Source organism: Boleophthalmus pectinirostris, unplaced genomic scaffold, assembly GCF_026225935.1.
Source record: "Boleophthalmus pectinirostris isolate CB_2022bp ecotype Guang Dong unplaced genomic scaffold, ASM2622593v1 HiC_scaffold_14, whole genome shotgun sequence".
NCBI lineage: Eukaryota > Metazoa > Chordata > Actinopteri > Gobiiformes > Gobiidae > Boleophthalmus > Boleophthalmus pectinirostris.
This window is the reverse complement of record NW_026571047.1, coordinates 11,153,030-11,225,118: the sequence shown is the minus strand read 5'-3', so window position 1 is coordinate 11,225,118 and position 72,089 is coordinate 11,153,030. Positions and strand designations below refer to the sequence as shown.

Here is a 72,089-nt window from a genome sequence, read left to right as displayed (position 1 = left end):
CCAACATTTATGGTAACAAGCAAGTATTGCTACCAGTTCTGTTTAAACTGGGCATCTGTTCTGACCTGTGGCCTGAAGGGGGCAGCAGCACAGCCACTTTAGCCTTGTGTTTAGTCTTTAGCTAATCTATGGGAAAGGTCAGGAGGTCAAGTTAATAAGTATATAATAAAAGGGTTAATATGCAAAGGGGGAAGAACGAATAAGTACTTAAAATCAATATTTAAGTCTGACAACTTAAAAAAAAGTAAAGTAAAAAATCAGTACATGGCAAGTTTAGGGTCCAGTAATTGGTAATTAGTAAAATTTCCTCATATTTAACACTACTATAAAGTATAAGTTTAGTGATGGTGAGTTAATAATCACCATCGACAAATATAGGGCGCCAAATAATTATTTGACAGTTTGATTGAATAATGTTTCTGTCTTACATATGTTATAAAACATGGCATGTTTTTTTATCTGTAGCTCAGATTATGATACTAAAAATATGATTACTAATATTTCAATAGCTGACTAGATTGATCTTGACATCTCAGCCCTTCAAACATCATTTCAATTTGTTTATTTTCTTGTAGTGTGTAAGATACACCAGAAAGCTTATATACTTCTGTCTTTTGAATTCCTTGTAATCCATTGTAATCAGTCTAATCAAGAAAACAACAGTACTATCTTCATTTTGAACCCAGGTGTAGGTCACGTACGCACCTAAGCTATGTGTGCACTGCCAACAACAGTCAATTACTGCAAGTGCCTCTGTCTCAATAAAAGGAGAGAGCGCCACGTCACCAGGAAAAATATGTTAAAAATGCAGTGGCCCATTTCAAAGTGTGAAAAACAAGCACACGTTGTTTCGATTCTTGCAGCACTTTAAAATTTCCAACCAGTATTTATCTTTTTATTGAGGCTCTATTTATATACTCACTCACATGATAGGTTTGACAGAAAGGGAACACACTGTTTAGTTAGTGGCAGCATTTCATTGTTATTAGTGAGGTTGCAACATCAATAATTCTGCAACATCAGGAAGTGCCTCCCTGCAGTTTAAAATAGACCCATGTTCATTATGTTTTCATGTACTTTTGGTAAAACAGGCTATTTGTGTAGGTTGAGTTACAGAAGCATGGTGTAGTCAAACCATACATGGCTACAGGAAGTGTACTCTATTTTCTAAATGTCAATTAGTCACTTTCTTTTTATTGCTGTTTTTATGATTTTCATAAAGTTTTCACAGATTTCAAAATTTGTATGAAATGACTGACCTTTACCACAGTATGCAATCATATTTAACACCTTGAGCAGACAAGACAGACTGGTATGTTCTGAATTCCTAAAAATCCAACTAAAATATTATGAGGAGAGTTTGTCACAAAAAACACAAACAAAAAAAACTTAAATGCCACTAACACAGTCTGCCAGTCTTATCTCTTATACTGTACAATGAAACTCTGACTTCTCTGGTCCTACTGACTTTGAGTTTAGTTTAAAAATTGCTACAGTTTAGCAAATATTTAGAAAATATTTTTTTCCTACCTGATGTCATGTACTGTTATCTACCTCTTGTCTTCTATTTTATTTTATTTATGCCTTATTGTCTATGTTATTGTTTTATTTTTTACTCTGTTGTTTTTATTATGTTTTATTGGTGTAAATGCTGTATTTTACAAGAACATACGTTAAACACTTTTATATCTTTAATCTGCAAATGTTTTACTGCCTCATGTAAAATAAAATATTAACTTTCAGAGAGATAAAACATAAAAAATTTAAAATAACCCTTTTCAATTATTGTCTAAGCTGGTAATCTCAAAATTATAATTAGGTCTATATTAAGAGTGAGGGGTACACATTTTAGTAGGGGGTCCGTCACCTGCTTGTAAACAGGCATTCTGACTGTGAGCGGGGTCGCCTCTCCAGAGATCTGGCCTGTTACTTGGGCTATTTTGCTTTCCATGAAGATAGAAAGGTTAAATATTGTACTGTGTAACATTCCAGACAAAGCAATAACATCTCAAGAAAAGCATTTGACGCAACCTCCACCACAAAAGTTACACAGTCCATCTTTAACTACTTATTATTATCAGCGCACCTCTCCAGGCCAATAGCAGTCAGTGCCATGGAGCTCTTCAAAGTCCACTCTGGTTCCGGAAGTACATTTCCCATAAATTTTTTGCATAGACTTTAAAAAAAAAAGTTATATCAAGAGTTAAAAGCCATTATGGAGGCTAACCAGCTACGTGGTAACTAATGTCCATAATGCCAAGTCCAAAAAGTACATTTAGATCTTAAAATTTTGCTAAATGTTTTAATAACAGTGGTTTATAAAATTTCAGAAACAGGTTTTAAATAAAATTCTAGGTCACTGGTAACCACGAAGCTGATTTCAGGCTTTTAATATAACAAAACAGAAAGAATAGAAAAAATTTACAGGAAATTGACTTTACCAGAACCAAGTGGCCTATCCCATTTGCAAATTTACTTGTAAGGCTACATACAATAGTGGGTAGTACTTTCTATGTGCAGGAACCAATACATGTCTAACACAATGGGACAATGTGAAAGCAAACATATTGCAACATGAATGTATGAATCATAGCAGATTCATTTGCAATGTGAAGGCATTTTAAAGCAATTCATTTTTTAATTGTAACTTATATAACACAACTTTTAAGGAAGTCTGCTATTCTGATTAACTTGACTCACCGTATATATCAAATATTTTGGGTGTAGACAGTGTACATACTGACTTTTTAAGATTGCATGGGGCACTTTCCTGGTATGGGCGTCAAAAATAGCCACTGCTTCCTTTTTGGTGAAGACCGAAATAAGTTTCATCATTCTTATTCATATCTTCAGACCAGAAAAAACTGTCTGCAACACATGAGAAAGAGATGCAAATATGGTTCATTACTGATATTTACGGAGGAACTGTCAGAGTTTCAGTCAGCTATAGAAAGTCCATAGTCCTTCTTGTTTGATGTCATCTTTATGTTTATGGTATTTAGTAGAATTGAGTAGAACTTCCTTGTATGTCCATTTTACAGTTCCTATGCACAATTTAGACATTTCTTAATGCCATAAACTCTAGCCTCTAGTCATGTCACTGTAACATTTTGCTATGCTGTTATTGTAGGATTGGTCATCTGTCACTGGAGTTATAAAAGAATGCTTTCTTCCTGTAAAAAAAAAAATTCCCATCTTTAAAACATTCACAGCCTTTTAGAATGGCCAAGATGTACCAAGATTATCTGGGCATTTTAGTGTTAGTAAAAAAGTGATGAACAAAGACAAATATATGGGTGAAAAATGTGCCACAAGCATTAATAACTAGGTATGTCTTTGCCACAACTACGCCAATTGTAATTGTGAAAAAGGTGATAAAAATGTGTTACTTAACTTTGGGTTAGTGTTAATTGGTGTTTGCTGGAAATGACCAAGTATCCAAACCTGTTTAAAGGTGCATTATGTAACTTTTCTGGTGGAGGGTCCGTCAAATGCTTTCTTCATGGAGATGTTATTGCTTTGTCTGGAATGTTTCACAGTGTGGTATTACACCTTTCTATCATAGAGACCAAACCAGACCAAGTCAGATCTGTGGAGAGGCAACCCTGCTCATGGTCAATGTCTTGTTTCTTGAAGTATTTTGGAGCTATAAGACCACCTGTCATTGAATAAATGTAAGGAGCTGTTTAATGTCATACTGTGGAACATTCAAGGCAGAGCAATGGCATATCCATAGAAACAAGCAGGTGAAGGACCCCAAACCAAAATTTACCATATTGCACCTTTAAATATGAGTTACGAAAGATATTAATAACTAGATACAGTATGTCTTTGACACAACTTGGCACCTTATAAATAAGGTGAACAAAAAGGTGTTACTTAATTGTGACTTAGTGGTTGGAGTTTACTGGAAATTACTCTGGTATTTAAACCAGTTTTAATTTAGCATTACATAACTAGATATTTCCTTGCTACAAATGGGGCACTTGTATCACATCCAAATTCACCACAAACATCCTTGTCGTGAATCAGTGCCATGTATTATGAAAGGAACATAAGACACCCAACTTCTCTAGAAAAACTAAGTATTTTGAGCATTATATAGCATTATAGAGATGCAGCAGCCTTGTAATTATGATGACCAAAAAAAAAAAAAGAATGAAAATCCATCAACTGTGGGCCAGCTAAACATTAGCCAATAGATAACGAAGCTACCTCGTTATCTATTGGTTGTTGATTGTCAATTAAACTCTCTACGTTTCTAGCGAAAACTGACTCGCCGGCGTGCTGGGATTATGTACGTCCCTCACACAATCCACATACACAAAACACTGTTTACTAGACTAATGAAGCGGTTATTAGCAGCTTTTTTAAACTGTAGCTTCCTTGCATTTAACACAAAGTTTGTTGCAATGGCAGAAAAGAATCCACTACCAGTTAACCACAAAAGAAAGTCAATTTTTGAGGTCGCTGAAAGAAGAGAAGGGGAAAAGGAGCGAAGACAAACTAAGGTGATTCTTGGAGATTCCTTCCAGTGATGGTGTACACTGACGCAGATGAAGGGTCTAAAGACTGACGCACTGGTCGCTAAATGACTTCTGGACAGGAAACTTCAACAGTAATTCGTTCAGTACTTCTGAACGCACACCAGTTGTAAACAAGCATGATTTCTAGTGTAAGGAGAAGGCAGGAGCAGGTGTTTCTACTTAAGGAGCTGTGTAGTTAAAGTAACAAGTACTGAATACAAAATACAACTCAAGTAATAAACAGGTCACTATATAATAGATTTGGTGTATTTAAAGGGCCCATATTAACCTGTGTTTTGTTTCATTCACACATGTTTAACACACAAATCCTGCAGATTTAGGCTGAGTTCCTCTCTCAAATAGAAAACACTGTTGCATCTTGTGATGTCATGTGGTAACATAGGAAGTGCTCCACTGTGTTTTTAAACCTTCAGACACTTTCACCAGAATAATTTCGATAATTTCACCCCTGTAATTTCCCATCTCTACTTAACTAAAGGTGACATCACAAGGTGGAATAGAGCATTTTGCGCTTTGGAGATGTACACAGAGAGGAAACATGTGTGACAAAACACAACCCCAGGCACATTTTTGACGAGGTAACAACATTCTAACATGACTTAGATTTAGAGAGTCAATGTTGTGTAATATTGGAACTTCAACCAAGAAGAAAAATTTTCATTCAGATGGCAAATGTTATGAAAAAGTCAATTTTGCTAACTTCACCTCTACAACAACCCATCTCCAGATCTTGAGCGAGTCATGGTCAGAACTAACTCATTTATTGTGCTTGTTCTGGTTTGATGGGTTGATACAGGCAGTAGGCAAATTCAACATAGTGAAGTAAATCGATAAAGTTTCTCACATTTAAATAGTTAATGATCGAATAAACAAGAAATTATTAAACAAAACTAGGCTGATTTTGCATGTCTTTTCATGTTAAAACACCCTTCCCTCCGTCTTGACTTCTTCAGTAATAACTCTCGCAAGACAAGATTCCAAACCTAACCCTGCACTTGTTTTTTGTATAATATTTTGCATTCTCCCTGGCACGTGTCCCCCCATGTGAGAAGTGTACAGCTCTGACAGCCCTAAAAACTCTGAGTCATGTTCGTTCTATCCACTTGGGAGGGTTTTTACATTTTTACCACCAAGTGTTGACATTTTCTGAGGTCACTCTCCAACGGGACAATCCTGACCTTTTCCACCATAATGCTCTTTGCCATGTGAGCGCGGGGGTGTGATAATGTCCTGGCAGGGCATCAGACGTTTCCTCGGTTCGGGATAGCCCCCTCTGTCTGGCTCTCACGTGATACTTTGAAGTTACACCTGCTCCCCCCTACTCCAAAAGTCCACGCCCCCTTACCTGTGTAGTCAGTCTGTGGGGCTCCATAGCTCTCCACACTGGCTCTTGATAAGGGATATTATTGCAGCCAGATGACAAGTGCCAAGTGACCACACGTGCAAAACCTGTGGAAATGCAGCATGGTCCGTGCAACTGCTCGTGACAGGGAGGGGCCAGTTTCTAATCACAACATAAGAAATCACAACATAAGAAAAAAATGTGTGAAATATTTGGGGAATTAAGAAACAAAAGTAAGCATTTCAATTCTAACAGTCTATTCAGCAGCAAACTCACTGTGAAGAGAGGGTTGCAGGTGGAAGGGCATCTGATATAAAGCCAAATAATGGTCTGTTTATAAATCACTGCTCACAAAGATGCCAGCATTTTCAAGCAATTTCTTTTCATTTGAATAATTTTTTTGTTGAATGCTGATCTAAATTTAAAATATGGAATTGTAAACTTTTGCTGAATTTTATTTGTATTAAATTGCATCAAATAAAAGATTGCACATTCAAATCTGATCACTAGACGGTCCTTTTTTTCTTTGGGAAGTTGCTGCTAGGGCACTGGTGGATTGGACATAACACCACAATTAAAGTACTATTCTATTTTTATTATCATTGTGGTATTAGAATTGGTACTGAGAATCAAGTCTATTCCTAAAAATTGAAATCAAGTTTGAAATTGAAAATGAAAAAAAAAAACACCACTCCTGACAGGTTGCCTCAACTGCCTTGATGAATACAGAATCCAATCTAAATCCACGGGATAAATTTAATTATAAAATAAACATAGTAAAGTGTACTTAGTCACGTATACTAACCCATGGATAATTTGCTTTTATTGTTGAGTTAATCCTACTTCTGACAAAACAAAACAAGATTACTGCCAATCGCGTTTCTGTTCGTGTAGCTTATCAAAATATTATTAGGTGCAGAGGTTTCCGCTAGTATATGACAGGGCTGTCCCAGTAGCTCACCTTTTCCATAGCTTTATTTAGGGCCTCAACTGAAACCACATTCAAAAATGTCGCTCTGGTTTTATAACAGGACAAACTGGGAGTGTCTTTTCATGTCAAAGGTGAGACGTCTGTCCTCCAGTGGACGATGATTTAAACCAGGATAACCTACTACACCAGAACCTGGATGAATGAACAGATCAGTATCACATGTAAAGTACAAAGTAGTGATTGAAGAAAAAACATGAAAGTAAAAAATTTGGTTAAACTACTATCAAGTAAGAGTAAGTTAAAGGGCCCATATTACATTATTTCTGATGTATGTTACAATGTTGTTTCCTCATCACAAACAGACCTAGAATTGTGTTTTGTTTCATTCACATGTTTAACACACAAACCTGCATATTGAGTTCTTCTCTCAAACAGAAACTCTGTTCCACTTTGTGATGTCATGTGGTAATACCGGAAGTTCTCCATTGTGTTTTTAAACTCCATACACCTTCACAAGAATGATTTGGATGATAACACCTTCGGAATTTCAAGTTTCTACTGGATAAAAGGTGAAAGGTAGCTGTAAAGTTGAAAACTATGGCTTAATGACATCACAAAGTGGAACAGACCATTTTGAGCTTGGGAGATGTAGGCAGACTAATAATAAAGAATTACTCAAACATGTAAATAAAACAAAGCACAATTGTAGGAGGTTTTTTAGGAGGTAAAAATATTATAACATGGTTTAAAACTCACAAGAGTTCATTGTGTGTAATATAGGACCTTTAGCATAATTAATTTCCTCGCATCACCAATAAACTTGCAGAAGACCTGAAAGGTAACGGTGAGCTCCAATGATATAATGAGAAGGTATATAAAGAGAAAGTGGAAGGGCATCTGACATTAGATCAGATACTGGTCTATTTGTAAATCACTGTGCCAAGATGCTAGCCGTTTCAAGCACTTTCTTTTCATCTAAATTGAAGGTTTGTTGAATGCTGGTGTCTTCAAAACTGAAATTATGAAATTGAATTATAAACTTACCATTGAATTTTATTGTTATTAAAGTAATACTTAACTTTAAATACATAATTTTCTCATTTAATGCACTTTAATAACAATAAAAACTAGACGACTTTTTCCCTCAATGCACCAGACAGTGTTAATCCTATATCTGACAAAACAAGGTTACTGGCAATGGAGCAAGTTTATATCAATGGAGCATAGCAAGATGTTTCTGCTGATTAGTTGCAGAGCTTTCAGCTAGTATATTAAGGGAACATCTCAGTAGCTCACCTTATCTCAGGGCTTTATTCAGGGCCCCAACTGAAACCTCAAAGATGTCATTCAAAAATATCCCTCTGCTGATATAATACGACAAACTGGGAGAGCCTTTTCATATATGCATGATACGTCTGTCCTCCAGTGTACGATGATTTTAAACAACAATTTTAAGTTTTGGAAATATAAACTAATAATAAAGGGTTACTCAAACATGTGTGAATGAAACGTAACACAACTCCTGTAATTTTGAAGAGTTAATAGCATTATAACATAATAGGCCTGAAAGACTCCTGACTCCTATTATATAGAGATGATTGAAAGTGGAAGGACATTTGACATAAATATACTATAAATCACTGTGCACAAAGATGCCTAGCTCACCTTATCCCATGGCTTTATTTAGGGCTGTTATTCAAAAAAGTCCCTTTACATAACAGGACAAATTGGGAGCGCCTTTCCATTTCAGAGCCAGAGGTGACACCCTGTCCTCTCAGGTATGATGATTTTAGAATAGCCTAGTACACCGGACCTGGATGAACCTGAATCACATGCAAAGAACAAAAGTACAAAAAATAGTGATGCAAGAAAGTAATAGTAAAGACGGAGAAACTACTACTAAATTACGAGTAACTTAACTGTGGACATAACATCTGATTTATAATTTGAAGTCAATGTAATTTGAAGGACAAAACAAGGACCAAGGATAGACACAAAAATTAGAATGTCTGAAAGAGCAGGGCAAGAAACAGATGTCCAAACCATTACAACTTACACCATAAAGCTTAACTTTACACTTAGACTTAGGCTACTCTCGGTGGGAAGAGAAACCAAATCTGTTACTCATTTCAGCGGTACTTCAATTAAAATATTACTCAAGTAAAATTGTTCTGAAAACTACACTAAAATGTACAATTTGTCTTTACAGAGTTAACTTAAGTAAATGTAACTGAGTACTACCCATCTCTGATCAGAATTATATAGACAATGTAGCCAAAGGAGACGCATCTGATTTCTAGTGAGCGCTATCTACAGTATATGAACAGCGCTGTGGTAAAATAGAACAGATTAAAAGTATTTTTGTTGATACTTATGTAAGCGTGTCCGCATAATGTTAGACAAATCAATAGTTCGCATGTATGAACTCAAAAATCTAGGTTGCTGCTCCGATGTTGAGCACCACATTCCTCCATCTCTGCACTTACGCAACGATGCTAAAACCACAACACGCTCACTTGGCTGATTTGTCTCTGCTCCTCCCGCCTTCCTCCTCAGATGCTTAAACGACTCCGCCTTCTAGCGGTATAAATATGACTGCTGTGTACACTCTGACCACAGCTGGCACAGCGAGCCTGATAGGACAAACGTCTGGGCAGCACTTTAGCAGTCAAAAGCCACAACGAGGGACACGATGGCGCAGCGCATGGTGTTCAACGCACGCATAATTGGAGCTGTCCACAGAGACTCTCCCAAACTCAAGGTAATATAGACTTTAGTAATATAGCTGTGAATGTCTATTTTGGTTAAGTAATTTGTTTGAAAATGTTAAATTGTTCTTATTTTTTTTCTGCAGATGTTTATGCTGTCTGTGATGTGGTCAGACGAGAGTGAAGTGATTGTCTACAGGTCCTTTCAAGATTTTAAAAAATTTCACGTGAGTCCAGATTTCTCTATGAAAATACTAATAAACTGAAAATTATCCATTGTACTGAATACGTTTTTAAAAACTGAGACATAATTCGATTAGATTTCATTTAGAATTTAACAATTTGGTTAATTTAGGAACAATTTAACAATCAGAATATCATTAAGCTTTTTCTAACATTTTATTTAATTTTTTCCCCAACAGAGACAACTGAAAAAGAGATTCCCTCACTTCAATCCTCTGCGTAGAAAGGACAGACTCATCCCTAAATTCAATGGTCAGAATCTAATATTTCTCTCAAATGTATATCTTGAGTCATTTTAATTAAAATTTATTTATCTATTATTTGTCTTGAAATGTTCACAGGTGAGGCAAGGAAGGCCAATCTGCAGCAGAAGGGCTCCAAGCGCTCCATTAGACGCATGAGGTGTCTGGAGAACTACTGTGCTCAGCTCCTCAAATGTGATGAGAGTGTGACCAGGAGTTCAGAAGTCACTCAATTCTTCACGCCGAAAGACCATGATCTGCAGCCAGACTTCACCAAAAACAGGTAAGGCTTTTAAGTTCAGGAATGTTTTTCATTCACATCACATCATATTTACAAATGTACCTTAAAGTAATAGTCTTGTATTTTTTTCTTTTCTTTCTCAGCGTTCTTGTGATGATGTCCGATGACTTGCCTGATGCAAATGGTGGAGGATCTAAGGGGCACCAGTCTATTGCCAATGTCAGTCACCCTTTTGTCACCCAAACGTATGTCTGTGTGGCCCCCTACGAGACCAAAGACACCAAGAACCGACCCTTCAAAGTGGCTGCAGATGAGAAGCTGGATGTTCTCATTAAAGACCCTGCTGGTAAGAATCCTGAGGCGTTCAGTGACAAGCTAGTAATTTTCAACCCAAATGTCCCTTTACACATGCACGCACTTGCGCTTTTCTATGCTTTTTCTGAGCTGTGTGTGTTTACTGTGGCACAGGCTGGTGGCTGGTGGAGAACGAGGAGAAACGTGTAGCCTGGTTTCCTGCTCCCTATCTGGAGTTACTGGATGAAGCGGAGGGAGAGGATGCTGCATGCCCTGCTGGAGGTAGGATGTAATTCTCTGTTGTATACTGTTAATGATTTGTAGTTTCAAACTAAAGCACCAGAGAGCGCTATTGGGCATGTTTCTTAAATGTTAAATGGTTCTTCTTGTTGTGCTTTGTAGGATCTCTGTACATCGCTGTGAGGAAATACTCCACTCAAAAGGCCGATGAGGTGTCTGTGAACATCGGCAATGTGGTGGAGGTGCTGCGGAAGTCTGACAATGGCTGGTGGCTCATCAGGTGTGTGACTGAAAAGACTTGATTGTTTGATGACATTGTTATACTCTTGTAATTACATTGGAGAAATCAAACAGTAGATATTAATGTTTTGTTTTTGTTTGTTTTTTTCAGATTTAATGGTAAAGCCGGCTACATCCCGTCCATGTACCTGCAGCCATATAACAACCCTCGTGCTGGTCTCTTCAGCCTCCAGACGAAGCTCCACAGCTCCACTCTGAACCTGGCTTCCATGGGGCCCCAGACCCCCCAGTTCCCCAGCATCAGTGAGGAAGAGGAAGACTATGAGCCCAGTGGGCAACTTCATAAGGCCCGCTCCTTGGACATCCTGTCTGAGAGCTGGACCCAGAGGCCCCAGGACCAATCTGACCAACGCACGCGCAGCAGCAGTAACACCAGCCAAGAGTTCAGTTTGGAGCTGAGCCGAGGCCCCGCACCTGAGCCAGCCCCTCGCCGAAACTCCAACATCAGCACTGGCACCTTCAGCTCCCTGAGTTCCACAGTCAGCTCTGATAGTAGCTCCACACTCAACTCTGAGAGCAGCTCCAGGAGCGGTGCTGAGAGCAGCTCGTCCCAGGCCCCTCAAGTCCCAGTGCGCCCCAAGACAGAGGTGATCCTGAGCCGCTGCACCACCATGACCCGGAAGGCTGCTCTGTCCTCCCAGGCCCGCCTGCAGGGGCAGCCCTCTGCAGTATATGCACGATAGACCAGATGCGATCTGTCCCTGTTTTTACTCAATATGGATCACTCTTCTTAGCCAGATTTTTAACAAAAAGACATTTAAACACTGTTATGTTGATGTATTTAACCCTCTTGGGCTGTAGCTTCAATGAAGCATACTGAGTATAGTATTTCTTACAATAGCTTGTTATTTTTTTCTATCTAATCAGATTATCATATCTATGTTCACACAGTATTGTGTTCACCTGTCATTATACAAACATCATGTCAATGAGTCACTTTCTAATGTGGTTTAGTCAAACTCTGAACTATTGTATGTTTGTGTGTTTGACGACCACACTGTTAAACTGTTAAACTGGTTTGACTCGCTCATACATAAAATGTCTGCTGATATGTCATGTGTTTGTCATGTTTACATTGTTCATGGGTTAAAGATTCCACTCTAACATTAACGTTTATACCACAAGGTCACTTTAAGGAAGGTGAAAAGCCAAGTAATCACCTAAATTATCTTTGCATAATTCAGTCAACTATGGATACATGACCTGAGGGAGAATACTCACTTTACAAAACACATGTAGACTACTGAGCTGTTTACTGAACCATACCATCACATAAAATATGATATAAATGTAGGAAAATAAATAAAAGCTTACACTATTTCAATGTTGGAAGAATTAGTTAAGTTAGTGTAAGTATTGATACAAAAGAATGTAATTATGCAAGCCAAAGTATCAAATCAAATCTAATTCATCAGTCTAATTTATTTGTATAGCATATTTAAAACCAAGCCAAAGCTTACCAAAGCTCTGAACAACATTTACAGTAGAATAAAACATACAATAACCAAACAGAAGAAGCAGAATAATACTAATAATACCAATAATAATAATAATAACAGCAAGATGCCTAGGTGTTCCTTCCTAACACTGGACAAATGCCAAGTGAGTAAAAATACTTTGCATTTGAGAGCAGGTGTCTGTTGTACAGTCAAGAGGTAGGGCACTAAGGTAGGGCACTGGTTTCAGGCAGCATGCTGTGACTGTTTAGTGTCATTGAGACATGTAATCCTCTGTGGAACTCCTTTCCCTCCACTTCTTAAGAAACGCATACATTTCAAAGGAGCAAATGACAACCAGTGATTAGTCTGACACAGTCCAAGTAACAACTAAACCTGTTATTTGAAACTAATGTGGAAAGCAAAATACACACTGATCGTTTTATCGTGTCACTATTACCTGGCAGCTTTCTCACACAGACTCATCTATTGGTGTGAGAATTTATATGGTACCAAAATCATAATAGTTATAGTTGTAGTAATTATGACAGTATAGGCAATATAATAGCTCTAGTAGTAATATTTGAAAAGACTGATGTACAATGCATCTCTCCTGTAAAAAAGGTTAATGTAAAAATTGTGCGCTGTCCCTGTCTCCCTGCCTCAAATAAATAAATAAATAAATAAAGACTGTGGATCACACTATCAGTCACAAATCCAGTCTTTTTGCTATGGGTTCTGTCACCTAAAGAACTGTGACAGGGAGTTTTCATTATTGCGGCTACTGCTCATTCTACTTCCATTACATTGTCATGACAATATGCAGCTCCTCCCAGTGACTATAGGTCTCATTATATACTAATAACATATGTAATGTGGCTCCTCCACATTCACAGTATGACACAGGTGTCAAACTATCTAGCATCATGTTCTAACGTCATCACCAGTCTTTTTCTTTATGTGCAAGGCTTTAATGGAGAGGACAGCTCAAATGTAATAGGGGAGAGAACTGGTAGAGATATCCAACTGAGCGCCCAGGAGAGCAGGGAACTCCTCCGCCTAAACATCAGACTAACATCTCTGTTAGTGCCAGTGATCCGGACAATGATTGCTTTCAAACTCATCCAACTCAAACAAAATAAAACAGATTCTTCAATAGGAATGTAAAACGTTATGCGAACTATGCCTCCTATTGTTTAGGCAAGGCAAGGCAAGTTTATTTGTATAGCACAATTCGTACACAAAGTAATTCAAAGTGCTTTACAGAATAAGAAATACATTAACATCATAATAAAAACAAATCAAAACATAAATATCATGAAGATTAAAATTTAAAAAAGAGAGACATAGATTGGAGAGAAGAGTGCGGAATGAAAACATTTCAGTTATATGCACAGTTAAACAGAAATGTTTTGAGCCTGGATTTAAACAGTGTCACAGAAGAGGCCTGTCTCACATGTTCAGGAAGACTGTTCCAGGTTTTAGCTGCATGAACCTGAAACGCTGACTCCCCTTGTTTAGTTCTGACTCTGGGCACCAGCAGGAGGCCGGTCCCTGAGGTCCTCAGAGTGCGAGATGGTTCATATGACACTAACATGTCACAGATGTACTTTGGTGCTCGGCCATGGAGAGACTTGTACACAAGCAGAGCTGCTTTAAAGTCTATTCTCTGAGGCACAGGAAGCCAGTGCAGAGACCTGAGCACAGGACTTATGTGCTCGTACTTCCTAGTTCGAGTAAGGACCCGAGCTGCAGCGTTCTGGATGTTCTGCAGCGTCTCACAGCTCGTTTGGAGAGACCAGTGAGCAGACCATTACAGTAGTCTAATCTACTGGAGACAAACGCATGGATAAGTTTCTCCAAGTCTGATTTAGACAGTAAACCTTTGATTTTCGCTATGTTTTTTAGATGGTAAAAGGCTGCAGATGTTATTGATTTGATGTGGCTGTTAAAGTTCAAGTCTGAGTCCATTATTACCCCTAGATTTCTTGCCTGATTTGAAGGTTTTAGAGAGAGAGACTGGAGGTGACTGCTGACACTGTCCCTTTGTTTCTGTGGACCAAACACTATGACTTCAGTCTTGTCAGAGTTTAGCTGGAGAAAGTTGTTTTTGCATCCACACACTGATCTGTTGGATGCAGTGACAAAGTGAGTCCACTGGTCCATAGTCTCCTGCTGCCAGAGAGACGTAGATCTGAGTGTCATCTGCATAATTGTGGTAGGACACGTTATTGCTGCTTATTAACTGGCCTAATGGCAGCATGTAGAGATTGAACAACAGGGGGCCCAGGATTGACCCCTGAGGCCCCCACAGGTCAGGGCCATGTGATCTGAGACACAGTTTCCAATTTCAACAAAATACTTCCTGTCTTCTAGATAGGACTTGAACCAGTTTAATACAGTACCAGAGATGCCCACCCAGTCCTCTAGTCTCTGTAAGAGGATCCCATGATCGACAGTGTCAAAAGCAGCACTCAGATCTAACAGGATCAAGACTGAGACTTTGCCTGCATCAGTGTTCAGGCGGATGTCATTTGTCACCTTGATAAGAGCAGTCTCAGTGCTGTGGTGGGCTCTAAAACCTGACTGGAAAACATCAAAGGAGTTGTTCATTTGGAGAAAGTTCGTAAGCTGTTGGTAAACAGCTTTTTCAAGGACTTTGCCAAAAAACGGCAGATTTGAGATGGGTCGGAAATTGTTCAGTACTGTGGCATCAAGACTGCTCTTCTTTAGGAGAGGCTTAATGACCGCAGTTTTCAACGCATTTGGGAATGTTCCAGATTGAAGTGACATGTTAACTATGTGAGTGAGTGGTGAAGTAAAGACTGGTAACGATCTCTAAAACAGTTTTGTCAGTTACAGGTGCAAAGTGATTCAGCTCTAAGTGTCTCTGCGGCTGCATGCTTGTTATTTGTGTTGTGGAATTGATGGCATTTTTGATGCCCTGAACTTTGTCATTAAAGAAAACTGCAAACTCATTACATTTAGATGTGGAAATTAGTTCTAGTGGCAGTGGAGCTGGAGGGTTTGTTAATCTGTTCACTGTTGCAAACAGGACACGAGAGTTGTTACTGCAATTACCAATAATGTCCGAAAAATACTTCTCTCTTGTTTTACTCAAAGTGTAGTTGTACATATGCATTGTTCCTCTGTAAATCTCATAATGAACCTGGAGGTTTGACTTGCGCCATTTCCGCTCAGCCTTCCAGCACTCCCTTTTCTGTGCCCTGACTGAGTCATCATTCCTCCACGGAGCTTTTTGCCTATCTTTAACCATTTTAACCTTTATCGGGGCAATGGCATCCAGAACATTCAAAACACTCAAAGTCACAGAGTTCAACACATCATCAACATTAGAACATGAGGCAATTTCAAAATTGATCATTTCCATGAACAGTGCACCTGTGTTATCATTTATGTGTCTCCTTCGAACAACTGTAGGAGCAGCCGGTGGTTTGGGAATAACAGACAGGTCAAAGAAGACACAGAAATGATCAGACAGAGCAACATCAACCACATTGACATTTGAAATATTTACACCCTTTGTAATGAGCAGGTCCAGAGTGTGCCCTCTGTTGTGAGTGGGCTCACTGACATGCTGAGTCAGACCTGTTTAAACAAGGTTCTGCCACCCTTCTGCTGTAGAAATGCTGGTGTAAACTAAATAATCATACTAATGCATTAATGAAGAGTAGTAAAAATATCATCATAGTCACGTACTATCCTTTTCATGTGTAAAATGTCTATCTTATCCATGGCCTATATGAAACTCCCTATAACCCTAAAACCTACTCAATTTGCATTTGAATTACTTTTGATCCCCTGACACTGCTGACAACCCCATGTTTACACCTCACCACAGACCGCCAGACTGCCATTCATCAGCTCATTTCCTCTGCTCCCACACCTACCGCCACCCCCATGGAGGAACCCAGTCCAGTGTCTTTGTCACCTGCACGGGTGAGAAGGTAAAGCAAGTCTCCTGGACCAGACCAAGTCAACCCCCGCATGCTGAGGACATGTGCAGTACAGCTCACTGGGATCCTGCACGTTTTCTTCACCCTGAGTCTGAAAAGGATACTGGTGCTATGGAAGACCTCATGCATTGCTTCAGACCAGTTGCTTTGACTCATGTCAGGAAAGTGTTTGAGAGACTTGTTCTGGCTCCACTCAAACAGTGAGAAATACAGGACTACATTCCACCATAGTCCATACAACTGAGCAACAACTCACCCTCATGTAACAGCTAAATCCATGTTCAGTCAATCACCATATCATTTTTGCCACTTATTTAAAATGTATTATTTTTGCGACTTATTTAGAATATTATTATTATATAAATTACCATTGATATTTTTTCTCTTTGTTATTATAATGTGATGTGTGAGCTACTGTGGCCGATTAATTTCTCTTGTGGATCAATAAAGTTTGTCTAAGTCTAAGTCTATAAAAGAATGTGTACTTTTCTTTTGTGTATATCAGTGCTGTACAGAAAAAACATTAGAATTGTTTTCATCAGAGATCACCATTCCTTCCTTGAGCACCAACTGGTTAATGTGAAAAACTAGGCGTTTCCTTGTTCAGTCATAGTTCAGTAAGAGAATAAATGAAGTCTGAAGTTTGTTTAATCTAGCAACTGTTCCCAAGGACTGTAAAGGGCGAGATATTTGTTTGTAATCCATGAAAAATTACATTGCTTAGAAACTGGACTGCTTTATGAACAGAGCACCCAAAATACTTATTCAGAATATACATTTTCACTAACTGTATTCTGGTACAGTTACGCTTTCATCTGTTGGTATTCAGAAGTTATTTTCCTAAAATCTATTGATCACACAATGTGAGGTTCAAACTGCACAGTATTAGTGAGAAAAATAGAAAACACAGCTCTTGTGGTGAGTGCATGTGTGATTTTTCTTTTTCCAATTAGAGATAGGAAGCAGAACAAGCGGTGAAAAAACACAAAGCTCTTTTTAATCATATGTTGTGTTTTTACACTATAATGTAAATGTAACTCGATGTAAAAGTATTCACATTCAGAATGCAGTACTCTGATTGGACCATGGACTGTAATATGTTTAATGCAGTATTCAGTATTCTGTAATTAAATACATTTAAAAAGTAATCTTCTCATTACTGATACCTAATCAAAAACATACCTGGAGTTGTGTTTTCTTTTATTCACACATGTTTGAATAATCCTTTGTTATTAGTTTAGTGAAGCTCAAAATGCTCTGTTCTACTTTGTGATGTCATGAAGTGGTAATTTTCTGTTTAACAGCTGCCTTTTACTTGTTGTTTAGTCAAGATGGACAATTCCAGAGCTGAAATGTCCAAATTATTCAAGTGAAAGTGTATGGAGTTTAAAAACACAACAGATCTTTGTGTATTAATGAAATGTGACTCAATGAAACAAAACAGAACTCCAGTTATATTTTGATGTGGAAATAACATATTAACATAAACCAGAAAACAGAGTAATACAGGTGCTTTAAAGTTCAGTGCAAAGAATGTATTCTATTGAAATGCCTGGACAAAAATATGCTTGATCTGAAATCCAACCCAACAATACAAGTGGGTGGCGGGTGGCATCGTGGTGAACGTGCAAACATGCCAGTTGTGTGTTTGCATAACAGCCCTTCCTTACTGTCATCCAGACTCCGTGCCCTACTTTTACTTTTGTCTTACTCACTAAACAGGAGTCACCTGTCAAATAGCATATGATTTGTTGGAGTGGACAATACAGGACAAAGTGCCTTGCCTAAAGACACAATAATCCTGTGAGAAAGCATGGTGGAGGAATTCTAAAGTGTCTCTGATCTATGTTATAATATTGTTCCCTCACCAAAAACATACCTGCAGTTGTGTTTTGTTTCATTCACATTTGTTTAATATATTCAGATTGAGTTCGTACAGGTACAGGAAGTGCGCTGCTGTGTTTTTAAACTCCATACACCTTCACAATCATTTGAATGATTTCAGCCTTGCTACTGCCAATCTCTGCTGAACTAAAGGTAAAAAGTACTTGAAAACTACTGCTTCATGACATCACAAGGTTGACCAGAGCATTTTAAGCTTTGAAGATGTAGTAGTCAGGCTAATAATGTAGTTTTACTCAAATAGGTGTGAATGAAACAAAACACAACTCCAAGTATGCTTTTGACCGGGCTTAAAGCTCACAAGAGTCAATTTTGTGTAATACAGGACCTTTGAGGCACTAGACCAATGTTTTTCCTTCCATCCTACTATCAAACCATCATCAAACACTGAATATTCTTATTAGTAATACTGACGTGTGTGACCTGGTTTCAGTTCTGTGACAGTTATGACTTCAGAATTCAATCAGTAAATCATATTAACAGGATTTATCAGTGAAATCATAGCTGTAACCAGTGAACTATATCTGTATTTGTATCTAAGGTGTGTTTTTGGGTCAGAAATCTTTGCCTGTGAAGTAAAAACTCAGGAATTTTACATGGTGGCAGAGTGGTTAGCCTTGTAAGTCCTGTTCACATTTACTGCTACTACTTCTTACAATTATTGATATGAGTGAAGAATGTGTTCTTCAGTAGCCCTGCCTACTTTATCTTTATCTTTAACTGATGTTGATGTCTGGGTCAGTGACAGGCCATTGCTTCCTTATGGTTCTCATCTCGCAAATGCCTTTTAAGATACAAGAGGAGAAAAAAGTCCCTTTAAATAGAAAAAAATAAAAAAAATAAAACTCCAAAGGCCACAGTTTCCAGCTGGGTGGAGGGACTCTTTCTCTTCTGTAAAGTTGAGCAGTTTAAATTATGTTAAAAACAGTTGTTCCTATAGATGTAATGTTGAGGTGCACTGTTGTAGGCAACTTAACCTACACATACTAGTATCATTCTTTGTCTGTTATATAGTTACACCAGGGGATCATTATGTTATCATTTGGACTATTTAAATCGCAATATTGATCTAAAACTTAATAACAGAAACAAGTCTGCCAATTTCTGGGTTAGAAAAGTGCAGTCCAGTGGACGCTGACGTCGCTGTTAACATGATCACAACAAAGAGCTGTGAAAAGCCCATGAATCACATTAGTGAGCAGCAGATTTTTTTCATTCGTTCCAAAATGGCTACCAAATCCTAATCAAAAATGGCTGCCAAATCCTCATGATGCAGCGGAGCAGCAGTTGTAGTCCGAGCTCCTCCTGTATGACAGAGCTCCTTTACTTATCTCTACGGGAGAGCTTGTATCCGCGGTCTTGTCCTTTCGGTCATGTCTTGTCCATTAGCTCATGACCATAGGTGAGGGTAGGAACATAGATTGAGCAGTAAATGGAGAGCTTTACCTTTCAACTCAGCTCCTTCTTTACAACAGTATGATACACTGACTGCATCACTGCAGACACTCCACTGATCTGCCTGTCAATCTCACGCTCCATCCTTCCCTCACTCATGATTAAGACCTTGAGATACTTAAACTCCTCCATTTGAAGCAAGGACTCTGCACCCGCCTGGAGAGGGTGCAACTTTTTTCCACATACAACTTCTTGAGGGTAAATGAGAGACACATCTATAAAATGCTTCAAAGCTCTAAAAAGTTAATTTTATATGCAGTAGATCTGCTTTAAGCACTACCTGCACAATTACCTGAATTACCACCTGATGACATCACAAAGTGCAACTGAGCATTTTAAAATGATATCTTATGTTAACCCTCCCAGGCTCAAATTAAATTTTAGTAGCAGGAAAAAAATCTGATATTGAAAAAATGATCATATGGGGTAGTTATATCCAATCCTGACTTTTCTTTGAGAGAGACCTTCACATCCAACGCATTCTGGGATGTTGCAGATTTGCAGCATTGGTCCGGTGTGGTAAATTAACACTGAAGACTGAAAATGACATGAATGCTAACTTTATGTGTATACCACTTTTTATAACAATGAAAACATAAAGCACAGTGTAACGGTGCTTTACAGTGGCAGAACAACATCACTTTTTTGTGTGCTACTCCAAGAAACAATTTTTATAATTGGAAACAACAAAAGTACACTTCTGGCAGGTCGTTTATGTGTAGCCGTTCTTGCACAGTCTACATCGTCCATGTTTATCAGCATGGATGGGAAAAAAGGCTCCTGAGTAAAAAAAAGCTCATAAAATATGGATTTGGAGTAAGTGGGTAATTGGCATTTAGCTGTTGCAAATCTGTAACACCTGCCTGGAAAGGGTTAAAACAACATGTATATCAGTGCGAATTTCTGAAAGGTCAAGGTCATCCTAATAAAGTATAGAGCTGGTAAATCATCTCACATATTTTTTATAAGAACAACCAGTCTCTATTTCTCCGCCTACAAATCTAGAAAATAGAAAGCAATACATCTTGAGGAAGAATAATGCTTGCAAGAAGTAGTATAATAATTAACACATTATCTTATAACTAGCAGGAAATGCCTTTTTTGACCGTCCAGGCTCCTGTTTAAAGTTCAAGTTCTGTCTGGCTTTGTGCATTTACCATCACAGACCAGGAAATCAGTCATGTTTGTTTTTTTTTGAAGGAAGCTGCCACTCCTGCTCAGGTGCACGTTTTATAACTCACCCATGATAACCATCAACCTGAAATAACGGCAGGTTGGTGGTTGTAAACATGTTATCATACAGTTAAAGTAATAGTTCTAACTCATTAAGTATTTATACTTCTGAAAACTGCACATGCACATTTTGATATTGTTTTGCCTAGAATGTCCAATAGTATGGCATTAAAGGTCCTATTTTAAGTTAAACTGACTTCTTTAAGCTTTTAGCCATCTTATCTTTTACCTCATCACAAACATACTTGGAGTTGTGCTTTGTTTCATTCACACATGTTTAAATAATTCTGCATTTTAGTCAGTTTATATCGCCAAAGCTCAAAACGATCTGTTCCACCTTGTGAAACTCAACTCCAGGTATGTTTTTGATGAGGCATTAAAACAGAGAAAATAGTGCATGATATGGGCCCTTTAAATGTTTCTATCTTGCATCCACTCAGTTACAGCTGTTATTATTGCAGAACCTGTATTCATTGTGAGTGAGCTTGCCTCTCCACACACCTGTAACTTGGCCTGCTTGTCTCCATTGCAAGAGATCAAATATATTCTTGCTAAACTGCTAATAAGCATTTTTCTAACTCTTTCAAGTATGTTTCATTAAATATTGGTTTCAAATGCAATAACTGTAAAATATATAAAAACACAGAAGGAGATGAGAGCATCAGGAGATCATTTTCTTAGTTAAAAGTTAAATTCTTTTGACAATTTTTTACTCTGTCACATGTAAGTTTTTAAACTACAAGCACTGTTAACTATAAATATATATTAGACTAATAAGAATGAATAAAGCTTGCTGCTGTGTAACTATATGGGTGTGTCTTTAAAAGGGTCCGTACCTGTTTTTTTCTCCTTGTATTTGAGTCGGTGTCTTGCTCCAGTACAGATATATTGTAAATCAGGCTGGGACTTAACTAAATATATGCATTGAAAATACATATTGTGAATACTCATTTTGAGTAACTGTATTATGTATTACTTTTACTTTTGGTGGTCTTCAAAATACAGTTACTTTCCTAAAATCTAAGGAATACATGGCGGTACTTAATCATGCTATTTTGGCTTTGGACAGTGCATTTTTATTAAGAACATTTTAAAACACAACTCTTGCAGTGTATGTGCATGCAAATTTTCCTTCTCCTATTCTCTATAAATGAATCAATTAAATGAATGGCAGCAAAGACTAAAACAAAAATAAAGCAGTTTGTAATTCTATGTTGAGCGTTTTTCTCTATAATATAATGCAACTTAGTGTAGACTGTGGGGGCATTATTCATATGTGCAGTATTGGGAAAGTTACTTTTAAAATGTATTCCCCTACATATTACAGATTCCATAACCCCAAAATGTATTTTGTAACATAATCCATTAAATTACTTAAAGTGAGTAACGTAATCTGAATACTTTGGATTACTTGATATTGTCATGAATGTAGCAAACACATCCTGCAAATTCTTGTTTGTTCTCTTCAAATTGTCTGTTGATCCCAAATCTCCATGAACAGGTTTACTGTAGAGAAGCAAAGACCAGGAAATGTTAACACAAGATGTTTTGTCTGTTAAAAGAAAATAAAAAGTCCAGTCTTTTCTTAAGCATATTAAAAAGATTGTTGATAGAGAAATGCTTTTTATATGAGATCACTGCTGCCTGGTTTAGTCCTGGTTTAGTCCTGGTTTTAGTCCTGGTTTTAGTCCTGGTTTAGCCCAAAATGTGAAAACAGGAAAATACAGCCATGTAATCCATTTATTTCAACAAAGTAACTGTAATCCAATTACCACTCATGGAAACAGTAACTGTAACTGAATACAGTTTCTCATAATTTGTACTCTGATTACGTAATCCCGGTACATGTAATCTGTTACTCCTCAACACTGCATATGCATGCAACTGCACAAGTTTTAAAAGCACTGGCTGCACTTGTAGTGTGATGACATCTGGCCTCATGCTGGCACCAAAATATGTAGTGTAAAATCTACATGGACTCACAGCATGATGCCATGATGTAGGGGGGTAACTGATGTTACAGATTGGAATTTAGGAGTTCTAAATTAAAGCAGCACTCACGTGTTTGACTCTGACTAGAAGTAAATTTGGGGGCACCAATCCAATTTAATCAATTACCTATGTTAATTAATTAATTAATAATTCATTAAACAACTGATCTGAAGGTTCGTAAATTCTTGACCATAACAGTGACCTGCATATTTTGAATGACATCACTGGAAATAACATCACTATTCACCAAAGCAAACTGTGGTTTATGGATATTTATTGACCAAGTTAAACAGACAGCATTTAAATATCAAATATGCAAATGAGTGCAGGTCGCTCTAAACTGGTGTTTAGAGATCTGAGATTAGGCACAACTTTAAGAGTTATATAAAGTTCTGTGCTGAGTCTAGATTGATAAAACAAGCATACATACAGCCCAGGGAGCGTGGAGCTGTCCAGTCACGATGTGGTCCTGTTGGGTCCAGTGAGGGTTTGAGTTTCTCAGGACGTTGGTTCTGAAGAATCAGACTCAGTTGGCATTAGGCTGAGGGATGCTCTGTTCCAGAGGATTGGAGAACACGTTTCTGTGTATGTGAGGTCTAACAGCTCGGGTCACAGATTAGGGCTAATCAATCAAAAAGACTATGTCTGCAAAAATGCAAAAATTTTAATTTGGAAAAATATGAAAGCTTTGCTTTCAAATCAGATCAGATACAGGTATTCGAATAAAAACACATCAAGCGACGGGCACAGCTTGAACAGACGGGAGAACTTGGGCGTTGTCCCTCCTGTTTGGCTCTACTACATCTTGACCATTCTGAGCTGAACCGCTTCTGCGATCTCCTCTGATGAACAGAGATCTGAATGAACTGGTCAGAACTGGTGATCTGCAAAACTGGCTGAGGTCTGTTTTCCTTGTCTTAAATCTTAAGATAAGCAGGAAAAACTGACCAACGGTGGATCTGCGTGTGGAATGTGAGTTAGTTGAGTGGGGGGTTTTATGATAAACCTCCTATTACACACTATGAACATTAACAGTTTTACACAAAGAAAGTATTCACACATTTACAAATCGGTATTAAAACACACTGACCATAGTTCATTGAATTAATTAAATTTCATTCCTTTCTTTCTCTGGAGAAAGTCTATTGTCTTGAGATTAAGAGATTGTTCCATCAAAAATCCCATAGTGTCTTTTATAGTCAGTGAACAAACTTCAGTCAATTGAATTATCAATAGATGAAGCTTTGGATGGTCATCTCTCTCACAGATACGAGATCAACACTGTCTAGTTTTTATATATAAAGCAATTTTAATAGAAACTACCTTTTTACTTAACGCCACTTTTAAAAGCACAATGTCTGGCACACAGCACAAGAACACAGCAGCTCTTTATGATACATGTTCTATTTGTTAACAGTGAAGTGGGTAAGAGTGCTTTTAATGACCATGGCCCATACAGATTGAACAAATTACAATCATCCCTAAAGTTTCCATCTGTAGAATATTTTTTATTTCTTTTAAATGGCGATTGTGACTATTTTAATTGATTTTATCTTGTGTATTTTATGAATTGAGGGATGCCCCATGTTTTTATTGGATTTTATTTCATTGTTTTTAATATTATTGTCATTAAAATTCTCTTTGTATGTATACAGAGCACTGTTGTTGACTCTCAACTGATCTTCTTGTTTAAATAAAGGTTCATGAATAATTCAGAATTCAGAATACAGTAGAGTACAGAAAACGTGACACAATACAATAAAATTTAAATTCGGGTATTCACTATTCTGTAACTAAATACGTTTTACCATCACTGATTGTAAAAGCAGCTCTTGAGATCAAATTGAGTCTATTGTTAACAGCTTAAGTATAAAACCTTGTATTGTTTAAGAATCAGGAAGTGCACATCTAGCATGCCTGTTGTTGTTTAGTGGCCACATTAATGCTAAGCAACTTTGACATTTCTTTTATGCTGAAATGGCCTATTGTCCTTAAAAATAAATAAATATGAGAAGCTTCCTTATAAGTGTTTTACTCTTATAAGGAAACTTATATATGTGCTCATGTATCCGGCACACTCTGATGAGAAATCAAAGTGAGTTTAACAAGTTTACTTAAAGGTTTGTATTTGTTCATTCTTGACTCGATTCCCAAAAGCTGAAATACAAGACTTTAACTGGAAGGAACAAGACTCATAATAATATCAAACCAACAAAAGGTTTCCCAGTCCTGCCAGTGACTCATGCACTTCTGTTGACTTAAACATCATAGAGAGCCCTATACACAAGATTCTGAGATATGAGCTTTTTTTTGTTTCCACAGTTGTCTCATAAAAGTCAAATTAATCTTGTAATTTCACTTTTTTAGTTTAAGTGTATTTTTAATTGGGTAGAGACTATTAAAGCTGTATAACTTGGATCTCGTCTTCATGGAGATTGATTCCCGAGATCGAGGATTTAAAGCTGAAACAAAGAGAATGTTTGGTGAATTTTATCAAGGGGAAAGATGATATTGCCCTTCTTCCTACGAGATTTGGAAAAAGCTTAATATACCAGTTAGCCCTGTTAGCGGCGCATTACATACGTCACAAACAAATAGCAGCGATTGGCTAAATTTAAAAAAATTACTGTCTACTGTCGAGTGAACGATTTCTAATGCTGTGACGGTTTCCACAAAGTGAAACCGGCTGATGAATCAGGCTACTAAACCAAGGTAACCAGATTTTTGAAAGTCACAAACTGAGACACCCCCGGTTTATGTTAGAGGGTAATAATAAAATTGTGAAACGAGTGCAATATTGAGAAATACAGTTATGCACTCGGCTCATTCATGACTTAAATGTGAGTAAGTATAGTCACATTTTCTTTGTGTTTTGGTCCTTTTTTTGTTTTGGTTCTTTATTTTACCTAAACAAATGATGATGTATGCCTCTCTTTACTCTTGGCAGGGACCAGATTGGTCAGAAACAGGGACACCTGGGACATTTCTTGTAAAAAACTGGGACAAATCAGTGGTTTTGGTTAAATCTGCTGGGACAGGGGACACAGGACTCAAAACTGGGACTGTCTGGAGGAAAATAGGGACATCTGGTCACCCTAACCTAAACAAATGTGTTGTTTAAATCCATTTTGTTTTTCTTGAGTTTTCCGACTATCTTGTAATTTTTTGATAGTGTTTGTTAATGTGTACATTGCGTCTCTATGGCAGGAATCTCCAACCTGTAGCTCGGGAGCTATGAGTAGCTCTCCACCCCGTTTCAAGTAGCTCACCAAGGGATTTTTTAATTACACTCACTGTCCTGACTAACTCAGATTTGTTTAATTAAATGTCTATTGTCCATTATTATTGTAAAACTATCATTTTGATGCCCGACTTTGTGTACTCATAATAAATAACGTTTTATGTTTTACCCCATGTAAGTCTTGCCATCGTGCTTATGTACACTTTGTTTCCTGTGATTGCTAAAATGAGTAGCTTTCCAGTATTTTCGTTTTGTAAAGAGAGCTCATCTGAGGAAAAAGGTTGGAGACCCCTGCTTTATGGTAACTTCTAAAAATTCCACTGTTAGAGATTCATAGAATACCCCCAGTGTGATGTCACTGTAAAGTATCAAAGTTTTAATGTTTAATTATAGAAAAAAAGTGCTTTCTTATTGTGAGCTATATATAACAGATTATTAAAAATGTCTTAAAAATGTGAAAAACTGAATTCATTTTTAAACCTTTTGAAACAGTTCCTTACTTACCTTATGCATTCAGAGCAGCCTAATTATTCACCACAATGAATTTATAAACACTTTTCATAACTGTCAGAGACCAGCGAGAAGACAGCAACAACAACTAGCATGCTAATATGTCCTTCCTGATTACCAGTCAATTAAAGGCGTTCTAATTAGAGGCAGACAGCAGTAATGCAGAGGGTATATTTTGACCTCAAGTGCTGCTTATACAATCTGTCTGTACTGGGGTGTGATTCTAGGCAAAGCAATATCATCTCAAAAAAGATACAAGCAGGTGGGTGTTTGTGATCAGGACCTCGACAAGAAACAAGGAAAACCTTAATAGTCTGGGAATCTAACCCACGGCTTTCTCACAGTGAAGTAGTACGAGTGCTTCGCCACGTAGCCAGCTTCAGCATGTTGAGTAATAATAACAGATATCTAGTACTTCCTTGTAGTTTGTCTTTGTTCAGACTATTGTTAAAAGTGTGAAACAAACAGAAACTATTCAGAAGGATTACAGCTGGTTAAGTGATGTGTAGACAGGAGCTGCATTGTTCGTCAAAGAGGTGCAGGTTTTGACGAATATTCCTACTTTATTAAGACAATCGGAAGTACTGCAAAACTGTGTTAGTATTTCCATCCTGTACACACTTAACTTGCTGTTTCATCATGAGATGTTTCCATACATGCCACTGAAGTTACACAGTGCAATTATTTTGTTCTACTTTTCTTTAAACTAACCTGCAAATCATCCTACGTGTGTACTTTTGTTGGCATTAACGTGCTGGTATGGTATTATCCTGTCACAATTAACTACACGATTACATAAAGCATAAACCTGATCAGCCACTTCTGGTGCCAAAAGTCACACATGGTAAAAGTGATTATGGTTTCATTTTGAGTAAAATAAAACAGGAAATAGTAGATGGATGGCTGGATATGTAGAGGAAACATTTTTGATAAAGTACAGGTAATTACAAATGCTGATAGCAATCTGAGAGTTAAAAGGAACAGTGTGTAGCATGTGCAGTAACTGTTCTAAAAAAAGAAATACTACAATCACAGCTGAATCTGGGTTACCAGTGGCTTAACCTGCAGACAGAGACACGTGCAGGATTTTCCTCATTCTCAGCTTACAGACAGGACATCCTCACATGAATGCTCAGAACCTGCAGAATTCATTCACAGAGGCTGATTCACGATTGGCCCCAAAGGCAGGAGTGGATTCAGATCAGAGTCATTTTTTTCATGTGATCTGCTAGTTTCACACATACACATTGCAAGCTATCTTTCACAAAATGATTACTTGTGATTGTCTTTCCTTATTCATCCTCTCCTGTGATCAAATTTGTACCAAAAGTAATCCTAACCAGTAATGGCCCCACTGAGTCATACATTGATGCAATACGTCAAAATAAAAAAGTATTGCCTACAGTTATACTAATGAAACATGATGAACTGGCCAGACTCCTGAATACCCGAGTGTCTAATGTACTCTAAATAAATAGTGAATCAGTGCTGCCCCCTACTGCTCTTACCATATTCATTCATCATTTGATCAAAACATGCAGCAATGTCCTAAAAGATGTGTGTGTGCATGTGGCTCCAAGTACACATGGCAGGTTAGACTACTCATTTCATTAAAGCATATGGTAAATGGTAAATGGTCACATTTTTCTATAGCGCTTTTCCACCTTCAAGGCACTCAAAGCGCTTTACAACAAGGAACCACTCACCCATTCACACACACATTCACACACCAGTGTACGCAGACACTGTGGGCAAGGTGGGTTAAGTGTCTTGCCCAAGGACACAACGGCAGCATTCATCTGTGGGAGCTGGAATCACACCAGCCAACCTGTGGGTCAGTGGATCTGACCGCTCAACCTGAGATGTTTATGTTGAGAGCTGGATAGCATAGAGCATAGTTAACATCATTATATTTAAGATTTGAAGTTATATTTAAGTTTTTTTTTTCTATTTTTTGGTGAATTTTATAATTTTATTTAGATTTTTGACAAATGCCAAATACAAGCTGTGTATAAATGACACAATAGTTATGACTAGAGTCTAGACTACATGACAACACCTCTGTTTTATCTGACAGAATAAAAAATGTGTTTCTCTTTGCATCTTTGTTCCTACATTTTGGATGGAATTTTCAGTGTTGATGGAAAGGTAGCGTTATTTGTTTTGGAATTCAGTGCTATTTCCTGTATTTTTGTTGCCTGGAAAAATAGACAGAGGATATCTCTCTGTATTTGTATGAGTCTGGATTTTTCCAGGCAAGTGTTTTTGCACTTTTTTCTCAACTTTTTTCAATGCAAACTTTCAATTAAAGGGCCCATATTACAATATTTTCTGATCTGATGCAGTAATAGTGTGCTTGGTGAACAACTAGAAAACATAATGTGTATAATGAACACTGTAGTAGCTCTACAATGTGCAAATATCATGCCAAGATAAGATTATAACCTGTTATCTTTGTAAGTGCTAAATAATTGCCTGTGTGGTACCTGTGGTAAATATATTACCACATATTATTGTATTGTATTGTATTTTTATAATATTATTTATTTATTATCATTTCACATCACTTAAAATCCTATATTCCCCAAAATGGATTGTTGTGAGCTTTAAGCAAAGTTATAATGTTGTTTCCTCATCAAAAACCTACCTGAACTTGTGTTTTGTTTCATTCACACATTTTTAACACATAAATCCTCCATATTTAATTCATAAATGGTAAAAGGTAGCTGTTAGAAGAGAAAACTACCACTACATGACATCACAAGGGAGAACAAAGCCTTTGGAGCTTTGGAGACGTGGACTGACCAAGATTACTCAAACATGCGTGAATGAAACAAAATACAATTCCGGGTATGTTTTTGAGAAAGCAACAACATTATAACGTGGCTCAAAGCTCAGAACAATCTGGTAAATATGTGGTAATATATTTACCACAGATACCAGTATTTACTAAAGGCAAATATTTGGCAACTACAGAGCTTACAGGTTACAGTAATTTTATTCACACATGATGTTTGCACACTGTGGAGCTACTGCAGTGCTCATTATACACATTATATTTTCTTAATGTTCACTGTTCACTATTACTACATCAGTAACCCCATAACTATGTGCTTTAATGCCATTCACTGTGGAGGCAAATTAGCATCTCATAAGAGTTTGGGAAACAGACCCAGGGCAAATCTAATGAAGCATGGTGTGAGGAAGAGGGCAGCATCATCTTCAATACTCCCACACAGACTCACTCCTATGCCACATCACATCTCATCTACCGCTATGTCATACTAACCATGACTTAATCCTCATTTACCATCACTTTCATTGATGTTTTGATTGATATAGTGGTTTGAGTATATATATATTTTACCTTAGCCTTGATTTAAGTTAAAGGGATGTCAAAAATTAAAGTCACTCCCCCCTTCACAACACTATTGCATTACAATCTGTATGCACTCTGCTCATGATACCACTTGTATATTTATGAAGAATTGTTGTGTGGGAGCAAGGGTAACATAGGCTTGAAGACGGAGCATTGGACAAATTTTACAGCTAACCATAAGGAGGGTTCAGACAGGACCCAGGAGAGATTGCTAAATTACTCAAACATGCGTGGATGACATATAAAACCACTTCAGGCATGTTTTGATGATGGAATAATGTTATAACGATTTTGCATAATACCCCCTCTTTAAAACAGACGTTAGCTGGCCCCAGTTATCACTGTTTACACTCTGCTGGACCTGCATTTCAAAATCAGCAAATTGAGAGCTAAGATGATAACAGAGGTAGTTTATTTTGCAGACCAAATTTGCATAATATAGGCCCTTTAAGGTATACTACAAAACTTTTCTGGTGGAGGGTCTGCCATGGGTTTTATGGAAATGTTGTTGCTTAGCCTAGAATGTTCTAGATGCATTATACAATGGAGACAAATGAAGACTAGTAGGAAGGCTAGTAGTCCAAGTTATAGGTCAGATCTGTGGAGAGGCGAGCCCACTCACAGTACAAATGCATGTATTTGAGCATTAAAAACCCTTGTAATTTACTAAATGCAATCAAAACAATAACACCTCCATGGAGACAAGCAAGGGGCTGAGCTCTCACCTGAAAAATTTGGAGCTTTAATACCAGATGCCCCTCTGTTTAATGATATGTAATAATTTGTAAGTTTCTTCAATTTAAGTTTAATATTTTTCTTTCACATAAAATTACATTGACTTACATATAAACAATAGCACCCTTCTATGCACGTAATCTCTTTTCTTTCTTGTAAACATTTGAAAAGGTACCACTTGTAGCATATTTAAAGTGTAAGAAAACTATCAGCTAAAAGGCTACAGCGCGTAATGTCCACACTGCTGGTTCAGACATTGACAAAAGAATAGATTTCCTGCTTGTATTCAGTCAATATGCACTGATTGCAGACACCGCGGTTATCTTGACTGTCTGGACTTGCATTGATGATTAACACAGGCACTAGTCTGTCTGGTCTCCACACATCTCCATGGGGGTCTTCTGGGTGGGCTCTGTGCAGGAGCTTTGAGGCTGCTCCAGGCCACAGTGCATCAGGGGCACGCAGATGTCGTCCATGTTAGGGAACACAAACACCTTCTGGAAAATAAAGTGAAATGAATGAATCTGGTTATTTCCCACGCTGCAAAAACTTTATATAGATTTAAGTAGTTTTCATTAGGTTAGATGTCATTGTTTATTTGCCTAGTGCCTCTGCTCAATTTAATTTCTCTCTAGCGACTAGGTCAGGAATCAGAATACACTAGACAGCTTGCAAGAATCCCGGAAGTTGTAAACCGCGCACCGGCCAATCACCGAAGAGCTGTGAAGCCTTGACTGAGTCCCTTTTTGTGGTACAGCACAACAGTAAACAAAGCAGTCGAGATGGACGTAGATGAAGCCATACATTCTGTTTTGGCAACGATTCCCAAGATCGAGGATTTAAAGCTGGACCAAAGAAAATGGTTGGTAAATTCTATCAAGGGGAAAGATCTTATTGCCCTTCTTCCTACGGGATTTGGGAAAAGCTTAATATACCAGTTAGCCCCGTTAGCAGCGCATTACATACGTCATGACCAAATAGCAGCGACTGGTTAAATAAAAAAAGTACTGCGAATCTGGTTTTCATGAAGTGAAACCGGCTGATGAATCAGGCAACAATATTTCACAAGTCACAAGAAAATGAAATAAGAAAATAAATATGCCAATGGGGTAAGTAAGCTCTAACCCTATTTTAAATATGAAACAGTGTATTGAAACCAGTCAGAAACATTCTGAAATAAGTGAAATTATTTTAGCCCTTCATGTAAATAGGTTGACTATGTAATATTTCTGGTGGAGAATGCAGCAAAAGCTTCTATTCCTTGGAGATGTTATTACTTTGACATTGTATGGCATTAAATTTATCATCCTGGAGACAAGCAGGTGGCAGCAATAAAATATCTCATAACTGAATAAAAAGCAAGATAAAACATTCCAGGCAAAGTAATAACATCTCCATGGAAGCAAGCAAGGGGTATTTCTACAACCAGAAAAGTTACATTGTGCACCATTAACTGGTCAAAATGTTGGAAATTAAGCAACATGTACTGAATTCAGGTCATTTAAACGAATCGGATGTGAACTGCCTTATACCCCCTAAGCAGTAGATCTGTCCTATATTCACCTGAAACTCTTCTTGTAGTTTCTTTTCGATCCACTCTATCACATGGCAGAAAGTCACCTCCCGCTCACCCAGTTTAGGACGTACATGGAGATCCAGCTTGGGTGGAGAGCAGAAGCTGTACCTAAATTCATACATTCATACACTCAGTCTGTGTCATATACTGTATACATTTGACAGTGAGACAGATGTAATGTACCATATTCGGTCAGTAGGGGGCGGTGGTATGTTGATGACCAGTGCCCCTGACAGCTCCTGGACCTCCACAGTGAGTAGCAGAGGCGTGTTGGACATCTCCTCAAACTTCTTCTTGATAAACTCATTTTCCGCCGCCTTCTGGAAATACTTGGACTTGGCGATTTTGTCTACAAATCTCAAAATCTTCCTCCCGGTCTTCCCGCCCCCCGCACTGTGAAAACAGATTAGATACTGACGTACTAAAGATATAAAAAGACGACTATTGAGTCCAATATAAATAAAGCTGGCGCCATCTGGAGTGTGAAGGCGGCACTGTTTACTTGTTCTGCTTTGGGCATCACCATAGGAGGGAGAAGTCATGTGTTCTATAATAACATTAAGCTCAGATGACTCAGCGACTGAATTTAACCAAGCAACAAAGTAATCAGTTTAATCCAAAGAATATGTAAGCACTCCAAATGGCAAATTGAAACTATGAATACGCACATTAAAAGGTAAATACAAAATTAACAGAATAACTATACAGAAAGCTGTCCTTAACTTGAGACATTTCTGGTGCTTACCCTTCATTTGTCGTAGTGGAGGATCCCTTGTCTCCCACAGGCCCCTGAGGCTCAGAAAGAAGCAACTCCTCTTCATCTGATGATCCAGCGCTGGAGGACTCCTCGTCACTGTCAGCTAACACACTGAGGACTGGCCTGCACCTGGGCACAACAACAATATCCATTCCTAAGTATAAAATAATCACACAAATTTACTCTACGTTACCCATAATCCTCACAAAGCCCCACCATTATTCCCAATTGCGAACATGATGCTCTTGAACGTGAGGTAGTTATGAAAACTTTCTCAAGGTTTTATAATAGGATTGTAACAATAACCATGACCCAGTCTCTATGATGGACTGCAAAAGGAGCCCCCATAGTGTCTCATTAATTTTACCCATAGACTTATTTTTTATCTATCTATCCATCTATCTATCTATCTATCTATCTATCTATCTATCTATCTATATCTCTCGCGCTCAATGCGATACAAAACAAAAGAGACATGACCCGACCTCCTCTCAGGGAAGCAGACACACACACGCATGCACACTGTGCCCAAGTGTCTCCTATATATATATATATGTGTGTATATATGTATAAAAGTTTGAAAACTTGCTCCGGGTTACCGGTAATCAGTTATGTGGTAATTAATAACCACAAGACTAAAATTTTATTTCAAATCGGTTTCTGAAACTTTATAAACTGCCCATTTATTTAAAATATTCACTTGTATTTTAAATGTGCCTTTTGGACTTCAAACAAGCAGACAGATACATAATAATGAAGAATGATTCTATTAGCAAAATTGAAAAAATCTAAACAAAAAACTCCAACCAGCAAAGTCATTAAAAAAAAAAAAAAAAAAAAAAAAAAGATAAAAAAAACCCTCTCCTATTAGTTTACATTTGAGTTTTTTAGTAGAAATTTACAGTCAGAACATGGCTGCTGAAACTGGCCGTCTGATTCCTGTCGTTTTATTTATGCAGCATCTTTGCTTGCAGGGATGAGCAAAATAATGATTTGACCAAATAACATTCAAGTTTTGAAATCTTTTACATGTAAAAAAAAAAAAAAGATTTGCAGTTATTTGTAAACTAACCGTGGTGTTTTTGTATCCGGTGTGAACTCTACTTCTTGACCACCTTCTTTTCCCAGTTTGGACAGGTTAAACTTGGTCTGAAGGGTCATCTGTAACCCACCATTGTAAACAAGCTGCAACTCCAACCACAGCCCTGCAAGACAACACATTAAATCAAAATAAAATTAAATAAAAAATCACCATTTACACATAGGCCGATTAAAAACATTCATTGTGATTAATGCATGTCAAAATGATGCATGTATGATCTGATGTACATCAAGCTGTGAAATGTGGGACAGGATAATCGCTGGAGGACAATTGTGTAACCATAAACTATACACACATGAAGAGGGATCGACAAGAACAACCGTACAAGCATAAGGTCAGCCACATGCTAACATGTTAAATCCCCCGGTCATCAGATCCTGATTTTAAACATGCCAATATGCTGTAGATATGACAGGCCAGGGTTAAATAACTGTGTGATGTAGATTACAGCTCTTTAACAATGTCTGGACCAAGACTGGGTATGCATTGCTGTAATAATCACAACAGCAACAGGTCTGCACATGGCTCCGTCTATAAATGTGCAGAGGATTCAACTGCTTTTCATGTCCTATTTTTATACCACATGTAATAGGGTTTATTGTTTTTTGCATTAACAACTTTGCACATTGGCGCTAGGGCACAACCCAAGCTTTGTCTCTAGGGTTCAACAATATACCAACTCAAAGGTAGAGCTGGACAACACACTTGATTTCCAATTGGTGGGTTAGGATTCAGGTTTAATACTCACTATTATTTGTGTCAAATTAACATGCTCTGCCTATTACACCTAGTGCAAGTATTCCAGAGTCTTTTGAAGTAATGCATACTGTCACACTAGCCTCGGAGCACTGTAGGCGTGGGTCAGGGGGAGGTGCGGATCTGAAGAAGGAATCCCTAAGAACTACTCTACACTACTTTATGGACACATATGTCCCCTCATTAAGGTGATGTTGCCATGTGAAAATGTTTCACATCGGTGAAATGAATGTCTGGCAGCCAACAACAGTATAGGCTAACGTGAGATTTCAAACACCCTCTGGGTGGTGTAAAAAAAAATTTAAAAAAACACCCTCTGGGTGGTGATTCAACCCTCAATCTACTTAATGTTCATTGATATTTAGATAACTGGCACCAAATTATTACTGTACAAAATACATTGCACCCACCTCGAGGGTTGATCTCAGGTTTGGAGGTTGCTGTGATAAGAGGCATAGACGTGCCCAGATCCATCTCTGTGACAGTCAATTCATTCATGAAATAAGGCAACTGTAAAACACGTTACAAACACAATGCAATACACAAGGTTAAAATGACATTGTTCTTAACATTCCAGGTAACATACAAAGCTTTTATACACACTCTGATAGTGCTGAGCTTCTTCTGGATCTTGGTGGAAACCATGTCAGCGTAGTACTTCTCTCGCAGGAAGTCCCAGAAGATTCTACCAATCAGAGCATTTATCCATGCAGTTTGGCCTTTCTCAGGGTGCTCTGCTACATCACAGGTACACTGCACAAGAGGACAGAGAATAGAAAATTGACCAATCCTTGGTAATATGTAAAATGTGGAATTTTCCATACAAAATGTGGGTGGAATGTAGATCATTTCTGTCTGACTGCACTTACATGTCCTCTGACTGCGGTAGGGCTTTCTGTGGTGCTGCTGGCTCCAGGGCTCCAGAGTGGCGTTAGCTCGACAGCGCACAGGAGCTGGCTCATGTAGCTGTGGTAGTCGAGTGCTGGCTGGGTCCTGGTGCTGCTGTGAAGGACTGGAGCCTGGGCACAGGAGGTGGAGGGTTCATCTTCACTGCCCACTCTGCTAGAGCCCCTACTGCTCACAAGTGTATGGAGAGGTGCATGGACATCACCTGGATAAGACAAAACTGTGTCATTCAGAAAATCAGAGACAGACAAGCAACTAATGAGAGCTGAGAGAGAAAGTTAGAAATGAACTGTTCTGTAGAGGGAATAGTTTAGTCAGTGTACACATAACACTATACATATTATATAATGTACAAAAACTGGTATTCTAAGGTCATACTACAAAAATAAGAAAAACAAAATCATATGTGAAGGAGCGGTGCAAGAAACAAAAATAATGTCAGAAAAATACTCAGAAAACAGTGTATCGAAATCACCTTTAATCATCTTTTAATAGTAGAGTTGATCATGTATAATGAAAGCATGCACCACAGCTACGTATTAATATTTGTTTTGTGTATTTATGTATGTATTCTGACTCATATTACTTAGACTAGGATAAAGTATTATAATATGTCTAGGCGTATTACAATATGTCTAATAATGACTGCTTGTAAACATGGTGTGTACTACTATGCAGATACTATTGCATGGAGATGATGAGAGCAAAGGTGATGTTTTTCTCAGAACCCATGCACCACTATCAGACCAGTGTTTCCACTCAAAAGGGATTGAAATGCCAAGAATTGGAGCATGTAATCCATAATCCACACATAAGTATCATGTGTGGAGCGCCTTCTCTAGTAGCCTTCTCTTGTCTAATGCATTCACTTGCCACATACCCGATCTGCCCACGCATCTGTCGACCTCCCTCTCCCCGTGCTCTTCCTCTGACGCCAGCAGAAAATGCCTGTACCACTCCTCCTTTTCTCTCCCTGTGCGTCCAAACAGGTAGAGAGTGGAGGGGTTGGGAGAGCGTGGTAGTTCAGCGCTGTCCTCCTCTGACCCGCCCTCTGTCTCTAGGTAGCTGCTTCCTTCACACAGCTGCAGACACAGGGGGTACTTAGGGTTCCATTGTCGTTTCTGGGCCAGTACAGAGGGAAGCAGGGAAACCTTTATGGGAGAAAAGCATGTTTTGTATTGTCAGAACTAACAGATGGTGTGACCCAGTAGAGAATCACAAAAACATTTTTTTTAAAGTTACACTTATCAAATGGGCTACTGGTCTGAAAAAATAGGATGGCATTATCTGGATTGCCATCATGGCCAAAATAATTGCAATTAATGATTATATCTATTTTAATCACATTAGGTTTGTGAAGCTATAGTTTTGTATCATTCTTTTGTATATTTATGGAGAATTGTCGTGTTGGAGCATGGATGACGTAGGCTTGTGGGCGAAGCATTGGACAAATCTTACAGCTAACCATAAGGAGGGTTTGGATAGGGCAAGATCGCTAAATCACTCAAACAATTGCGTAATGTGGCCTGGAATGTTACACTTGACCTCCATTAACATAAACAAGTGGTGCCACCAGACTCAGTTACAGATCAGATCTATGGAGAGGCAACCCTGCTGACAGTGAGAATGTATGTTTTTCAAGGTATTTTTGAACCATAAAAACACCTGTAACTGACTAAATGCAAGATCGATTAGGTTTAATGCCATACTGTGGAACATTCTAGAAAACGCAAAAACATTTCTACGGAAACAAGCAGGTGGCAAAACCCTACAAGGAAAGTTCCACAATGTAGATTTAAGCTATAAATAAACTGCACAGTGATTCTTTTTGCGCTTACTCTGGTGAACTTGCTCCTGATTGCCTTGCTGAGCTGTGAGACTGGACATAAATGGTCTGTTTTGTTCTTACCTTGCAGTTTGTGAGCTGAAAGCAGCGTGTATTCACAAAGGCGGCATGGGGCAGCCTTTCACTGTACGTGGCCCGGCGGGTGATGTTGTTTCGGGGGCAGTGCAGGCGCAAACAGGAGCCCTCCAGAGTGGCAAACACAGAGTGGGACTGAGAAGTGTGGTAGGTCTCTGGGTCGTAATCACACACCTCATTCATCCAGCCCTGCAGGGAAACAACAGACCAAGTATGAATCTACACTGGGCCGGGAATGCAGGCATTTGGTACAGTGATGGAAATGAGGGACTATGCAATCAAGTAAACATTCTATCAAGTAACAAATCACAGTAGAATGTCTTCTGTAAGAAAACAGAATTAAAAAAAAAATCATAAAATGCTGCTATTGTACTTACTAAGCACAGAATAACAAAATACTGACCAATATAAATAGGGATAGGGTTAGGGATAGAGGCTAATGGGCATCACAACATTCTATATAGGCCTATAATATTTAATAAAGATGGGGAACAGCTAAAATTAATATTGAAATGCTGAATTTTGTTGCAAGGTCTTGGATCTAGTCATTAATAGAAATCAGGTTAAACACAAGATGAATTACCTTTTGGATATTTGTTGGCAAAGTACAATGTAATAATCAATAAGGAAAACTATTCTCTGGTCTCTTATCTGAAAGTACATCACATTCTAGATTCTGAGAACCACTTATACTTTTTCTTTTGGCTAATCTCTGTATTCAGTTGGTGGTTTGGGAATGTATGGGTTCTAAAGCCAAATGCCTGCCCTAGTGAGTGTAAACAAGGTGACATGATAAGGTGAGTGAAGTGATACTACTATTGCTACACTCATTGTAAGTGCTCACTATACTACCAGCAGTCAGCCCAAAATTGTGAAGAAATTAGTGATCACAGCACTTGCCACCTAATGTGAGTAAGGATAACCAATGGGTTTTAAATGACAACATTCTTTGCTATGGGCCTATATTTAATACAAATACAGTAGTCACTAGTCAACAGAATAGAAATTATCAGGTTCTACATTTTAGGTATTTTAGCTATTTCTTATGAGAACACCATGTAAACAATGTAAAAGTCTGTTTCTTACCCCCATCTGGGATTATGACAGCATTGCATTCTAGATTCTGAAAACCACCAATAATTAATTTATAGTATTCTGAGGCTGATGTGAGGTTTGTGTTATCCAAAGTTATTATTTACTTCTACTAACTTTGTCCAACTCACTTCCAGTAAGCTGTGCTGGGACATAAGTCTACTCAGCCATCATAACAAGCCAATCTAGTGAATAAACAAACCCAATGAATACTGTCTAAAAGCTGTTGAGCTGCTAATTGCACTTTGGACTGTTAACTCCTAATGACCAAACAGAGGATTTTACCCATCATGCCTCTAGCCTGACAAATGACCAGTCCAGCTTCTCCTCCGCTAATTGCCTGTGGAGCTGACAGTGTGTGGTGAAAGCTGAACTCTCTGGCTGTCCTGTGTCATCCAGGAGAGAGCTGTAATTACTGCTGCTCCACCACGTTTTAATATGAGGATTTGAACTGCACGGCCTGTAGTTACTGTAGTCACTCCAAGAGGCTTAAATTTAGAGGATTTAACTTGAATTTGGAGTCTTTTTCTTTTGGAGTTTGGTGTTGGGAGATTAAAGGTAGCTGGAGATTATCAAGACTGTTTACCCTATCTTGCAATGTTAAAGATGGACGATGCAGAGTGTTGAACGCATTCATTTCCAAGATAATGATGCTATGTATGAGTTTCAACTACCTGTTTATACATGACATTTTGAAGACACTTTTGACCATTCAGAACATTTATTATTTTATTTTGAATTGTTAGTTGCTATGGCAGTGGTTAGGGTTGGGCGATATATCGATATTTTAAATATATCGAGATAGTGTGACATGAATTCTGACATATCGTATATATCGATATAATGCTTATATTAAATTTTGATTTCGCCGCTTCGCTTGTTTAGCTTCTCTCGTCGCCTCCGCCTCCCTGATTTTGTTGCTCGTGTCTCCTTCACTCCTCACTACCGCCGTGAACACCGAACGTTGGTGAAAAGCTTCAAGCACCACGAACCTTTTCCACCATTTACAGACAAAACCACCAGCAGCACATCCTCATATTCCACCGAGTCGCGTCCTTTAGCCCGAAAGAAGCTAAACGAGCTGAGCTGCATGACAAGTGCGCTGTTTATGCAAAAGAGCCATGCGCTTAAGTTTCATTTCTGTAAAATGTAAACGCACATGCGCAAAACTGCATTAAACACATTATTATTTCAAACGAGCTGATGTGGCTCTATAGTCGTTATGCCTTATATATTGTAAAGTTTATTTATGCAGAAGATTTTAATTAATAATCTGCTGCAGTGTCACTTGTACAATAGTGTTTGGAAACGTTGGGTTTGATCTGCAGTGGATTGTGGGAAACCTCAGAGCTCCTTACTGCTGGATAATAACATGGATCTGTTAAAATAAGGAACATCCTGAACGTTCCTCTGCTAAAGGAGCTCATGGTTCTGGTTCTGGTCTGGATAACAGAGTTAATGCAAAGATGAGCTTGTGTTCAGTTGTTTTATTTATGAATGAAAAGAAGAAAATATGTTTTATTAATTTTATTTTACAGTTAAATTATTATTTATGTAATTAGGGTTTTTTGTAATCTTAAATGTTCCTATATGAACTGCCAACCTCTTACACTTCAATTTTAAAAAAAAAGGACCTTGTGGAATTTGGCAGATTTGTTTTTGCAGTTTTCAGTTTTAGGGGGTTATTTTTTCTTGAACATATATCGAGATATATATCGTATATCGAGATATAGCAAAATATATCGAGATATATTTTTTGATCCATATCACCCAGCCCTAGCAGTGGTGCTAGATTTCTATCACTCTGAATCCCATGAATACTGAGATTACCTCACGAGGAGAGTTCACAAACCCACTTCAGTCCATGGACAAGTTTGCTATCCTTTTAGTATCTAATAATGAACACAACTGAAATTCAATAAAGACAGATACATTCAATGGAAGATTCCAGGAAAAGCAATAACATTTTAATTTGGTGATACACTAAAGATACATACGGAAGCTTGGATTAATTTAAAATGACATTATTAATAGCAAGACTTGTCACGGTAATTTTTGACAAGTCTTTCTACAAATTTAATTAGCAAACATGTTATGCCATGCACTACATTGCAAACCAACACCAAAAAATCCTAACGCCCAAATTAAGATATATCAAATTATTATATGCAGCATTATATTAGTTATCCCCATAATTTCTTTTCACACATTCTGAAAGGTTGTTTATAAGTATATGTGGAGACAAAGCGATAAATAAAATGTGACGATTTATTCCCTCTTATTTTTACCTTCAGGGTGTCAGACTCAGTCCTTACAGCAGCACCTGTTAGAATAGCCTCTCCGAGCATGTTGTGTACTTTTCCACGTTTATGATCACCACTATTTGACCTGGTTGTACTCAGTCTGATGAGCAAGAGTCCAATCAAGAAGCCCAATGCTACACCGAAAGCCATGCCAGAAAAGTATGGACCCAGCGGCAAAATGAAGTACCCATATGAAAGAATGCCAATGCAAAACAAACTCATGTGTGGGAGGGGCGTGCTCTTTACTGGGGGCTTGTCCGGGATATGGGGAGGAGATGAGGGCTTTTCGGTAACTGATATCTGCACCACATCGCCATCAGCAAAGACTTCTAGCTCTTCGTCTTTTTGGTGATGACGATTGTGGTGAACTGGGCATGTCTTTCGATGTTGTTTATTAAAAGGTGGCCATTCGAAAACCTGTGGAATATCGTCCGATCTTTTTGCATTCTTTCCCGGTGACTCGACAAAACTTGAATCCGTGCTACCGTCCTGTGCCATGCTTCTAGATAGGACCGCTTGTTTTTTCTGATTGTGCTTGGGACTACCTCCGCTCTCCTCGCGCATGATCTTTTGAAACATGCTACTGAGAGAATGTTCATGAACCGCTTCCGAAAACTTCCTCTTGGTGTCTTCGAGCTCCATTTTGAAGAAGCTGCCTTTCCCGCCCTCGCCACTAGGGGACAGCATGCTCGGGGATGGCGGTGCAGTGCGGGAGTCGCCATTGCTGCGGGTTTTCGGTTGGGTGAGCTGCTTCCAGAGGTGCAGGTTGAGGCGGGAGTCCGATTTTGATTGTGAGATCTCTGGTTCTGATCTGGAGATTTCTGTCGAGATGGATTTGACGAGATTTAGAAGAGGTTTCGGTCTAAGTGTGGCGCCTTCTTTGATTTCAAGTTCAGAGGAAAGAGACTTGACCAGGTTGGTAAATGGGCGGTGCGTTGGGGAGGAGGGGCCCGGGGAGAGAAAGCTCGTACCGGAGCAGTTTCCTAAAGAGCTAGGGGTTGAAGAAGATTGGGGGACGTGGCATGGTGGAGCGTGGAGCAATAGATCATCATTTACAGAAAATTGCCGTTCTCTGGTAAGAGAAATAGTTGGGTAATCCTCGTCTAGGGAAAAGATTAGCTCGCTGTCATCCAAGCTATCCCACTCCCCCTCTGTCCCCGTCAGCTGGATGACAATGCCCCGGGGGACGTGTCTCTTGGTCCCATTGGTGCTGGCCGACTTGGGAGACAGGGTGGGGGGCGTGGCGTGGGGCTCCCGGACCTTTCTTTCTCCGGACCTGCTAGGTCCACTGGCCGCCATTTGGACTTTACATCACAGGTTCAAGCCATTGAAGAGTTACTGAAAGGAAAGTGTATATACAGGTTAGATACTGTAATTTAAAGCAAATTTACAATTATGTTTTTATCTGTGAGCAACAATGAACAAAAAAGAACACATTTAAAGTAGTTGTACTCATTTTTTCATGTAATAGTCAAAAATAGTTTTGACCTGGTACATAGATTATAAAAGCTCTTAGTGCCGAAATGAGACTGCTGTGTGCTGTCTACATCTAAATTAGAGATGCACCGATACAATACAATAATGGTATTGAATATCAGAGCTGATACTCAAGAATTATATGGATCGGGTATCGGTTCGAACCAATATCATGGTTGGATCTGGTTTTGGCCTGGAATGTCTCATAATGTTGGAACCTTTCTTCATACAAAACTGTTAAGTAGTTATTTGAAGGATAAATAACAGTTACATTACACATTGGTAATAAACAGTTTTTGGGTGAAAAAAGGACATTCTCAGTCCCTACACCAGTATCGGTTAATATCAGGTATCGCAGATCCTTTAAGTCAAAGTACTGATATCAGAACTGAAAAAGGTGGCACCCCAAATCTTACTAGAAAGCGTTTTTAAACCAGAAAGTGCACTGTTAGCATGGTAGTTGTTAGCATCACCGTAATGGCAAAAGTTGTGATAAGCGATTATAAACTCCTTGCAGGTAAAAAAAATAAATAAAAAATTAGAATGCTAGTTGGATAAAAACATAAGTAAAAAACGTAAGTTTGGACCGCTGCAAAAGTTTTGATGACAGATACAGCAGCTTTAATTTTTAACTGCTTTTTAGGTCAAGCAAATTGAGTTCTTTTAAAGACACAATTATGCAACATTTTCAGTTTATAATGGTGTCCTATTCAGCTACTGGCATTATAACACAAATACTTTTTGATGATGTTGTTTTCCTGAGCATCCATTGGTGAGCTGCATGCATTTACATTTAAAAGACTGGAGATCTGAGCTTGCCTACCACCTCTCCCATAGCTGCCGTTCTACATAGTGAACCCCCTTAGATGCATGTATAAATAGAAATGCAATATTTCCCCCAAACATGGCACAAAGTGGGTTTGGTTGTTATATCGATCTATATTGTGAAACACAACTAGAAACAGATGGTAAAATTATCAATGCATGTTACCTGACAGTATGGAAATGTGTTATTAAACCTAAATGTGAATAATAGTGGTATCACAATCACAAATAGGTAGGTTCCATAGTGATACATGGGCGTATACTAGTCCATGTGCTCTTATACTTGTACTGATACAGCTCAAGATCATTCTAAAGCTGTCCTTTGAATGTGCTTTTATAGTACTGGCACTTGCTCAAATGAGTCTCTAGTTTTAATACTAGTTTTAGTTTTGATTTCAATACTTTTAACAACCTTATATGTGATAAATTAGTCTACTTTATCCATTCCTTAGGGATCCACAAAGCCACAATCTCTCTTACTGATGTCTTCAAACACTTCTGAAGAAATTCTTACGTAATACTGCAATGAATAGTGAGGGGACTTCAAAGTAACCCCTACAGAGTAAAAAGCAGTGCCCTTTTTAATGCTACCACCAACTGTCATAATTCTACTTAAACCTGCTAGCACACACAAAATGTTGTCTGAAAAGAGCATTGTTGCATCCAAACACATACAAAGAGGTGGATAGTACTCAGTTACATTTACTTGAGTAACTTTATGATTTAGTTTTTCCAAATTTTTGTGGTCTGTCATTTGTAAATAATGGATTTTGTGCATTATTTAATATTTTGACCTTCCATTTACATTGAATTATAAATCAGATAGAAGCCTACATCCCAACAGCTACTTTTTAAGTAATTTATGTGAGTAGTACTTTCCCCAAATACTTTTTTACTCTACTTTAGGAATTTCTTGGATCACTACTTTGTACTTCTACTTGAGTAATATTATTTTAAAGTACAGTTACGCTTACTTGCTTACAATTTTGGGCTGCTCTACCCAACTCTGCACGCACATTACTGAGATAGGCCTCGAGCACAATAGGCACGAGGGTCTCTGTGGGTCAAGTGCCCTGCTCCCTGTACGACTTAAACCCACCTCACTGACTGCTTTACGTAACTGTATTATGCAGCGTCGTGTGGCACTGTTTCAACCAATTCCACAGCAGCTGGTGGATTCTGACTAATCTGCTCTCGCCCCAAAATGGACGGTGGGGAGATAAAGCTCACAGACACACAAACGAACAGCATTTAGAGCCATGGGAGCTTTGCGCAATGTTGGAAGTGCAGCCAGGAGAGCCACTGCCAAAATACATATTAATAAAGGTCTATGACAAAACGCTAGGTAGGTCGTATGTGCTATTGTGTAAGATTTTCTCTCTGTCAAGGACATTTTAGTTAAAGAGGGGGTATTTTATGTCTATGGGGTCTTTACTACTAACTCCTAACATATTTAGATCTGCAGGTTATCTTCTATTGTTTTGAAAATGCGATATTTGCCTAAAACAATGTATTCTCACGTTTTTTATAAGTTTAATTTAGTGCTCTGAGTTTCGCCTCCCTTTACTCCTCACGCTAAGTCACTCCACCATCAGAGCACTATCATATCGCATCAGATTTGTGTTGCTGTTGTGTATTGCTTTGTGTAACGTTTTTGTAAAATTATGGAGAACTGTTGTGTGGGAGCATGGGGCTGAGATTTGGAACAGAGTCAGAAAGAGATCGCTAAATTACTCAAACATCTAAAACCTCTTTATGTTTTCGACGAGGGAACAATGTTATAACATGGTAGAAAGGCAAAAATAATTGATGCATAATACCCCCTTCAAAAAATTTAATTGAAATAAGGAGTAATTCAAGATTTCTAGGTAGACATTTTAGACATAATAACATCTTCATGGAGATACTCAAGTGAAGGAGCTTCTAGCAGGAAAGTAATGTGAACGTGTTATATGGCTCTATGGATGGATCTATTGTACAATGATTAGAAAAATGATGGCTGGCTAAATTGTATTCAAATATAATGAATCAATGACAGTGAACCCCAAGGCATGTGTAAAAATGTTCATTACGGGCTTAAAAGCAGACTGTAATGCCATGATGTTCACTTGTTTTCCTGAATCTGTTTTTAAAGCAACTAAGCAGGTCGATATCTGAAGTAAACAAAATGTGAAAGTGACTCACAAGGTCAAGAAATTGACTCTGTGTCTCCCAATGATAAATGCCCGATGGTAAGTAATGAGTGTATGGTAAATAGGCATGTGCAATATCACATTAAATAATTCAGATCGTATTGATAGTTTATGGTAACATCGCGCTGGTGGGTGCTCTACATGTATCTCTGTGGTGGAATCTTTATCAGTTACTATGGTGACACCTGCACACATTAGCAAATACTGCCAACTAAGTTTTTAGATCGTCTGACAACTCAAGACGTTCATCCTGTTAAGGTGTAATTATGAATAAAAATGTATTTCCTAAAGGCACCTGTGCACAGACTAAATTAGTTTGGGGTAGGCCAACAATAATTGGGAATATGACAAGCATCTTCTCAGCAAAAATATTAATTACTTGAGGGAGTTTCAGGGTGCTTTACTGACTCTGCAGAATGTAAGCTTTTTAGTGTTTAGTTGACAGTCCCACAAGCACAGGGAAACAAGAGTTTACTCCTGTGGTGAAAATGTAGGAGCCGGAATTCCAAAATGCGTTTAAAGCTGCAATATATAACTTCTCTTTTTGTCACCATGAAGATGTTATTACTTTGTCTGATTTGTTCCACAGTATGGTTTTAAACTTGTATATAGATCTCCATGGAAACAAGTAGAGTTACGGGTCAGAACTGTGAAGAGGCTTACAGTAAGAAAACATGTTCTTCAATGTACTTATTTTAGCAATGCAAAAAACAGGAACTGAATAAAGTATGATTTGATCAGTTTAATAGCATATTGCAGACATTTTGGACAAAGCAATAATGCCTCTCTATTAAGGCGAGCAGACAGCTAACCTGCCACCAGAAGTTTGCAGAAACTTTAAAGAAGGACTATTATGCGTATTGACGTTTTTGAATCTTTCTGCAATGTTAAAACATTGTTCCCTCATCCCTGAAGTGGTTTTATATGTCATCCATACATACTGGGCTAACCCTGGGCAATATTTGAACCTTTGTTACAGTTTGCAGTACGACCCACAAGCCTACACCCACAAGTAACCCTTGCTCCCATGTAGCAATTTTCCATAGATATAGAAAAGCATGAGACAAAACAACACACAACAACTTCATAAACCTGATGTGATGTGCTGTAGTAATGTGACAGCGCTCTGAAGGGAGAGTGACTTAGCCCAGGGACCAAAGGTAGGGGGGACTCAAAATTGAAACTTATTAAACATTTTGATACGTAGTTGTCCGCAAATATATCGTTATCAACAATAAGAGGCAACATGATGATCTAAATATTTTAACAATTAATAGAAGTGTAACACTTCCTCTTTAAATAAGTCAGAAAATGAGCTGCAAAAACAAGTCTGCTGTGTAACTGGATTTAAAAATGCAGAGCTGGCCTCAATGTGCTAAGTGTTGGTGTGACTGTAGCACTGAGGCGGCACACATCTGCTCCTGTTCAAAACTATTTAGATTCATAAACAGTCAGCACAGCACATCATACTGAGTGTTTCTTTGAGAAGGCTTTAGTTTTTCTGTGTTTGGAACTTCCTGATCAAAAACTAACACTAACCAGTCCAGATTAACGTAAATGCAGGGTTTTACTGTGAAATCTGACAAATCACTCCCAGTCGGATTAGAGGCTAAACCAACATTTGGAGGCTGTGTCCGTCCACGCATGTCTCTCACACTAGATATTAGCTCAGTAACTTTCAAATGGGTTTAACTCATGTGTAATATTATGTTACACAGTGAGTGGAATAAAAATGCAATCATTTTAAAAGAATGCGTACTAGATTGGTTAATTGAAAATTCAATTTAATTTGTAGAGCAAATCGTGAACTCGGATTGAACTCAGATTATTGTCTAGACTGGATACAGCAGATGTTTTTTCAAAGTCATCATGACTCCTGGAGCACCACATTGTTATCACTACATTGTGTTTTTATTCCGTTTAATTCACATTATTCTATTAATATGCAGTGAAGTCATTTTGAAGCTAATTTATACTGATTGAATGTGTAATTGATACAGCCATATGCTTGTTTGGATCGCATATGTTTAATAGGATTTCTACTTTGCTTTAATATCATGACAGTAAATTCAACCACACCAATGAATGAGGCACCAACCAGTATACTCATGAGAAACAGGGTGTATTACAAACTGCTGCATCAGACAGTTAAAGAATCAAATACATTGCAATGATAGAAAAATGAAAAAACTTATTAGATACAAATCATATTTTAATTTGGGCATGGGTATGAATAAAATGGGGAAAACATATCTACAGATGGACATTTATAAGAATGTGTTAAGGATGAGGTTAAAGTCTAAACTGACTCAGAGCAGCACCATGCTCCAGCAATAGAGACCTAACAGGGCTCTGGTTATAGGTCAGGAGCACTTTGAGTGCACTGTGCTGTAAATAATACACACTCATTCATCAAGAGTACACAGATATGAGGAAATAAGTCAAAGAGGTAGTTACTCACCCATAATATGAGAGGGGGGAGATGTGCGAGCTGCTCCAGAGCTGTCTGCAGTTAAGTGCGTCTCCATTAGTGATGGGAGCCCCGTGCAACGACGCTCCTCCTCTCCTTTCTCTCTCTCTCTCCTCTCTCTCTCTGCCTGTCAGTCAGGACCCTGCCCCTCTCGTCCATTGCCTGTATCCAGATGTGTTTTGTGTTGTTGGAAATCACAGCTCAGAGTGATTATGAAAACTGAGGTCGTGCTTCGCTCTAATCCAGATTACAACTCCTGTAACCCCAACACCCCACACAGTACATACAGTATATATACTAACAGTGACTCTCTAATTGCAGCAGCCACAGATATACAGGACCTAATGGCAGCTGTGGTGAACTGTGTCTATTTCTATTGACATCTCAATCTCACTTTACTGCAGATTACAGGGGATTATACATTGTTCCATTCATCAGAAGCAAGTAACAGTATGGGGTCTTTAGATTCCACCCAGAACGCCACAAAACATTAATCAACTGTTTACAAGTTACTGTGTTACTTTACAATATTCACACTTATGTCAGAATGTTAATGCTAATTGAAATTTAATCACTTATTTCTAGCAACCCCCTGTGATAATATAATTTAATATCTCAGAGTTACACATTCTGAATTTCAGTACCAAAAAATGAAACAAACCACATCTAAAAAAGAAGCAATAAATGTCAAAAGAATGAGGCAGGGTTGTCAAAAGTATCAAAAATCTGATTGATTTTAGTATCAAAACTAGATACTTATTTAAGCAAGTATCGATACTGAAAAAGTCGCATTCACTGAACAGAAATGGACATGGAATAGATTCTCCGGAAAATCTTAAGACTTATCTTGAGTTGCATCACAACAAGTATAAGGGCAAATATATGCCCTTGGACCACTATGGACCCTACCTGGACAACTAATGGATTACAGAGATAAAACACCACATGGTAATATATGTATAATGTGCTTAATATAATGTGTTTTTATTATTATCATCATGGTATTAGAATCAGTATTGAGTATTGAGTTTATTCCTTAGTATCAAAATTGAGTTTTAAATGTTAGTACTGTATAGTATAACATGAGGAATGAGGACAACCTGGGCTGTAAATGCAGTTCACCATGCAATAAAGTGGAAGTTTTGCAAATTAAAATAATACTCACTGTAACATATGGTGTGGACAAAGTGTGAAACAACAAACACAAGATAAATAATTTCCACTAAATATATATCTGAAGGTGTAGTTTTTCCTCAGCAATAGAAACAGTGGGAAGTGGTATTTTCAAGTATTTTTACACCTTTTTTGTCAAAATCTGTCTGGTGTGCCTTTAAGCCGCCTATGAGCCAGTATATGGAGCATGAAATACATTTGTGAGTCCACTAGCTCCGCCTTGGCCCACATAACGCCCACTGGAAGTCCTAGAAATGACAACATGAGGAAGAGGGCACTGCAGCTGGGCCAGGAGACAAATAAGCCCCATCCATCACAGACTGTTAGGACTCTACTTAAGCAACTCACCCTCCTATCTTTGACCTGAACACTGGACAAGGAGATTCAGAGCGTGTCTAGCCATTGGGACAACAATATAGTATCATCTTAAAGACGCGTTGTGTAACTTTTCTGATGGAGGGTCTGCCACCTGCTTTTCTTCAAGCAGATGTCATTGCTTTGTCTAGAATGTTTCACAATATAGCATTAAACCTTTTCATGTTCATGGAGACCAAACCCACGCCAAGTTACAGGTTAAATCTGTGGAAAGGCAACCCCGCTCACAGTCAAAATGCATGTTTTTCTAGGTAATAACGCCTGTAATTGAATAAATGTAGAGCTTTTTAATGTCTTAGTGTAAAACATTCCAAGCAAAGCTATGACATTTCCATACACACAACAAGGCGACAAATCCCCAACCAAAATATTACACAGTGCACCTTTAACATAGATGTCTGTAGGTGTAATTTTTGGAGTTCTTAAAATGTTAGTGTCATTCTGTACATGTGCAATGGAATGAAATGGGGAACCAAACTAAAACCTGTGTAAAAATGAGTTCTGATGAGAATACAAGTAATGAGATGGTAGCTTTATATGATTTGCTCTCCCAAATTTCTCTAACAAACCAAACTTCAGTGCTGGGGTTCACTATCAGGTTTCATGTACACATAATACACAAACAAAAAACAAGATTGAAGTCACATTGGCTTGTTTTGGAACTATATTATATGTTGCTATATTTGTTTAAAATAGTATTGTATTCTGCATCAATGTAGGGCTGTCTAATTAATAGAAATTTTATTCAGGATTGAAATCATGCCATTTCTAATGGTCAATGCTGTCATTAAGGAAGACATATTGCGTTTTTTCAGTCAGTTAGTATTGAATTATATTGAACTATACATAAACAAATCTTCATTTTCTTCACTGTGAACTGCAATATAGATCTAAAACAGCATAATAACAGAAACAGGTCCATTGATTTCACTGTTCAAAATGGCAGACCTCATTTCACGGTAGCAAGCAGCAGCGGCTAACCAATATATTTTAGAACCCTAGGTGTATGATTTGCAAGTAATCACAAGGGACATTGGTGGAGATGAAGGGGGAGGGGGGGTTTGAGTCAAATGTCACAAAGTTATTAAGCAGAGGCTAGCTAGTAACAAAGCCACTACAGGGGCAGTGGCTGTCTGCTTCTGCAGAACAGAACAGAACAAAACTCAAAAAATCAAAACATGAAACTTTCTTTGCATTCAAATTTTGTGTTTTGACTATATCTGCCCCAAACCAGGAAGGTGACAGAATGTATAAAACCATGTAAGAAATGTATTTCATTCATCATAAATAAGCCAGCACCAAAATAACAGTATATTCAAGTCATATCAGCCCTTATTCTACATAGAGTATAATCATTAGACACGACACAAAATCACCAACACAAGCATTAAACAGGAAATCTCTGTATGTGTTCTGACTCATCAGTTGAGAAGATAAATTTTAATACAATCTTGGAGTTTATGTTGTGTGTGGATTTATTTGAAACTATAGAGCAACTTCTTTGTGACAACATCAGGAAACAGTTCAATCTAGGTGGAAAAGAGTTAGGTTGTGCAATTGAAAACATAAGTTTGTATCTACACTCATCCATGTTTAGGCCCAAGTGCCACATGCTGGTGAACGGTCTGGTAAAGGTCTGCTAGTTTGATTGATTGGTCTATTGTGTTTTAGTTGACCAAAATTTGTATTAGCTCACCCATATTACATTATATTCTGATCTATGTTATAATATTGTTTGACCCTGATATGACAAGGTTATAATAGATTGGGATAACATGTCTGTTTGGAGCAAAGTCTGGATTTTTGTGATCAATGGCACAAATAAAAAATCTGTATTGTTTTGTTCACAAAATAGGTATAAAAATGTTGACATATCACACAGCCCTATACATTAATTCATGGCTTGTAGAGTCTTTATTAAAGCTTTGGGTCAACTATTTAGTATTATAAGCATTTTTTATGTATTAATAATATAAAAATTCTTGCACTTTAACCCACTTCCTCATGAAAATCTCCGCACTCTTATCTCTGTAGGTTTAATCACTACTTTACATATGAACTGAACCCACACAGCATTTACATAAGCTATAATTAGAGCATGATGATACATATCCTTATATCTATGTCATGCTAATTACACCACCATTACAGCTCTATGAGGGTTGAGGTGGATTTGGGAGAAAGCGTTAGGTCCAAGGGTAGGCCAATACCCCTACCATATACTCCTACATGTAGTGCCCCCCACCCCCTGCACACACACATACACATGCCCGTGCACACACTTGCATACCTTGCCATCTGTTGACACATGCAGCTGTTCAAAAATAGCAGTCACCAGAATCTTCCCCGAGTGGTCAGTAGATAAAGGCAGGAAGGCTCACTTCTTTTCGGGGTCAGGGTGAGTGATTTGATTCTCTGCAATGACCCACGTGCTGGTCCCCGATTGTTCTGGGTCAACGGAAGATTACTGGAATTAACAAGTAAGTTATTATAAGATTATTTGGACTTTCTTGTGGGAGCTGGTTGTCATGTTGTTGTTCCATGTACTAAAGTTGCAGTTTGACCCAATGGGGATACAGAGGAACAGTGCTGTGCTATAGTTTTGAAAATACAGTATAACAAAATTGAATCTCAATATTAGAGCCAATTTACCAAAAAGTAGTTTTCTAGTTCAGTGGTAAATACGTCTTGTATACAGTGTAGTATAAGTTAAAAGGGCATTATGTAACTTTTCTAATAGAGGGTCCACCATCTGCTTGTCACCAGGGAAGTGTTATTGTTTTGCCAACAATGTGCAACAGTAGGGCATTAGATCTACTATCTAGTCGCATGGAGACAAGCAGTTGACACCACCAAGCAAAGTTAGAGGTCAGATCTGTGGAGAGGCGACCTGCTCTAAGAGTGCAGGGTCTCAATTTATTTATTTATTTATTTTTAGCATTGATAACACATTAAATAAATGCATGATAGGCACGTTTCATGCCACACATGGAACAGGTAAACAGTAACATCTCCATGGAGACAAGCGTGCAGACTGTCCACCTGTATATATAATTTGTTCTCATATCACAAAATATTTGACTTTCCACACTTTCCTGTTGTGCATGCTGGTTTGAGGACTCACAATTCAAAAGATAGGTATGTACAAATGCCATTCAATGCTTTGTTTTTAATTGCATCTGTCCTAATTTTTTAACATTTAAAATCCATGGATAATGTAATTTGTCGAACACGTTGGAAAGTATTTTCTTTATATGCAAACTAAACGTACATACTCTGACTGACTTATTTTACTGTTTTCTGTTCATTCTATGTCCAGTTAAACACCTGTCACCACCATGGAGCCTTTTTCTGACCATTTTATGGAATTCCACCCCATCCATGGCACCAACGTCCGGCTAGACTATTCAGGAACTCAGGCCACGAGGGTGGAGAGCTTCGCCAACGGAGTCTGCTTCAGCAAACACCCTCTGAACCCAGGCGAGATTTTCCTCATTGAAATCGAGGACAAAGAATTGGGATGGTGCGGCCACCTCCGGGTAGGCCTGACCTCTCGGAACCCCAAAAACTTGGACGTTGTACCGGAATATTCTATACCAGATTTAACAGACCAGGGGGACAGTTGGATATTCGCCATAACTCGGAATCACAATAAAATTCCTGAGGTGGAACAGGAGCAGGCGGCAGAGGGTGAGGAGGCGGGAGGGCACAGACTTGGACGTGGCGAACCTGAAGATGTAGCAGAAGTACAAGAAAACTCCAAACCTAAGTCTTTTTTCACTGACTCTCACCTGTTCGTAGACAATGTCCGCATCCCAAAGGACAAACTGGTTGGGAGGAGTAGACCAGGTCGCTTTAGTCACATTTTGGATGACTTGTATAAGACTAATGCACTACCCCCGACTGCCAGGAGGAGCAGGATCGGGGTGCTGTATGTGCCAAAGGGGCGGGGCCAAGGGGACATGCACATCATCATCAATGGAGAGGACATGGGCCCTTCAGCCCGGAGTATCCCAACCACACAGCCGCTGTATGCTGTGGTGGACGTCTTTGCTGCGACTAAATGTGTCAGGATAGTGCAAGTAGAGTATGGATGTGAGTACAATAATACATACAAAATAAAAACGTTAATATTTAAATTTAATGGGACAGTCTGGAATTTTGGATATAGGACCTCATTTCCTAGTGAGCCAGAGTGTTGGAGATGTGTGGAGACACTTTTTAAATATTCCATCCAGTCCTTGTATTTGCAGGTCGCTGGTGCTAGGCTAGCACATGTCAATGGCCACAGTTAGCCTGCCACTAAAAACACTCTTACCTAATCCGCAAAGCAACCGAAGCAAAAAATAATAATTATAACGTCAGACTGTCGATGTGAATGTCTGTGTCGACAGAATAATTTTAGAAATAAAACCAACCGTGCATTTGATGGATTTATGTCTGAGCAGCAGCAGCGAATTGTACTTCCTGATAGAAAGCTTGGCAGCAGCGGACTGATATCACCTAGCACCTATCTTACCGGCAAAGTAAAATTCCGCTGCTGCTGAGAAAATAGTCCCTCAACATGCGATGATTCATACAGTGCAAGGTTAGTTTTATTTCAAACATTATTCTATCAACACAGACATTTACACTGACAGTCTGGTGTAATAATAGATTTGCTTCGGGTGTTTTGTGGAGTGGGTAAGACTGTTTTTAGTGGCAGGATAACTATGGCCATTGACATGCACTAGCCTAGCACCAGCGACCTCTGCAAATACAAGGATGGAATATTTAAAAAGTGTCTCCACACGTCTCCAACACCCTGGCTAACAAGGAAATGAGGCACTATGTCCAAAATTCCAGACACTGCCTTTAAATACATACATTTTATACAATGTCCAAATATAACATAATTTTATTGCCAATGCAGTCCCAAATGTGAACTAGGTATTAGGAACCCTAATCAAGGTGTGAAAATCAGAACATCATCGATATTAAAACTAGTATCGAAATTAAATACTTGAGCAGGTATAAAAACTAAAACAGCTGAATCAACAGGATAGAAATGAACCTTTCATGAATTGCTTTAAAATGAAAATTACATTCTGTGGTCTGAAGAGTGTTTTTAATTATCATTGTGGTATCAGAATCAGTATTGAGTATCAAGTATAGTCCATGTCCTTTCTGTAGAAATTTTTGTATTGTGACAACACTACTAAGTATTTATTCAAAATTATTTTGGTCCAGTTAGTGTAAGCAACAGTGGTCAATTGGAAACTAATTAATTGTGCATTATGTAACTTTTATGATGCAGTGTCCACCACCTGCTTCCCTTGTCACAATGGAGATGCAATTGCTTTGCCTGAAATCTGATATGTCATATGTAAATAAGATTATGCCATAGAATATTCCAGACAAAATAATAACACCTCCATGTGGACGGAAGCAAGTGGTGGACCTAACTCCAGAAAAGTTACATTGTGCACCTTTAAGAAGCAATAAAAGCACAGTACTATCATATTGCTTCAATTACTATTACTTCTACTGGCACTGCTATTACTACTGTTCTTTGGGGAAAATATTTTACCTATATATCAAATTTATAACTCAGGGATAAAATAAAATTAAATAAAAAATAAAGGCTTTTGCTTACTGCTATATTTTACATCACTTACATGGCTAAACAACAGACCTTCTTCAATTCAAAGCAAACCATTTAATAATACATAATTCTTATCTTACTACATTAACTAAACCTGCTTACCTTTGTGTCTGTCCTCTCCAGTCTCCTCCTTACAGACGCTCTGCAGGAAAGCCATCCAGAAGCACATAGTCCACAGAATGGCCATAGACTGGCTGGAGCTGCCCGAAGCTCTCAAACACTACTGCAAGTATGAGTGAACAACAACTTCAATGACAGACTGCACTGACACACAGTATTTTAGAAGGCTTACTTACAGTATTTAAACTCACTTTCTGAATTAAAAAAATGAACCACCAGTAACTTGTGTGAAACTGTGTTCTTGTATTTGTGAAATGCCCTGATAAATGTGCACTATGGGAGTTTTCCAAACCTTCTTTTGTCCACGGAGATTATTGTTGCTGTTCAGCCTGAAATATTCCACAATTGGAGATTGCTTTAAATTCAGCAATCTCCAAGGAGACAAGGCAAGAAGGTGACCCCAACAAACAAAACTTTATTTAAAAAAAAACGCCTATCACTGAATAAATTAAAGATACGTTTATAGTACTATTGTGGAACATAGAACTAAAATCAGTGACACTGTCTTGGTATCTTACGTGCTCCAGTGACGCAATCTTTCAGCACGCGGTACTTATAAGACATGGCAAAAGAAGAAATTCAATTTGTCAGCTAGACAAAAGTTTATTTTGGTCGAATACGTCTCGCAAAAGCCATGAATTTTACCTGGACGACAGAGGAATTGTACACATATACTGTATAAGACAGTAACAGAGTGATGCTGGTTGTGAGTTCGAGACTCACCTGGAGCAATACTTTAATAAAAATTTGAACTTTGCACTCAATATAGTCACACAGAAAATCAGTGCAGGTAGCCTATGAAATGCAGCCTAGTAAAAAATGTATGACTCTTCCAAATGTTCTAAAGAAATGGCAAACAACTAAAGCAGACGAACTTCACTCTAAATATTTGTTGGGGTCATTACAGTGTAGAATAGGACATATTTCTCCCATTGCAGACAATAAAGGAATATATTATCTTACAAAATGCAGTTATTCTCCATACAAGTACGTCTGATATCTTAAAATAAACGCATCATTAGTAGAATGTCCAAGCTTTCTTACCACGTGCTGGACAGCGCTGGATCCAAACCACATCACCTTTGAGTTCCAAAAGGTGTTCCAGATTATCCGACAGCGCGCTCTAGCGGCAGGGGACCCTTACTGCAGGAGGCGGAGCGTGCGTAAATCTACTGTAGGATCAGAGTACGCACGTACGGAAAGGAAGAAACGGACCAGTGTGGACACCTGACTCTCCTTTATGAATCCATAGCTACATTAGGCTTTTGACATAAAAGGTTATTATAGACAACCAGCATGTCTTTCTGCCAGTTTTTCGGCGGTGAGATCTACAAGGACCACTTCAAACCAGGTGAGTTTCATAAAGGTGATGTAACGCTGTTTTCTGTGTGGATTAGCCAAGAAGACACCAGTCAAGATGTTATGTCATCCGCCAATGTTATGTTAACAAAAAGGTACGCCAAGAGAAGATCATACAGGTCATACAGTAACACAAACCTTAAAACGCTTTCACTACAGCACTACAGTGAAATTATTCAAATATATGAAAGATATCTGGATGTTTGTTTTTATGTCAAACTTAAGCAAAGTTACTTGATATAGTAAACCCTGGCAACATTTTATATTCACACGGTTAACTTTATGCTTCAGGTCGAGATGTTTTGTTCGGTAATCGGTGTACAGGCGTCATGTGTGCTCCCTGATGTGCTCCAGTGGCGTAATCGGTCAGCGCGCGGTACTTATAAGACAGTAACCTGCAGAGAGATGCCGAGGTTGTGAGTTCGAGTCTCACCTGGAGTAATAGCTTTAAATAGTTCAAGATAGGAATGAAAGACCTTACAAGAAATATGGATTAAATGTCAATACTGGAATTATTGAATGTAGTTAAGATTGCTGTAGAAGTACCTCTCAGTAAATTTACTCATGCGAGCTCCAGTGTGGCTTTCAGTCAGACGACTGTACTTACACAACAGTGACCTGCACAGTGATGCTGAGGTTGTGAGTTCAAGCCTCACTTGGAGCAGCATTGCTGTTGCCTATTATAATATATACAAAATTGATTCTCTCTAGGTATCTATGTCTGCTCCCAATGCAGCCACCCTCTGTTCTCCAGTCGCTCCAAGTTCGCTCACTCATCTCCATGGCCTGCCTTCACCGAGACCATCAGAGAGGACAGTGTCACCAAACACATGGAGAGCCTGACTGCTTTCAAGGTACACAACACTTACAACAATATACAATATGAACAACAATCATATTCTAAATTTTGCTTTGATCGTTTTAGGTTTTGTGTGGCAAATGTGGTAACGGACTTGGGCATGAGTTTGTAAACGATGGCCCTAAAGAAGGAGTGTCTAGATTTTGAATATTCAGTCACTCACTCAAGTTTGTCCCCAACAAAGGTAACATATGCATCATTCATTATTTAATGAAAGTGCTGTTAAAGTGGCACTATGTTTTCTGGTGGAGAGTTCGCCATAGTGCCATGCTGTGGAACATTTTTGCCTATGTAAATAACTTCTGTATGAAGACTACCAAGTACTGAACCCACCACAAGAAAAGTTACAAATTTCACCTTAAATATAATGACATATGTAAATAGATAGCTATAGCTATAGCTATGGTCAAAACCTTTACAGGTTTCCAGTGTAGAAAATTGAGAAGGAAGTGTTTTGCAACATCCTTCTAATTTCTTCACAGAGCAAAGGAGTATGGGTAATTTCCTAATTTTTAACATACCACTGCAGCAACATGAGCTTAGCCTATATTGTGAATGTAAAGTTATGACTGCTGAGTTGTCCCCAATTCTCAGAAAAGCAACAAACATAACTATACATTTGAATTGTGATGTGTTTTCTTAGGGAACAAGCGGTAAAGAGTGAGCAGACGGTTGCACACTTTGAATTCTGCTGCTCGTCCAGGACTGGAGCACAGGAGGTCAGGGAGTGATGAGGGCAGGATAAAGGCCTGAAGGACATCCTGTCAGCTGAAGAGTCTGACCCTCTGTGACCCCAGAAAAGGACCACATTTCATTATATTTTGGGCATTTTACGTTCCATTTTTTTTCATTGACGATTTTTTTTTCATGGTTATATTTTTAATTTGAGGAAGTAGCGAAATTCAAATTGGATGTGGAAGTAGTGCTATAAGATTGTTAACCTGCAGAGTGATGCTGAGGTTGTGAGTTCGAGCCTTACCTTGAGTGAAGCTAGCCACTATTCTTAGTTTCACTTCTTAACCCTCTGTAAAGTGAAAGTCAGCGGTACAAATGGACTTTGAATAACTTGCCAATTACATACAGAAACTGTGAATCAAAATGCAATTGACATATAGGCAGCGGAACATGCTCCAGTGGTGCAATTGCTCAGAGTGCGGTGCTTATAAGACAGTACCCTGCAAAGTGATGCAGAGGCTGAGTTCGAGCTTCACCTGGAGCAACACATTTACACTCTTAAAACAGCTTCCATTGTGTATAGTTTATATGCAAATAGATTTGTGGCTGCTTCTTGGTTATGTCAACAGGCTAATATACTTGAAACAACCTCTCCATGTTCTGTACACGTTAATGCAAAATACACTATGCTGGTGTGTAGCTCCAGTGGTGCAATCGGTCAGCACTACTTGTGTGACAGTAACCTGCAGAGAGATACTGAGGTTGTGAGTTCCAGCCTCACCTGGAGCAATACCACTGAGAGTTAATAATGTATTAATTTTAAATTGTACAAAATAAAAATCTGTTTTCTTTAGATTAGTTAATCACATTAATGACACCCACTGTTCCTGTTCCACTCATGTTACCCTGACATAAAAGACCATTCAAATTCTACTAATAGAGGAATTTTAATAAGCAAATTATAATTTTGCTAAATAGTGATGGGGATCATTTTATTGGCACAGCACGTTGTATGAGGCGTATGATTTGAACAAATAATCTTCATCATCTTTCATCATTTTCTTTTCAGTGTTTCTTTTCCGATTTTCATTTTATAGACCAGCCCTTCATAAATTCCGTTTTAATTACGCACATGTGCTCCAGTGGCGCAATCGGTTAGCGCGCGGTACTTATAAGACAGTAACCTGCGGAGTGATGCCGAGGTTGTGAGTTCGAGCCTCACCTGGAGCACAGCATGAGTATGTATTTTTAAGTTTACCGTCTATGCAATGATTTTATTTTGTGACTACATGTATACAAAAACACACTTTACATAGAGGCCTATTTATTTGTTGTCCCATTAAATTATATATTTCCAAATGCTGTTAAAGTCTCTAAAATCTGTCTATGCTACAAATAAACTCTATTTCAGTAAGTCAGTGTCGTGCTCTTTCTTGTACGTAATACTGTATAATTTACTTTATCCAGGAGAGGGAGCCCTACACCATATGTCCGAGTATTCTACAATAGAAGACTTAGTACGTACGTTTAGGCCTATGTTCTGAAGTCTGTGATAAAATAAACGACACAAAATAGGCTATATTTTGTATTTTGTAAATAAAATAAACTGGGGTGGATGATCTAAAGGATGAATGAAGCCACTATCTTTATGTATTACACACTAGGTCCTATATTTATTTTAGATACATGTCATTTATGTGTAAAAACAAAAATACTGCACATCTGATTAACTTGCCCCAATCAACCTTTTACTTAACATGTCTACTATCAGCCCCTCAAATATTCAATGTATAAAGCTAAAAATAAGCAATGTGTAGCCTACATCAAAAATCTATAGCTAAATTAGACCCAGGTTATTTCCGTCCATCGTCTTCACAGATAAATACAATCTACAGTGACAAATCAATCCAAACAAAAAGTAGATCCCGTAGTTTGAATAGTGGTTTCTTGTGTCTCATTCTTTTGCTGAAATGAACTCCAGTGTGGCTCTGAATGTTGTGGCTTGCATGGCTCAGTACATTTCCTCTGGTGGTGTCTTGGCAGGAGAACACTGGTAGATCCTTTCTACTGAGAAAGTGAATGAGTATAAACATAAGGGTTTGTCCCCTTACTTTATAATAGGTGGTCTACACACAACTATTTTTTAGTTGCTATTTTCATTTCTTTTGATGATTATAATATTACTTAAATGTTGTTACAGTGGAATAATGTGTCAGACTGATAAATGGTTTCGTTAGGCCTAAATGTTTTATGCATTATAATGCAATATTTATCTACAGAAATAAATGTTTAAATGTTAAGATGCATAAAAGACCAATATATTCTTAAATTCAAATTAGCAATTTTGTTTCATTTAGGCCTATTATTTAATTTTCATTATAAAAGTGAACATGTTTATGTTGCCATACATATTTATTTGATTCTGTTTTTGGCTGCTTCCACCTGTTGGTGGCAGATGTGAAACCTGTTCAGCTTCCCCTCCCTTGGCTTTTGTTCAGGTTCACCTGTGCTCTCAGGTCTTCTTCTGTCAGCCCAAAGCTGGCACACTATCAGACTACAGTAACACAGACAGCATCTAGTCATGATATGTGAGAATACAACGGGGTGGGTTGGCCAATATTATTATGGATGGTAGCTTCAAGTGGTATTATCAAGAGTAATATTTTGGCCTTGAACAGGTCTGATTCAGGAGCAGTATATTTCGCACTACGTCTAAACAAAGAATAATTTTAAATAAGACAAAAAGGTGAAAATCAAACTATAAAGAAATCTTGTTTGATAATATTTCATAGTGCTGCCATGGCCCAATGGTGGCCTTAATATGGATCTATTGTTTGATCAAATAATTAGGCAACTAAACTACAAAGTACTACCCTTTCACTTAACTTTTCTTAATTAATTTCCTTTGTCTGGCAGTTACCAGCCCATCCACACTGTAAAAATGTGAATCTGCAAAGGAGTGTCTTGGCAAAATCAGAAATAGCCTGGATCACAAACACGTCAACTAGTTCAAACAGTGCACGCAGTTCACAGAAATCCTTCGTACGGCATTTATGAGGCACATGCATTCATTTATCTGTACATCACTATCTCCTGTACACTTTCAGTTTTCAAGGTGAATTTTGTCCAAAAGGGAGGGGTCACCGTGCCGCCTGCAGTGCATTAACCCGGTCTTGTAGAGGGGGCTGTGGGGGTATAAAGTGTACGGCGATGAAAGAGCGCGCAGAGGTTATCCTGGGGACGGCTGTATCTGCTAACAGTTCAGTTCTAAACACGCCGGAGTCGCGGTTACCTCCAAGGACCCCCGTCTTTTAGAGCAGAGATGCAGGTGAATGAGAGGAGAGATGGAGCGACAGAGGGAGGGAGAGAGGGGGGGATCGAATGGAATGGTAAATGTCTATTTTCAGTTTGTTGAGTACATACATCACACAAATACAGAGCTCTAAGTGATACCTATCGTGAGTTAGCGTTTTAGACATAGACATTAGAAGTTTCAAACACACTATTATATATCAGAAGAACAGTAACTGTTAGAAGTTAACTGTAGCTGCTGAAATCAGTGCTGCTCTACAGACAGTGAAACTGGAAGAATCTAACAAGACTGAGATGCCTTCAGTTAGAGCAGAGATGGCGGCTCAACCACCACAGTCACAAAAAAAGTCAGAGGTAAGTCTTCTTTCTCTCCTGACCAACCATAATTCCCTCACTCTAATCCTGCAGAGAACATCAACCCAGCAAAGAAAACAAAAGCTATGCCCAAAGCCAAAGAACCAGTGATGGGCAGATGCAAAAGACAGAATAACTTTAAACTTCCCCAACATTTGAGGAATGTTGACGAACCCGAGGAAAAGCACATTTCAGAGACACATATTTTCAAGGGATTTTCAAGGCTTCCTTCTGAGTTGATGGACAGTGATTGTGATATGGATGATTTTATGGCTAGATGTTTGAACCCACCCATCAGCCCTGAGAAAAATAAGAAGGAAAAAAAGAAAGCATCTGGAAAATCTTTAGAAAAAAAATTGAGATACTGAAAAAGTTGAGATGATCACTAATATCATACATCGTCCAAATGACCATGGAGCTCTGATAGATAACAAACATACTCAAAAGAATGAGGAGCCTACGGTTGTCATCAAAGTGGAACCTCAATCACCAGAGTCCAAGATGTTGATCTCCATAACATTATCATATCAGGTGAGGCAGATAGTGTAGAAATGAATGAACAGAAATGCCCTGAACTAGTAGAGCCTACTTTAGTTCCTCTGAAACCAGAAGAGATAAGCAATACTCAATATTAGGACATGGAGCAACCTCCAAAGTTAAAAGAGAACCCAGAAATTCTCATTAGTAATATTGAAGATGTCTGTCCATCAGCTGGTATATCTCTGCTACATAAAATAAATAAAGACAATTCAAATCAAACAAAAGTTAAAAGATAAAAACAAAAGGCTTATAAGAAGGCATCTAAAAATGTGACTGAAGTTGAGATGGTCACTAAAATAACAGATCCTCCAAATGACCATGATCTAATTGAGAACAAACTTACTCAAGAGACCAAGGAGCCTACTGTTGTAATCAAAGAGGAACCTAAATCACCAGAGTCCACAGATGTTGTCAAAGATGATTCCAACTGTGTTAGTCCTGCCCAGAATGACCTGACTAACCCTACTAAAGCTGGTGGGAAAAAACAAAGACACTCGAAAAGGCAAAACAGGAAAAAGAAGACCTGTCATAAAACCTACTGCTGAAACTAAAGTAACTGAAAAATAGGCTGCAGTGGAGGTGACACGCACTGAAACTGGCAAGACCATAAAAGGGGACCTTCAGCTAGAGTCCAGGTTCAATCAGTAAAGACAAAAAAAAAAAAAAAAAAAAAAAAAAAAGACTAAAGAGAAGTCTTCCAGCACTATTCCTGCCCAAGCTCAATGGAAACCCTCAAACTAACAAGCCTGAGGAACCTCCAGTTGGCGGCTCAACCATCAGCACTGCACGATAAGGACACCAAAGCACCAAAGACAAATGTTCACAAAGCCAAGGAACCAGTGATGGGCAGATGTAAGAAGCAGGATAACTTTAAACTTCCTGCACATTTGAGGAACGTTGAGGAGCTGGAGGAGAAGCAAATTTCTGAGACAAATATTTTCAAATGATTTTTCAGGCTACCTTGCAGTTTCACCAAGAATGATGGGGATATTGATGCTGTTTTGGATAAATATTTGAACCCACCCAAAGCCTAAGAAAAAAAAGGAGACCTTTTTGCCATTGAAAACATAGAACATCAATGTTTTCAACAATGTTGTTTTTTTGGCAGCGGTTCTAGCACCAAAAACATCATAACCTAACCTATTGTAACAGATGATTATTTTCAGACTTTAACTTTCAGACTAAGACTTGGACTTTAACTTACCAAACTACTGCTACTAAACATGATTTAATAGTGGCAGTTAATTTAAAAACTACTAGTTTACAAACTAAACCTTAGACTGGAATTAAGAATATGTAAGAATAAATTATTAGAATTCACCTGATTGGACCAAAACCTAACAACTGAAATGATGCAAGATGACATCCAACCAACAGCATTCAAAGAGCTTCAGTATCTTGAATCTGAAGAGACTGAAGGAACCCTGGAGATGGATGTGTAGATGTCAAACCAACTTCACCAACCGGAGAAGGAGGAGAGTCAGTAGGTTCTAGCACTGTGGTGTTTTCTCTCAAATGTCAGATAAACATTTATTTAGCAAATATCTGTGAGTTATTGATATATTCTCGTTCCTTATATCTTGTTTAACTGTATGTAAAAAGCTAAATAAAAAGCTAAATATTTAAATTCTGGTTTTCCTAGTGTATAACTTCAAAAATTTACTTGGACTTGTCATTTATTATTCCTGAATTGGTACTTCATTAGAACTGGAGAGTACAGTGCTTTGTAAAAGCAGCACTTAGCAACAAAATATGACTGCAGTGAGCTATCTGCATCTAAAATTAAAATATGTTTCACTTCTCCATTAAAAAAAGATTTTTAAGTCATGCATGCAGCCAAAAATAAATAAATTAATTAGTTAAAAATTAATTAATTAATAGTGAAAAAATCACATGTTTTGGATGTAGGCCAAGAAGCAACCTTTAAGTACATATGGTAGGTTTTCATGTTTTATTACTTGGTTTAGTTGGATAAAATCTTTAAAAGAAAAAAGGTAGTAGTGCAGTGAAAACATCTATCTATGTCATTAATCTCGAAAATTCCAACCAAAAGTGTAGGGATAAATTAGGCATAATAATAAAGGATTACTGAAACGTGTGAATGAAACAAAATACTACTCCAGGTTTGTTTCTGAGCAGGTAACAGCATTCTAACATAACTTAAAAGTCACAAGAGTGAATTTTGCACAGTATAGGACCTTAAAGTTACCTGCAAATATTCTTTGACACCTTACTGACAACCCACATAGCCTTTGTCAGTTGCACATAAATCTTATTCTTTATACTTGCCAATGTTTATCCATTCAAATACACCACAACCTATCACTTACTTTCGCAACTAACGGTCACAACATCTCCAATCTGTTTTTCCATTTATCATTATTACTTCAGTTGGACACTGCGAAAACAAGCTATCTAAAGCCTAAACAACTTACAAGTGTATTCACATAAGATAAACATTGTTAATTTGAACTAAGCGAATGATTGTGAAACTCTCACTATGTGGTAGGCTATTGGCAAAGACAACATTTCGAGTTCAACTTTACACACTTATGATTTTGGCTTCCAGATCAGATAAGATGATTACTTCAAATCACTCAACCGTACCCCGGAGCCTTGCAAACAGGTGTGTGGCAGCCATGTTGGATTACAACTGCCAAAAACATCTTCTCGTACTCTCTGAACTGCATCCCTTAATATTATCGTTTTGAAGGGGGTACAATGGCGTCTGTCACTTCAAATCCCAGAATGCACTTGTCTTGTCTGGGCTTGTTGTTTAGCACCATAGGAATGAGTGATGTAATGTAATCATATTATTCTGTGTTGGTTTGTTAAAAAGGAGGGCGTGCCTATGAGATCACAGTTGCCGCGGCGATAAGTGCTCTGGGTACCGTCTGTGGAGCGGTGACGCAGGATGATGACACGTTGGGGATGGGGTCAGGGGGAGAAGTGCCAATGGGAATCTTGGTTTTCTTTTTGACGTGAGTTAATTGGGAAAAAGGGTGTATGCTCGATCTGATAAATGATTGAAGAGGAAATCTGATCATGTTATGGCTACAGCTTAATTTCAAGTTAATAACATTGCAAATACTTGAGGGACATGCATTCATTCTCACATTGATTCAGAATAGACAATTTAGTTTACCCACTCACCTCTACGTATTATTCCGGTGTAGATTATGCTCTTACTATGTTGCAATGATAATACTTTTAGAACCAGAGATCTCTTGGTTAAGGGGTAAATTTTCATCCCCTAAAGCTAAACATTTGAGCATGATGAACTTTGGAGGCTTAAGTTAGTGTTTTGTCCCAATTTGTAATCTTCTTGGAAAATCCTCTTAAAGCTGATATGACTTATTCAAAATTGTATTATTATTTGTTGAGGATTTTTTCTTCATAAATCCAACATTTTAAACCTGTTTTATATCAGCGTGTATTATATTTCTAATCTTTCAGGCTTCGACAATTAAAGCTATACTGGGTAACAAAAGCAAAAACTTTCCATGGAATGTCCCCCAGTATGATTAAACACAGTTATCTCTATGGAAACAAGCAGATGACGGCAGTAGGCCGCGTGACAGCTCAGATCTGCCGAGAGCTGAACTCACTCACAGTAAGAATATATATTTTTCAAGGTATTTCTGAGCAATAAAAAACCCATATTGAATTAACTCATAATGAAGTAAAAGATATACTGGCGTTTAAAGTCATACTGTGGGGCATTCCAGACAAAACAACAACATCTCCATGGAGACAACCAGGCCGCGAACCCCCACCAAAGAACTTATAAATGCTTACTGTGCATTGGGTATTGAGATGGATATTCCGTGGCCTACAACATCACTATAATGTACTTTCACTTCAATTGGTTAAACTTTCATCATTATCGCTTGCGTTAAAAGACATCGCTCCCCGCCCTCATCCATCTTGTTATGACGTCTCCTGTCCCGTGTCCCAGTATATGTCCCTCTTGTCCACTCCCTTGTCCACTCCACACCTCGTCCTCATCCCATCACTCTGTCTTCTCACGTCCATTGAGCTAATCGCCAATAAGTCAACACGCAGTCCCAGATATCGACACCTCTGGTCTCCACTGGGCTGTTGTTAGGGACGACCAGGGACCAGTCTGATGGATGGATGGTGTCTGTAAGTGTCCCTCAATGAGCTGTGGATGAAATGTCACCACCAGAGCGATATGTCAGCGTCATTCAGCAAAGCACTTTTAGCCTTTTAGAGGACTGCTAGAGGAAAAGAATCTGCAGGGAATTTAAAAGCCATTTCTGGGCAGTGTTTTCGGTACTTTAGTAATTTTTGGCTGGTTTTCAGATGACATCATAACATTCTATTACAGCTATCCAATTTACTTTGCAGTCACATCATGCCGAGGGTGTTCTACATGTATGTGTATAGTGAATGTTCATCAGTTACTATGGTGACACAATGCACACATTAGCAAAGACAACCAAAAAAGTTTTTAAAGGTTCTGAAAACTCAAGAAAAAATACAAAATGGATTTAAACAGCACATTTTCAGGAGCCTGAGATCAATACTTGCGTTCACAGTTCAGACAGAGCAGTGCCTACAGTTAGCATCACACCTGGAAAAATGTTGATGAAAGTATCAATTGGTAGTTTTCAGATTCCACAATGGGATGCAGTCCTAATCCCAGATGGGGGCAAGAGTCAGTTTCCCCTATTGATCACATTTTACTTTGCCATGAAATGCCCAAAAGATAAATTCTGAAATGTTGAACCTGGTATTTTCAGTTATTGACTAAACCCAAGAAGTCACTGTATTACAACATAATGCCGTGTCATGTAATGCTTTGTTTTCAGGTTGAGAGAAGAACTCCTAAATATGCAGGGTTGTATGTTGTAAACATGTGAATGAACGAAAACACAATTCCAAGTATGTTTTTGTAGCCTGATTCATTGTCTGACCTCGCAGCATTAGAATTCCTTTGCTTGACAGTAGGCAAGTACTTTTTTAAGTTTAACCAATCGCTGCTATTTGTTCATGACGTATGTAATGCGCCGCTAATGGGGCTAACTGGTATATTAAGCTTTTCAAAAATCCTGTAGGAAGAAGGGCAATAACATCTTTCCCCTTGATAAAATTCACCAAACATTCTCTTTATCTGGCTTTAACACCTCGATCTCAGGAATCATTGCCAACACAGAATATATAGCTCTTCGTTGACTGGCATTACCGGGGTTTTGCGAACCATCTAGTGTATTCTGATTAGTGACCTAGTCGCTGGAGAGAAAAGAAATTGAGCAGAGGCACTAGGTGGCACCAGCCTGGCTAATGTTTTTGATGAGGAAACAAAATTACAGAAATTTAGTATATATAATATAGGACCTTTAAACAAATTTTATGGATCCACAAGGGAAATTGCTAGAATTCAAGGTATTTCTTTAGCATAAAAATGTATTTAAATAAATGCAAGATAGACATGTTTAATATCATACTGTGGAACATTCCAGGTAAAGCTATAACATCTCCATGGTGACACACTCCATGCCAGAAATATTAACACAAGTGGTCAAAATCACCTATATCAGGCATACTCAAATCTTATGTTAAAACATATATCTATATCTATATCTATATCTATATCTATATCTATATCTATCTATATCTATCTATCTATATCTATATCTATCTCTATCTCTCTCTCTCTCTCTCTCTCTCTCTCTCTCTCTCTCTCTCTCTATATATATATATATATATATATATATATATATATATATATTCTATATTTTCCCTCTTCATGCAGTATTCCTTCTGACAGCGGAGCTGCTGTTTGTAAACACAGACCCCAGCCCTGCCTAACTGTATTATGGTCAGACCTGCACCCATAAACTACACAAGGGAGGCACCCATGTAAACGAATACCAGCGTAATCCTTAGAAACCAGCGTGAGGGAGAGAGAGAGTGGTTATGGCCTTGTTTGTTTAGTCTTCCACTGTCACTGAGGTATAATCGTGTGGTTTAAGCCTCCAAATGGCTTCTCCTCCTCTTCATCTCTCCATCTCGTTGCGCACACTTCACTGATTCTACTGTTTAAATAAAAGAGATACATTATCCCGAAATGGGCCAAGTATAAACCAGATGTTTATATGAAAAATAGACAAATACTAATTACAGTCTTAGTTCAATTATGTAAGTTTTGAAAAGTAACAGGCCTTTGATTTTAAGTGCATGTTTTGCCGTGTTCTATGGGAATTTATAATGGGCACCTTTTCTAACCACTTTTGTTTAGTATAAAATTAGAAAAAATGTAATATCTTACACATTCATACCCTGAAATGGAATGTATTGAATGTATAATGCTTGTTTTAATTGTTCAATGGTTATTCAAAAGTTTAAATGTTCTATATTACACAAAACTGAGTTGTGAGCTTTAAAGCATGTTTTAATTTGTTACCTCATCAAGAACATACCTGGAGTTGTGTCTTGTTTTATTCACACATGTTTGAGTAATCCTGTCTCCAAAGTTAAAAATGCTCTGTTCAACCTTGTGATGTCATGCAGTGGTAGTTTTCAAGTTAACAGCTATGTTTTAACTTTTGTTTAGAAGAGATTGACAATTCCAGGGACGAAATCATTCAACTGATTCTAGTGAAGGTGTATGGAGTTTAAAAACACTGTGGAGCACTTGCTGTATTACGACATGACATCACAAGCGTGTTTTCTATTTGAGAGAAGAACTCAGCCTAAATATGCAGTTTTTGTGTGAATGAAACAAAACACAACTCCAGGTATGTTTGTAATGAAGAAACAAGATTATAATATACATCAGAAAACAGTTTAAAGGTATTGTGGGAGATTTTTGCTGTTATAAAAATATGAAAAATAGAACTAGTTCATTTTAAACAGTTTGCAGAAGTTCAAACTTATTTCTCATTTCCCTAACACATTCCAAGCATTCTAATTATGCGCTGACATTATAATGAGGTTATATAAGTGCAGAGCTGAGGTTTGCCATCACCCCACAGCTAACAATAACTAGCTGGTTCCTGTTTCGTGGACAATAACAACTTTAAAATTACAGCACACAACTGTCACATTTACAAGCTTTTTAGGAACTGCTCTTACAATGTATTTATAGGGCAAAGCAATTTTTACTTTTTTACATGAAAAATATTGTGTACAGCCCCTTTAACTTTGAACGCACTGTCTTAATCGCAATAGTTTTCTCTTTGTTATTGTACATTGGACATATTGTCTTATGTCTTATGATATGCCCCTGCATATCATATTTTCATTGAGATAAACTGCTCTGTTGAAATGGCACAGTTCACATCTCTTCTCATTGACCTGGGTGATTATAGGTTACTGCATGAATGAGCTCACGGCTGTAGATCATGGAATTGTATGGTTTTGGGACTTCTCTCTGGTCAAGCACTAAATCGCAATGCAACTGTAGCGTGAACCCCACATTCTTGGATCAAATGAGAGAAGAATAATACAAAGGGTCAAGGCAGTACAAAGCTGGGCATGCTGTCCTAAATGAACAGGACTGACCTATAACGTATTATCACTCTAGCAGTTTTTACTGTGATAACCAGTGGTCGAAGAAGTACTCAAATTTGTTACTTGAGTAAAAGTACAGCCAGCAGAGCAAAAATCTAAGTAGTTATACCTTTATATATATATATATATATATATATATATATATATATATACACACACACACACACATATATATATCCTTTAATTACAAGTAGTTTTATAGCTTAAAAATTCTTTTTAAAAAAACAGGCATTCTGACTGTGAGTGGGGTTCCTCTCAAATTATCGACCTGTAACTTGGTCTGGTTTGGTCTCCATGAATTTAGAAAGCTTTAATACAATACCGTGAAACATTCCAGACAAAGCAATAAAATTTTTCATGGTTTCAATGGCTATTTTTATGATTACATTGGGAACTTTTATCTTAAGGAGATAAGAAAAGTATATGGTCTTAAAGTAATAACACGTAGGCATCATGGTGTCACCCCTTTTGTTAGTCTCCATGGAGAAAAGCATTTAACACACCCTTTAGCAGAAAAGTTACACAATGCACCTTTATAGTACTAAAGTAATTTAAAAATGCATTTAAAAGAGTAAAAAGTAAAAGTATTTCACACATCTTTTGTGTGTAAAGCTTCAAATGTAGTGATTTAGAAAAGTTATTTTTTTCAACAAAAACAGCTGAATTCATATTTTTCTCCTAGCTGTTTGTGTTTGCTCAAGCAACAAATGTGTTGAAAATAAATCACTCAGTCAGCAGTCCTCAAACAGTAATAAAAAATACTTTTACTTTTCAGTCCAGTTCAAAAATGTAGTGTAGTAGAAAGTATAGATACTTTTTCTCAAAGGCTGTGAAGTAAAAGTAAAAATCCACCTAAAAATGTACTAAAGTAAAGTACAGCTACCTTATTTTTTACAGTACAGTACTTTACTGCTTTTACTTTGTTACGTTCCACCACTGATGACTTACCTAAAGTCACCTCCAAGCCACTGCCACTGTTTCATGACTATGTTTATGTCAACAAATACCTGGTTTCAATGACTATTTTTATGATTACATTGTGAACTCTTATCTTACAGAGATAAGAAAAGTATATGGTCTAGGAAAAACACATTGGTATTATGGTATCACCCTTTTTGTTGGTGTAAGGAATAAAATCCCTTTGTAACTACTGGATATTACAGGGAGAGTGTGTGAAATGATTAGAAAAACTTCTTGAAATACGCATTCAGTTTAACAATAAGTTGAATTTACATGACATCACATTATTCAAGAAAAAAGAAATATTGCAGATTTGTTGACCTGGTGTACGGTTAGTAATATCTTTGTAATTACCTGTCCTATCCACATGAAACAAAACTGGCACAAAGTTCAACACCTCAGTCAGTATAGCTTCAGAAAGTGGTTCTATTATTCAACTCAAAATGTGACTGTTGTCAGATAAAATTAAAGGGCTCATATTACGCTGTTGTTATAATGAGAGTTGTTCACACACATCCTACATATTTAGGCTGAGTTTTTCTCTCAAACTGAAAACACTCCTTCCACCTTGTGATGTCATGTGGTTATACAGGAAGTGCTCTAGTGTTTTTAAACTCCATACACCTTCACTAAAACAGTCCTGGAACTCTCTACTGCACAATGTTAGAAGTATGAATGCTAGAAGTATAAAGTTAGATTTAAAACTACTGCTATATGACATCACAAGGTGGAACAGAGCGTTTTGAGCTTTGCAGATGTAGACAGGTGGGTTACTCAAACATGTGAATGAAACAAAACACAACTCTGGGTAGGTTTTTGGAGAGGTAACAGCATTATTACATGGCTTAAAGCTCA

General features: G+C 38.0%; 4 protein-coding genes and 2 non-coding genes across 6 annotated transcripts; 5 read left to right on the top strand and 1 right to left on the bottom strand.

Moving 5' to 3' along the window:
• Positions 1–9,448: 9,448 nt before the first annotated feature.
• On the top strand, positions 9,449–12,139 carry noxo1b (NADPH oxidase organizer 1b). The gene is made up of 8 exons (XM_020924183.2): positions 9,449–9,581; positions 9,675–9,755; positions 9,951–10,023; positions 10,113–10,296; positions 10,398–10,600; positions 10,723–10,830; positions 10,951–11,068; positions 11,180–12,139. The coding sequence occupies exons 1-8, from the start codon at positions 9,513–9,515 to the stop codon at positions 11,769–11,771; spliced, it is 1,428 nt and encodes a 475-aa protein (XP_020779842.1). The 5' UTR covers positions 9,449–9,512; the 3' UTR covers positions 11,772–12,139.
• Positions 12,140–31,075: 18,936 nt separating this feature from the next.
• tex2l (testis expressed 2, like) lies at positions 31,076–66,595 on the bottom strand. The gene is made up of 14 exons (XM_020924378.2): positions 66,534–66,595; positions 55,619–55,739; positions 48,316–48,486; positions 41,347–42,699; positions 37,955–38,155; positions 36,926–37,196; positions 36,009–36,250; positions 35,743–35,892; positions 35,550–35,649; positions 34,354–34,486; positions 33,270–33,410; positions 32,708–32,917; positions 32,512–32,632; positions 31,076–31,445 (listed from the first exon to the last, which is right to left on the bottom strand). The coding sequence occupies exons 4-14, from the start codon at positions 42,658–42,660 to the stop codon at positions 31,311–31,313; spliced, it is 3,018 nt and encodes a 1,005-aa protein (XP_020780037.1). The 5' UTR covers positions 42,661–42,699; positions 48,316–48,486; positions 55,619–55,739; positions 66,534–66,595; the 3' UTR covers positions 31,076–31,310.
• Positions 52,275–55,847, top strand: neurl2 (neuralized E3 ubiquitin protein ligase 2). Its single transcript, XM_020924431.2, has 3 exons — positions 52,275–52,352; positions 53,192–53,967; positions 55,640–55,847. Exons 2-3 carry the CDS (start codon positions 53,211–53,213, stop codon positions 55,753–55,755), a joined length of 873 nt encoding a protein of 290 aa, XP_020780090.1. The 5' UTR covers positions 52,275–52,352; positions 53,192–53,210; the 3' UTR covers positions 55,756–55,847.
• Positions 56,816–59,943, top strand: msrb1b (methionine sulfoxide reductase B1b). Its single transcript, XM_020924234.2, has 4 exons — positions 56,816–56,987; positions 57,707–57,849; positions 57,921–58,038; positions 58,498–59,943. Exons 1-4 carry the CDS (start codon positions 56,933–56,935, stop codon positions 58,509–58,511), a joined length of 330 nt encoding a protein of 109 aa, XP_020779893.1. The 5' UTR covers positions 56,816–56,932; the 3' UTR covers positions 58,512–59,943.
• Positions 57,343–57,436, top strand: trnai-uau (transfer RNA isoleucine (anticodon UAU)). Its single transcript has 2 exons — positions 57,343–57,380; positions 57,401–57,436. It is a non-coding gene; the product is annotated as a tRNA-Ile (tRNA).
• Positions 59,666–59,759, top strand: trnai-uau (transfer RNA isoleucine (anticodon UAU)). The gene is made up of 2 exons: positions 59,666–59,703; positions 59,724–59,759. It is a non-coding gene; the product is annotated as a tRNA-Ile (tRNA).
• Positions 66,596–72,089: the final 5,494 nt, after the last annotated feature.

Excerpts from the sequence above, each read along its gene's own strand:
- tex2l (XM_020924378.2), bottom strand. The coding sequence starts at position 42,660 with ATGGCGGCCAGTGGACCTAGCAGGTCCGGAGAAAGAAAGGTCCGGGAG. Across the intron at positions 36,251-36,925 it reads CAGATGCGTGGGCAGATCGG|GTGATGTCCATGCACCTCTC; the intron begins GTATGTGGCAAG and ends TGTCTTATCCAG. Across the intron at positions 35,650-35,742 it reads AGAAGCTCAGCACTATCAGA|TTGCCTTATTTCATGAATGA; the intron begins GTGTGTATAAAA and ends CGTGTTTTACAG.
- neurl2 (XM_020924431.2), top strand. The coding sequence starts at position 53,211 with ATGGAGCCTTTTTCTGACCATTTTATGGAATTCCACCCCATCCATGGC. Across the intron at positions 53,968-55,639 it reads AGTGCAAGTAGAGTATGGAT|TCTCCTCCTTACAGACGCTC; the intron begins GTGAGTACAATA and ends TGTCCTCTCCAG.
- noxo1b (XM_020924183.2), top strand. The coding sequence starts at position 9,513 with ATGGCGCAGCGCATGGTGTTCAACGCACGCATAATTGGAGCTGTCCAC. Across the intron at positions 10,297-10,397 it reads CCAGACTTCACCAAAAACAG|CGTTCTTGTGATGATGTCCG; the intron begins GTAAGGCTTTTA and ends TTTCTTTCTCAG. Across the intron at positions 11,069-11,179 it reads AATGGCTGGTGGCTCATCAG|ATTTAATGGTAAAGCCGGCT; the intron begins GTGTGTGACTGA and ends TGTTTTTTTCAG.